Genomic DNA, 71,585 nt, shown 5'->3' with positions numbered 1-71,585 from the left:
ATCTGTTTGTCTTTTCCCACCTCCCTATTTCATTTTCTCTCTTGCAAGCCCTTCCCTACCAGGGCCACCTTCAGGATCTTCTTCCTTGTCTATTTCAGACTTACTTGAAGGATTTTTCAGGATCACCAGATTTAAAGGAATATGGCAGCAGCCTGGAGGTACAATATTGTTGTTTTTCAGTCCCCCAGTCATGTCTGACTCTTTGCGACCCCATAGACTGTAACACACCAGGCCTCCCTGTCCCTCACCATCTCCTGAACTTTGCCCAAATTCATGTTCTTTGGAGCCTGGCAGGCTACAGTCCATGGGGTCACTGAGTCGGATGCGAGGAGTGACTAAGTACACACAGCACGTGTCCATTGCATCGGAGGTGTAATAGGTTAAATGCAACTAAGGTTCAGCACCACGGACAGTGGCGCACCAGCTCCTAACTCCACCCACTTTCTCTCAACTCCACCCATCTAACCCTGGCTGGTCCCTTATTTGAATGACCCTTTAATGTGAATTCCTCGAGGGCAAGGCCTGTTCACAACTGCCAAACGCAGTGCCTGGGACACCAGGGTATTGGATTAATATTTGTCAAATGGATAAATCACAAGTGCATACAGGTTCTTTGAAACCTACTTTCATGTCTCCATTAGTGATGTCATAAAGAAATCCTTGTTGCAAGAGTGAAGGATGCAGTAAGAGACCATCTCTGAATGGAGCTGATAAAGATGAGCACATAGTACAGAGAAAAGAGCTCAAGACACCTGAGTTGAAACATGAAGTTCTCACACTTCTGAGTCCATATATAAAGGAAATCAGGACCTTGAAGGGAAATAACTCTCATGTACATTTGAGCATCATTCATCAGCTGAGACATAGAAACAATCTAAATGTCTGTTGACAGATGAATGGATAAAGAAAAGGTGATATTATATATATATATAAAATATAGTAATTATCAGTAGTAGCAATAGTGAAAGTCGCTTAGTCATGTCTGACTCTTTGTGACCCCTTCAGTCCATGGAATTCTCTAGGTCAGAATACTGGAGTGGGTAGCCTTTCCCTTCTCCAGAGGATCTTCCCGACCCAGGAATTGAACGGGGGTCTCCTGAATTGCAGGCAGATTCTTTACCAACTGAACTATCAGGGAAGCCAATTAGTAGTAGCAGTATTTTTATATTAATACAATTACTATACTAATAATGGTACTATATAGTGGGACTTGCCTGCTGGTCCAGGATTAAGAATTCATCTGCCAATGTATAGGACATGGGTTCCATTCCCGATCTGGGAAGATCCCACCTGAAGTGGGGCTGAGCCCTTGTGCTGCAGTTCCTGGACCTTTGGGCCACAATGGCTGAAGCCTGTGAACCTAGAGCCTGTGCTCTGCAGCAAGAGAAGCCACAGCAATGAGAAGCCCGTGCACCACAACTAGAGAGTAGCCCCACTCACTGCAGCTTGAGAAAGACTTTGTGCAGCAACAAGATTTAAAATAGTAAATTGTACCTCTCTAAATCTGGAGGGGAAAAGATACACCTGAACTGAAACCACAGCCTCACCACTGGCTTGCTCCATACCTTGGGTGAGGTCACAAATTTCTGAGTCTCGAATTTCCCATCTCTAATCAGAATCATCATTTCTGTTTCACAGGAGGGTTTTAAGGACTTAACAACAGGACAGGGCGTGGCACAGAGGGGCGTGCTTAGTCACTCAGTCACGTCTGACTCTTTGCAACTGCATGGACTATAGCCCACCAGGCTTCTCTGTCTGTGGGATTCTCCAGACAAGAATACTGGAGTGGGTTGCCATTCCCTTCTCCAGAGAATCTTCCCAACCCAGGGATGGAACCTGTTTCTCCTGCATCACAGGTGGATTCTTTACCATCTGAGCCACCAGGGCACAGAGGTGAAGGGTGTTCATTGTTATTTTGAGGCCCAATTTCATCTCTCAGAGCTTCAGTCTTTCCATTTCCTAAAGTGGAAATACATTGACTGTCAGGTCAGGGTGGGACGGGTGTGTGGCTTGAAGGATTTGCTGTTGCTACAATCCCCAAGGTTAAAGCTGTTTGCCCAGTAGGCAGCCAACGGTCCCCTCCAGTCCCCTTAACCTGGCCCCAGATGTCCCAAACCTTGAGCAGGGCCTCTGATTTTTCCATATCAATCTCCATCTTCCTTTTCATGCTCCTTAGCTCCTCTTTTTCCCAGGTAAGCATACTGTCAGCTTTGTCAGAGATCTGGAAAACAAGGAGAGAATTTTTCACACCCGTGGGAGAGGGCTGGCAGGGAAAGCTCTTTTTCTAGAATAGTACAGAGTTTGCCAACCTCCTAAACCCTGGGTTTGGGGAATGGGGTTGGGGGCATCTCATGCTTTGGGGATCTCACTCTCTGAGAAGCATTTACTCTTTTAGGAAGCTCTCACCAGGGCTTCTCTGTGGCTCAGATGGTAAAGAATCCACCTATGACGCAGGAGACCCAAGTTAGATCCCTGGGTCGGGAAGATCTCCTGGAGAAGGGAATGGCAACCCACTCCAGTATTCTTGCCTAGAGAATTCCATGCAGAGGAGCCTGGTGAGCTACAGTCCACAGAGTCCTAAAGAGTTGGACACGACTGGGTGACTAACTCTTTCACTTGGGGAGGTCTTACCCTCTAGAGAAAAGGGCCAGGGGCTTCTTCCTTTTACAGATGGGAGCCCAGTGAGCTGGGATGGAGATGACTTAACTTGGGGGGAGGTTGTCATTGCTCTTTGGGCCTGAGGGGGCTCCCCCTTCCTTGGTGATGGTCTTATTCTCTCTCCCAAGCTACAAGTGGAGGAGTCTCATAGTGATGATGGGGTTTGCCCTTTAGAGGGCTTATTGTCTGGATTTGGGGGCTGGGACTTGGAAACCCACCCTATGGGTTGGGGGGTGTCTCATCTCTCCCCAGGGAGGCTGGAATATTGTCCCCTTTGGGGATGGCTGTTGAGGATTTCACTTTAGCGGGAGGATTTTTACCAGGGCTGGGAGTAGGGGGTCTCACTCTTTCCCCTTGGCTAGGGGTTTAGCTCCCAGGTGCAGTCTAAGGAGTCTGAAGGTCTCAGTCTTTAGGAAGAACCTGTCCCTCTCCTAATTCTAACCCTAACCCCTGTGAGGCTGGGATGGGGTTCTCATTCCCTGAGACTGGGGGGTGTTTTTGGTGCATGCATGTTCAGTTATGTCAGACTCCTTGAGATGCTATGAACGGCAGCCCACCAGGCTCCTCTGTCCATGGGATTTTTCAGGCAAGAATATTGAAGTGGGTTGCCATTTCCTCCCCCAGGGATCTTCCTGACTGTGGGATGGAACCCGTGTCTCTCCTGCATTGGTAGGTGGATTCTTTACCACTGAGCCACCTGGGAAGCCTGGGGGAGGGGGGAGTTGGTTGGGGTTTAAAAAAATATTATGGGGAGAATTTTATCTCTTGGGACTAGAACATCACCCACCACTCAGCTGGGGGCTTCTTGTGTGTTTTCAGTGGGGTTGAGGGGTTGGGGAGGGTCTCATGCATGGGGGAGAGTTTCCCCCTCTTGTCTAGGCTGGGAGTGCTATATTTTACTCTTTGGTAAATCTAGCTTCTTGTCTGACTCAAGGGTCCCACCTTCTCTCCCTAGCAGGGAGACTGAGAGATAGGTATCTCCCTCTGGGAGCAAAGTTTCCCTGGTGATTCAGATGGTAAACAATCTGCCTGCCATGCAGGAGACCTCGGTTTGATCCTGGGGTGGGGAAGACCTCTGGAGGAGGGCATGGCTACCCATTCCAGAATTCTTGCCTGGAGAATCCCATGGACAGACGAGCCTGGCGGGCTACAGTCCATGGACTGGAGAAAGAGCTGGACACGACAGGATTAACACTTCTGGGGCAAGGGGGCGTTTGGGAGGATCTCTGTCTCTGGGGCTGGGAACCAAGGCACCTCATCTTGGGGGTGGAGTTGGGCCTGTGATGGGGGAGTGTTTCCTCTCTAGGGTGGATTTTGCCCAGTCTGCTCATCTGGGAGCAGAGGCCTGAGTCTTTGCGGCTGGGCTGGGGCGGGGGTGGTCCCACCGTCTCAGATTTGGGTCGGTAGCCCCGCAGCTTGATGCTCTGCTGGTTAATCAGCAGTGCTTTGCGCACTTCGCTGAGTCTGTGGTCCGTAGCCTCGCGCTGGCGCTGCAGCAGCCGCAGCTGCCCATTGATCTGGTGCTGCGCGCGGCCAAGGCGGGCGGCGGTGAGGCGCGCCCCGCGAGCGTGAGCTTGCACCACCTCGGCGGTCTGCAGGGCCCGCGCGTCACGGTGCATGGGCAGCGGCAGGCGGGCGTGCCAGGCAGGTGGCTTCATCTTGCTCTTCCACAGCGTAACGCCCTCGCCCGGCGGTGGCTTCTCCGTGGTGCTGCCCCCTTTGAGCATCTCCACGCGGAAGCGCCAGGGCAGAATGTAGGCGGCCCGGCAGAGGTGGTGCGCCACGTGTGGGTCCCGCACACTGTCGTTGGGTTGCCACATGGTCACCGCCTCTTGCCCGCAGCGGTCGGTCAGCTGGTGTGCCTCCTCTGCCAAGGCCCTGGTCGCCTCGCGCCATGCTGGATGCCCAACACGCGTGTCCTGGCTGTGCTCCACCGGGGGTATCAACACGGGCATGCTCCCTGTTTGGTGTCCTGGCCTGGCCTGAGATCCTTGCCTGGAGGGGCAGGGACCCCCCTCAACGACATGCAAACTCCTTCCTGGCCTGAGAAGTTTGTGAAACAGAACACTCTTGACTATGACGACCGTGCCAACGGCATAGGCGGAGTTCCAACAGTGGGGGAGGGGAAAGGCTACAGTGACGGAGGGGATGGAGTCTTTGGTTTGGAGCTGGGCAGAGGCAGCTTGGAATCCTGGCTCCTTGAGAAAGGTTCTACCTTATCGAGCCCACCTCTCCCTGTTGCCCTTTACCCTTTTACCTTCTTATCCAGGAACATGGATGAGGCTTCTTCCACCTCCGTTGTTCAGTCGCCAAGTTGTGTCCGACTCTTTGTGACCCCATGAACTGTGACCCCACAGGCTTCTCTGTGACCCCAGGCTTCTCTGTCTATCACTGTCTCTCTGAGTTTGCTCAAACTCATGTCCATTGAGTCAGTGATGCCATCCAAACATCTTCAGCTCTGAGGACGGTGCTAAGGTTTCTCCCACTTCAGACCTTTGGATTTGTTGTTCCTTCTGTGTGGCATACTCCTTTCCACCTTCTTCCCATGGTTGGCTCTTTTTCAGTCTTCAGAACCCAGTTTCAGCTCTCAATCAATCTATTTAGGTTGTGCTAGGTGTGTGTTGCTGCACGTGGCCTTTTCTCTAGTTGTAGAGAGAAGGGGGTTCCTCTTCCGGATGGCGCGTGGGCTTCTCATTGTGGTGGCTTCTCTCGTTGTGGAGCACAGGCGCTAGGCTCCAGTAGTTGCTGCACTTGGACTCAATAGTTGTGGCTCACAGGCCGTAGAGCAGGGGCTCAGTAGTTGTGGCTCAGGAGCTTAGCTGCTCCGAGGCATGTGGAATCTTCCCGGACCAGGGATTGAACCTGTGTCCCCCTGCAGTGGCAGGTGGATTCTTACCCACTGGACCACCAGGGAAGTCCAGAACCCAGCTTTAATGTCACTGTCTTAAAGGAGGCTTTCCTTAGTGCAGTGTCTAAGACCTACTCTCTCCTATCACTCAGGAGTTTTAGTAAGCCACAGAAAAGGAAAAGATGGTTTCACAGTCAGAATCATGGCAAAAGACATACAGAACAAAGGCATACAATGGCTCTGAGGGACACCGTGGCTACTATTGCAGAAATCTCAGCTGTTGGTTGACTGTCCCCAGAATGGCACCACTACTACAGCCAGTGACCAAGTCAGTTCTCTACAGCACCTGCTTTTTTGCCCCTTTAGTTCTTAGGGTCCAAGGTGGCTGTGTCTAATTGCCTAAGCCATGGCATGCCTGGACTGCAAAGGAAGCTAGGAAAATTGACTCATGGCTGAACTTCCTGTTTCTATGGCGGAAGGAGGACTTTGTTTCCCACTAGGACCATATGATGTGGAATTCCTCCAACATAGGAAGCCCGTTGGAGTCTGGGGAAGAAGAAGAGACAACTGCCTGCAACCCCTCCCCCATAATTCTCCATCACATCACCTTTTTTTTCCCCCCCTTCAGGCCGTGGCATCTTTACCTGGGCAACTGATAGGTACCTCAAACTCAACAGGTCCAAAACCACATTGTTTTTAATTAAAAAATTTTTTAATTGGAGGATAATTGCTTTACAATGTTGGGTTGGTTTCTGCCATACAACAATGTGAATTAGCCACAAGTATACATATGTCCCCTCTCACTGAACCTCCCTCCGACTCCTACCTTATCCCACCCCTGCAGATTGTCACAGAGCACCAGGCTGAGCTCCCTGTTGTTATACAGCAACCTCCCACTGGCTATTTATTTGCATTTGGTAAGGTACATGTTGCAAAGCTACCCTCTCAATTTGTCCCACCCTCTCTCCCCTCCCACACACAAGTCTGTTTCCTATGTCTGCATCTCTATTTCTGTTCCTGCCCTGCAAATAGGTTCATCAGTGCTATTTTGCTAGATTCCCTATAAATGTGTTACTATACAATATTTTTTTTTCTCTTTCTGACTTCCTTCACTCTAAGGTGGCTTTAGGTTCACCACCTCACTAGAACTGATTCAAATGAATTCCTTTTATAGCTGAGTAATATTCCACTGTGTATATATACCACATCTTCTTTATCCATTTATCTGTTGATGCACATCTAGGTTGCTTCCATGTCCTAGCTACTCTAAACAGTGCTGCTGAGACAGGGGCAAGATCAAAGCCCCCAATTAAAGTCACAAGCTTTTGCTTTCCCTCCTGTTATTTTGTTTTAACAGTTGTAGCTCATCAATCACCGCTTTTGCCTCTGTGATCTTGCTTGCTTGTTGCATCCATGGGAACTTGGGCTACTTGGGGGAGGGGAGGGACCTGAGCTGTTTGAGTGGGAACTTTACGGTGTATAGAAGATACCCAGAACAAAGCTGGGGCACTCAGCCTTTGGAGATGACTCTGCTGGCCAGCACAGGTACTGAATAAAACCCTGCTGTTTTGCATCTTTGAATGCCACTTATCTTCTTCCACTGCCACGGTTTCTATAACACTGCAATGAACATTGAGGTACATGTGTCTTTTTGAATGATCAAAACCACACGTTTGATGAACATTTCTGATCTTTTTCCTCTGCTAGTGTTCCTTGACTTGGTACTTGCCCACTATCCACCCCAGTTGCTCATGTTAAAAACTTAGTAAGCTTCCTTACTTTTTTTGTGTCCACATGCAATCCACCAACAGGTTTTGCCTGTCCTACCTTCAAAACTTATCTCCTATATGATTATTTTTTCTCCATTGCTACCAGCAGCATTCTTATTCTCACTCACCACCATTCTCACTCACTGGGTCTCCCTGCCTCCCCGCCTTGCCTTCCTAAATTCATTCTCCACACCGCAGTCAGCACTCTGTTTTAAACTAGAGCCCATCTGTTGTTGTTTAGTTGCTAAGTCATGTCTGACTCTTTGGGACCCCACACTGTGGTGACCCAAGGATGAAAGAGCAGATAAAACCAAGGAGGGTCTTGGAATGCAGGAACCGTAAAACCAGACCCTTATTGTCCTCCCCCCTCTCCATGTTGTAACTATTAACAGATTCAGGTCCTCCTGAGCAGTATAACCTCTCCTGTCACATAGGGAGAAGGTATTTGCCTTACTCTTTCCCTACCCAGTATATGTGTCTCATCCAATCAGCAAATGACTCATAAGAGCCCTATCCTGCTCCTTGTACCCTGGCTATAAAAATGCACTAAGGACCCCTGTTCAATGTTGGTTCTCCCTTGCGTTGGCCCACTATTTTAACAGTGTCTCCCGCTCTAATAAATTTTATTTCCCCTCATTCTGTCTCATGTCTGGAAATTCTTTTCCAACCCACGCCTGGACCACGACACACACACTGTAGCCCACCAAGGCTCCTCTGTCCATGGGATTCTCCAGGCAAGACCACTGGAGTGGGTTGCCATTTCCTTCTCTAGGGGATCTTCATGACCCAGGGATCAAGCCTGAGTCTCCCGCATTGCAGGTGATTTTTGTTTTTTATCTATTTATTTTAGGGTGTGCTGGGTCTTTGTTGTTGTGTGGGCTTTTCTCTAGTTGCAGTGAGTGGAGGCTACTCTTCATTGTGGTGCTCGGGTTTCTCATTGCACTGCTTCTCTTGTTGTGCAGCATGGGGTCTAGGGTGCATGGGCTTCAGTTGTGGCCGCTCCTGGGCTCTAAAGTACAGGTTCAATAGTTGCGGTGCACGGGCTTAGTTGCTCTGAGGCATGTGGGATCTTCCTGGACCAGGGATTGAACCCATGTCTCTTGCATTGGCAGGCGAATTTTTTAACCACTGAGCCACCTGTAAAGCCCAGAGCACATCACTTTCTTACTTAAAAACCCGTCAGTGAATCTCATTGTGCATGTGCGTGTGCTAAGTCGCTTCAGTTGTGTCCCACTCTTTAACACCCTGTGGACTATAGCCCACCGGGCTCCTTTGTCTATGGGATTCTCCAGGCTAGGATATGGGAATTGCCAATATGTGGGGTGTCATGGCCCTCCTCCACGGGATCTTCCTGACCCAGGAACCTCTTATGTCTCTTGCTGTTACAGGGAGGAAACCAACTCTGCCTCCATGTTAGAAACTGTTTCTTTGACTTGCTTTTCATTGCTTTTGTTATCATAATCATACTTACTGGCTTGCCTGGAGGACTCTGCCCCTCTACTTGACTGTAAACTAAAGTGCCTTTGTTCAGCTAGTGGAGAGATAGTTTGTCCCTGCCCACCTGTGAACAGAAGAAATTAAGACATCCCTTCCAAAGGCTGGCCGTTCCCTGGGAGATGTTTTGCAAGACTGGAGACCCTTTCACTTTACTTCCCCACTGCCTCTCCCTCTCTGTTCTGCCTTTTGACTTTAGTTTCTCATTGCTTCCTTCTCTCTGATCTATAAGAGAACCTGGCATCCAGACCCCCCAAAGATGGTTATTTTGAGACACTAGCCTGCCATCTTCTTGGTCAGCTGCTTTCTGAATAAAGTCATTTTCCTTGCCTCAGTACCTCCTCTCTCTGACTCACTGGCCTGTCCTGGAGTGAGCAGAGATCTTGGATTCCTAACACTGCCTTGGCAGGTGGGTTCTCTACCACTAGCCCTGTAACTGGGAAGGGTTAATTTGAATCCATGCTGGATCTGCTTCTGTGACTTCAACCCTCATCCTGTGGCTTTTTTTTTGTTATGTGGTAGGCATACATAACAGCCTCCCTCAGGGAGACAGCCTGAGCTGCCCACCTGTAAAGGACTGTAAGGAAGCGAAAACTAACACATTACCCTGCCTGAGGCTTGCCATTCTAGGGGACATTTGCAAGAACTGAATAGCCTTTTTACTTTGTTTCCTCAACCCGCTCCAATCTCTGATTCATAAGAGAACCTGGCATCCAGGCCCTGACAAGATGGTTATTTTGAGGCTCTAGCCTGCCATCTTCTGGGTCAGCTAGTTCCAGAATAAAGTCCCTTCCTGATCCCAACACCTAGTGTCAGATTCATTGACATATCTTGCAGCGAGCAGTGCTAGCTTGGACTAGACTACAGCACCACCTGGGAAGCCCAATCTCATTGTTAAGTTTAGTTCAGTCACTCAGTTGTGTCTGACTCTTTGCAATCCCATGGACTGCAGCACGCCAGGCTTCCCTGTCCATCACCACCTCCCGGAACTTGCTCAAACTCATGTCCATCAAGTCGGTGATGCCATCCAATCATCTCATCCTCTGTTGTCCCCTTCTCCTCCTGCCTTCTCTCTCTATATATAATAAATGTATAGAATAATATATATATAAATAAGTCACTCAGTCGTGTCAGACTCTGATCCCATGGACTATAGAGTCCATGGAATTCTTGAGGCCAGAATGCTGGAGTGTGTAGCCTTTCCCTTCTCCAGGGGATCTTCCAAATCCAGGGATCAAACCCAGGTCTCCTGCATTGCAGGTGGATTCTTTACCAGCTGAGCAACCAGGAAAACCGAAGAATACTGGAGTGGGCAGCCTATCCTTTCTGCTGTGGATCTTCCCAACCCAGGAGTGAACTGGGGTTTCCTGCATTGCACGTGGATTCTTTACCAACTGAGTTATCTATCTATCTGTCTATGGGCTTCCCTCATAGCTCAGTTGGATAAACATTCACTTAATGAATACATGAGTGAAGGAATGAATAAACATTTTCTTGTAGCATGATATGAGAAATACAAGGAAGAGGAAGGAATGAAATAACCTGGCTTTGCAAAACTGAGGGATCATTAGGTAATGAGGAGAAATAAGATGGAAAACTGAAACCTCCCAGGTCAGCCATCTGGAGACTCCACCAGCATCACGAGGAAAAAATGGAGGCAGGTAACCTTTGGGGATGGATGTTCGTTTCAAGTGTTCATGAGACTGTGGGTTCGTCATTAGCCACTGGGTCCATTGGTAACTGACTCAATAGATCTTCACTGGAATCAGGACAGTACCATGGTCAAGCTTCTGGAGCCAGATGACTAAGGTTCAGATTATGATTCTGACCATTGCCATCTGTGTGATCTTGGGAAAGTTGCTTGACTTCTCTGTGCCTCTGTTTACTCATCTGTCAACTAGGATAAAAGGATCGTGGCATGGATTAAAGAAGATAATATGAGTGAAGTGCTTAGCGTGGTGACTGACAGAGAGGAATCTTTGTGAAAGTACCTTTCATTTTTATTAATTAAATGAATAGATGGATGAGCTCTTCTAATACTAGGAGGTGCAGAGAAGGTTTCACAAAGGCCCTAGGAGAAAGCTCATTTGGAACAACATTCTGGACTCAACCATCTACCTTTGCTCTGTTCACTGAATGCTTCCATTTTCCTAACTGGAGAATCTCACTGGATGGGCTTGCTGCCAGGTGTATGGGGCACATCTATTGGGTGTGCTAAGCAACCCGAGGGACACCTGAGGAAGCTTTACTGTGTCAGACCTAAATATGGAGGATTTTGGCTCCAACTTGGGTCTTAGGTGAAATTTATTAGGGTGATGGATGGGGGTGTGGTCAGTCCCATTTTGGCTTTTAATTGGCTTACCTCTTTCTCGTCAATATACTCCTAGTGCGTATTACATTGTATGAGCATTGGAATTGGTGCATACTACTGCCTGTTTCTCAGCCTGCCAACTTCTCATTTTCATCGCTCATCTGGTGGCTCAACAGCAAAGAATCCACCTGCAATGCAGGAGCCACAGGAGATGCGGGTTCACATCCCTGGGTCAGGAAGATCCCCTGGAGGAGGAAATGGCAACCCACTCCATATTCTTGGCTGAAAAATCCCATGGACAGAGGAGCCTGAGTCCTAAGAGTCACAAAGAGTAGAACATGACTGAGTGACCAAACACGCTCACACACACACACACACACACACACACACACACACACACACACAGTGTAAAACACAGAAAAATATGATGAGGCGAATAAGAACCATCTGTAATTTTACTATCTAGAGATAACCACTCTGAACATGTCTTGATTTCACTCTAGCCATTCATTTCTCTTTCTCCCCCTCTCCACATAAAATTATAGGTATATGCATCACCCAACATGCTAAAGCTCCAGTATTTCTAACTCAGGCCAGTGGGGAATAATATTTGTGAAGTTAGCTTGCTGATTTTTATAATGAAGAACACTTTACAGAATTTCCTTTTTGTAGCCATCTTTGGTGGGACCAAAGATATTCTATATAATAAGTCCTACACAGCGGGGAACAGAATTCTGCCCTGTTATTAAACAGAATGAAATTGCAGAATATATGAAGAAGGAGGACTTTAAAAACTTCTGGCTTTTCTTTCCTTTGCTATTACATGGAGATGCCCTTCACTCTGAAATCTTGGCAGGTAATTATCAGAGACCCTTTTTTAGGTTCCCCGATGTCTTCCCTTCTGGGGCACCAGGTTCTACTTTTAGTAGGTGCCCCCTTTCTCTTTGAGATAATCACATCAATTGGTCTCTTGTTCCAGGGGGATATGACCTAGAATCAGTTTTGTCTTTTAGAAATGAGGTCGCTTTCCTGGGGGAGGTGTCAGAAGACTGTGGGAAGCCCTAGACTGGGAGAGGAGGTTCTTCCTGGTTTTTCTGGTCACCTCTTGCAGAGGTAGTGACTGTGCTGGTCAGTGAGGGATAAACACTGGTCTGTATGTCTCTAGCCCCTGTCAGTTCTCTGAAATGGTTTGGGCAAAGATTATCAATGTCCTCCCGCAATGGACCGATTCCTAGTTTCTTTTCCATCCCATGTAACTTGACCTCTAGGTAGTATTTGAAATTGTCAGCTGTCTGAAACTTGAATATCCTCCCCTACACTCTTTCTCACTCTTCCTTCTTGCCTGTGGTCTTGGTCCTTCACTGGCTGGTTGTCTGCCATCCACCCTCAAATAGTTAGGTTGTTTAGGTGCTTTAGGCAGTCTTGAAGATGGCTCCCTGTGGTCTTCACCTCTGATCTTCATGCCCTGTGTAATACCCTCTTTTGAATGTGGGCTGAACCTAGAGACTCACTTCTAACCAATAGAAGATTGATAGGATGTCCTTTCTGAGATTAGGTTATAAAGAAATCAGGGCTTCTGTCTTGCTCACTCTTTTAGAAAAGACGATGCCACATGGCAAGGAACTGAGAAGACCTCTGGTTATCAGCCACTAAGGACTTAAGACCCTCAGTCCAGTACTCATGAAGAACTGAATCTTTCCAGCAATTGCAGGAGTGAGCCTGGAAGCATATCCTACCCCAGTCTAGACTTGGGACTAGGTAACTGCCCTGGCTGACATCTTGTCTACAGTCTGGTCAAAGACCTTGAGCCAGAAGACCCAGCCAAGCTCTGCCCAGATTTCTGACTCTTAGAGACTCATGTAATAGATGTGTTGTTTTAAAGTTTTAAGCTGCTAAGTTTTGGGTTAATTTGTTATGCAGCAATCATGCGAAATGCCGGGCTGGATGAAGCTCAAGCTGGAATCAAGATGGCCGGGAGAAATATCAACAACCTCAGATAGGCAGATGAGATACACCTTCCCTGGTAGCTCAGCTGGTAAAGAATCCGCCTGCAATGCAGGAGATCCTGGTTCAGTTCCTAGGTTGGGAAGATCCCCTGGAGAAAGGATAGGCTACCCACTCAAGTGTTCATGGGATTCCCTGGTGCCTCAGAAGGTAAAGAATTCACCTGCAATTTGGGAGACCTGGGTTCAGTCCCTGGGTTGGGAAGATCCCCTGGAGGAGGGCATGGCAACCCATTCCAGTATTCTTGCTTAGAGAATCCCCATGGACAGAGAAGCCTGGCTATAGTCCATGGGATTGCAAAGAGTTGAACATGATGGAGCAACTAAGCACACAAGCACAGACATGGAGATGATACCATCGTAAAGGCAGAAAGTGAAGAGGAACTAAAAAGCCTCTTGATGAAAGTGAAAGAGGAGAGTGAAAAGCTGGCTTAAAACTCAACATTTAAAAACTAAAGATCATGGCATCTGGTCCCATCACTTCATGGCAAATAGATGGGGAAACAATGGAAACAGTGGCAGATTTTATTTCCTTAGACTCCAAAATCACTGTGGATGGTGACTGCAGCCATGAAATTAAAAGACACTTGCACCTTGGAAAGAAAACTATGACAACTCTAGACAGTGTATTAAAAAGCAGAGACATCACCTTGCTGATAAAAGTCCGTATAGTCAAAGCTATGGTTTTTCCAGTAGTCATGTATGGAAGTGAGAGCTAGACCATTAAGAAGGCTGAGTGCCAAAGAATTGATGCTTTTGCACTGTGGTGTTGGGGGAAACTCTTGAGAATCCCTTTGGACTGCAGGGAGACCAAATCAGTTAATCCTAAAGGAAATCAACCCTGAATATTCATTGGAAGGACTGATGCTGAAGGTGAAGCTCCAATACTTTGGCCACCTGATGTGAAGAGGTCTTTTTCACTGGAAAAGATCCTGATGCTAGGAAGGATTGAGGGCAGGAGGAGAACGGGATGACAGAGGATGAAATGGTTGGATGGCATCGCTGACTCAACGGACATGAGTTTTTTGAGCAAACTCTGGGAGATAGTGAAGGACAGGGAAGCCTGGCATGCTGCAGTCCGTGAGGGGTCACAAAGGTCGGACATGACTGAGCTACTGAACAATATTAGGTTTCCATCATCTATTCTCCGTCACCTTCTCCATGACCTTCTCCCTAGAAAATCTCATCCACATTAGTGGATCTGAGTATCACTTGTTCGGTTAGGATGCCTGTGACTTTAAGACCAATCGGTAGGTTTAGTGAGATGAGTCTCAATTATATGATAGCATCCACATTTCTTACCATGATCTACAGAACAGGAGTTGGTGATGGACAGGGAAGCCTGGCATGCTGCAGTCCATGGGGCTGCAAAAAGTCAGACATGACTGAGTGACTGAAATGAACTGAACTGAATAGAAAAGAATTCCAGTTACAACCTGGTGACCTCTGTCCACCTTTCCTTTCCCATATGCCATCACTTCGTCCTTGGCTCATGAAGGATCAGCTATGCCATGTTCAGATTCATCAAGCTTATTTAATCTCATGGTCTTTGCAGTCGCAGTCACCCTCTCTGGAATATTCTTCCCTCTCTGAAATGTTTCTCGCCTGCATTTTTATATGTTAATCCTTCTCATCCTTTAGATCTCTGCCCAAGGATTGTCTCCTAAAGGGCCTTCCTTAACCATCTGACGAATCACACTGCATGTTTTACTGCATCTCTCCTGCATCAGTTTGTGATTTTCTCAACTCCGTTCCTAAATTCCAGGTCCTTGGCTGGGACCTGTCCTGTCCTTTGTTGTTGTTGTGACTGACTTACTCAGTTGTGTCCGACTCTTTTGCAGCCGCATTGCCTACCAGGAGCTCACCTGTTCTAGTCATCACTGAATCCCTGGTACATAGCCCAGTTCCTAGTGCAAAGCAGGTTCTTAATATTTATTTGTTGAATGACTGAATGACTGTAGTCCTACCTTTCCTGGATATAGTCCATGTGTGGACCAACGAAAGACTTTCTGGTGCTTCTGCCATGGGTGTTCCTGTTTTGGCTGCTCAACATCGAAGCATCCTTCTTATTTTAAAAAAATATTTATTTATTTGGCTGTACTGGGTCTTAGTTGTAGCATGTGGACTCATGATTACAACAGGTGGGATCTAGTATCCTGACCAGGGATTGAACCTGGGCACCTGGATTGAAAGTTTGGAGTCTTAGCCACGGGACCACCAGGGAAGTCCTAAGCATCTTTCTTTTGAGGGAACCCAAATTAGGTGGTAATCACTGCAGATGGTGACTGCAGCCATGAAATTAAAAGACGCTTACTCCTTGGAAGAAAAGTTATGACCAACCTAGATAGCATATTGAAAAGCAGAGACATTACTTTGCTGACTAAGGTCCATCTAGTCAAGGCTATGGTTTTTCCTGTGGTCATGTATGGATGTGAGAGTTGGACTGTGAAGAAGGCTGAGTGCCAAAGAATTGATGCTTTTGAACTGTGGTGTTAGAGAAGACTCTCGAGAGTCCCTTGGACTGCAAGGAGATCCAACCAGTCCATTCTGAAGGAGATCAGCCCTGGGATTTCTTTGGAGAAAAAGATGGTAAAGCTAAAACTCCAGTACTTTGGCCACCTCATGCGAAGAGTTGACTCATTGGAAAAGACTCTGATGCTGGGAGGGATTGGGGGCAGGAGGAGAAGGGGACGACCAAGGATGAGATGGCTGGATGGCTGGATGGCATCACTGACTCAATGGACATGAGTCTGGGTGAACTCCGGGAGTTGGTGGTGGACAGGGAGGCCTGGCGTGCTGCGATTCATGGGGTTGCAAAGAGTCGGACACGACTGACCGACTGAACTGAACTGAACTGAGGACAGATGAAGGACCTTGCCCACTGTGGTGGGTTGAAGTGTGTCTCCCTCAAAAGTTATGATGAAACTCAGACTTTTAGTACCTATGAATATGATCTGATTTGGAAATAGGGTCTTTGAAGATGTAAACAGTTGACATGAGGTTACACTGGAGTAGGGTGGGGATGTCATACTGGAGTAGGGTGGGCCTTTAATCTAATGACTGATATCCTTAAGACTGTGTGAAGAGGCAGAGACAGAGAGAGGTAAGCTGACTATGTGTAGAAAGAGGCATGGACTGGAGTGATGCCTACAAGTTGAGTAAGGCCAAAGCTTGCTGGAGGGCTTCCCTGGTGGCTCAGTAGTAAATAATCCACCTGCCAATTCAGGACACACAAGTTCAATCCCCGGGCTGGGGAGATCTCCTGGAGAAGCAAATGGCAAACCACTCCAGTATTCTTGCTTGGGAATCCCATGAACAAGAGGAGCCTGGCAGGCGACAAACCATAGGGGTCGCAAAGAGTTGGACAGAACTTAGCAACTGAACGAGAACAATAACAAGGCTTGTTGACAGCCGTTAGAAGCTGGAAGAGGCAAGGAAGTTCCTCCCCTAGACTCTTTGTAGGGAGCATGACCCTGCCAACCTTTTGGTTCAGAATTCTGAGCTTCAGAACTGTGAGAGAGTAAATTCCTATTCTTTTAAGCCACGCAGTTTGTGGTAATTTGTTATGGTAGCCCTAGAAGACTAGTACAATGATATTTGTCCCTTTAAGTATGGGGTCCCCTGCCTACTGCTGGCCTGTCTCTATGTAACATTGCCCATCCTTGTGCTCACTGGAAGGGAATCTGCCTGCCAATGCAGGAGTCACAGGAAACAAAGGTTCGATCCTTAGGTTGGGAAGATCCCCTGGAGGCAGAAATGGCAACCCACTCTAGTATTCTTGCCTGGGTAACCCCATGGACAGAGGAGCCTGGCAGGCTACAGCTCATGAGGTTTCGGACACGATTTAGCGACCACACACAGGCACACACAAAATATACACAACATGCCATTTGCCATCCTCCCCATTCTTAAGTGTGCAGTTCAGTGGCGTAAGCACATCCACACTGTTGGCAACTGTCACCACCATCCATCTCCAGAACTGATTCATCTTCCCAAACTGAAACCGTCCCCATTAAACAGGAACTCCGCATCCCCCTCCCTCAAGCCCCTGGCCCCCACTATACTACTCTGTCTTTATGAATCTGACTGCTCTAGGGACTTCATATAAGTGGAATCATCAAATACTTGTTCCTTTGTCTCTGGCTTATTTCACTTAGCATAATGTCCTTAAGGTTCATCCACATTGTAACAAGTAGGCATGATTCTAATTGTGAACTAGGAAAAATATCCCCACTTCGAAAGTAATCCACCAACATTATAATGGTGAGTATGAAGAGGATTTGGTGATTTATTTTTTGTTTCCTTCTACCCTTTCTGCATTTCCCCAATTTTTCTACAATGAATATGCATTATCTTGACAATAAAAACATCTTTAAAAAATTTACCCTCTGTTTATCTCTCCCTTTCTTGGGCTCCAAAGTCACCGTGGATGGTGACTGCAGCCATGAAATCAAAAGACGCTTGCTCTGTGGAAGGAAAGCTATGACAAACCCAGTGAAAGCTCAATCATGTCTGACTCTTTGCGACCCCATGGACTATATAGTTCGTGGAATTCTCTAGGCCAGAATACTGGAGTGGGTAGCCTTTCCCTTCTCTAGCAGATCTTCCCGACCCAGGAATCAGGCTGGGGTCTCCTGCATTGCAGACGGATTCTTTACCAACTGAACTAATGACAGACCTAGACAGCACATTAAAAAACAGAGACATCACTTTGCTGACAAAGTTCTGTATAGTCAAAGCTGTGGTTTTTCCAATAGTCATGTATGGATGTGAGACCCAGACCATAAAGAAGGCTGAGTGCTGAAAAATTGATGCTTTCAAATTGTGGTGCTAGAGAAGACTCTTGAGAGTCCCTTGAACTGCAAGGAGATCAAACCAGTCAATCCTAAAGGAAATCAACCCTGAATATTCATTGGAAGGACTGATGCTGAAGCTCCAATACTTTGGCCACCTGATGCCAACAGCCGACCCATTGGAAAAAACCCTGATGCGGGGAAAGATTGAAGGCAATAAAAGAAGGGGGCAGCAAAGGATGAGATGGTTAGACGGCATCACTGACTCAATAGACATGAATCTGAGCAAACTCTGGGTGATAGCGGAGGACACAGGAGCCTGGCATACTGCAGTCCATGGGGTGGCAAAGAGTCAGACATGACTCAGTGACTGAACAATAGCAACAATTCTGCTAGGGCTCCCCAGTTCCTGGATATACTACTAAAGGTAGTACTAACTTCAGTCTACTCATTGCCCATTGATTTTTCTGTTGCCTCTTCTAAATACCTGTCTGAACAACAAGTCTCAGCAGAATGCAAATATACAAACTGGACGAGTTGAGGAGCGATTGATGAAGGTGTGGGAGGAGGCCTAGGAACCCATATGGGATGACACACTATCAAAGTTAGTTGCACCTGGGAGTAGTGATCCATACCTGGAAGAACATTCTGGAGAGAAGGGAGCAATTACTTCTAGAATTTGGAAAGAGCCACCTGCCTGGACCTGTGTTCTAGTCTGGGGGCACAGACATCTGCAGTAAGCATGTAGGGACGGACCTGAGGGAAAACTACTGAGATCACACTGTCCACCCCCTGTCCTCCTGCAAGGGGCTCCCTTTGCCTGAGCCCAACAGGAAGTCTCAGGTGGTGCTAGTGGTAAAGAATCTGCTTGCCAATGTAGGAGATGTAAGAGAAACGGGTTCGATCCCTGGGTTGGGAAGATGCCCTGGAGGTGGGCACAGCAACCCACTCTAGTATTCTTGCCTGGAGAATCTTATGGGCAGAGGCACCTGGTGGGCTACAGCCCATGGGATTGCAAAGAGTTGGACATGACTGAAGCTGCTGAGCATGCAACCTGAAGTCGGAGAGCAAAGGAACCTGTTGGTTTGATCCATGAGGGTCAGTGCCCTAAGACCGGAATTAGATGAGGATGGAGAGTGTCTCAGGAGGCTATATGGAAGTTGTATGGTGCCACTTCTCACTGAGATTGAGCTCTGAGCACAGGGCTGGGCTTCCTCACCCAGTACAATGCTGGGTACCAAACAGGTGTTCATTGGACTTCCCGGTGGTCCAGTGGCTAAGATGCCACACTTCCAAAGCAGGGGGCCTGGCTTTGATCCCTAGTCAGGGAACTAGATCTCATATGCCACAACCAAGAGTTTGCATTGCATTCTGTATGCTATAACAAATCGAAGATCCGGGTGCTGCAACTAAGACCCAGCATAGCCAAATAAATAAATGAGTAAAAATAAATATTAAAGCAAACAAAATAAAACCCCCAAAGGTGTTCATCAATGTTGAATAAGTAATCATGAACTACAAGGAGACTGACTTTTTAATTGTAAAACACACAAGTTTTACCATTGTAACCACTTTTTCCATTTTTATTGACATATAATTGACATATAAGATTGTAGAAGTTTTGGCTTTCCAGGTGGCACAAGTGATAAAGAATCTGCCTGCTAATGCAGGAGATGCAAAAGACGTGAGTTTGATCCCATGGACGGAGGAGCCTGGTGGGCTACAGTTAATGGGGTTGTAAAGAGTGGGACAGGACTGCACACACGTGCGTGCACACACACATACACACACACACACACATTGTAGAAGTTTAAGGTGTACAATGTGTTGATTTGATACATATATTTGTTGCAAAATGATTTCCACCACAGCCGTTGTAACCATTTTAAAGGCATAAGTTAGTGATAAGTACACTCACGTTTTTTGTAGCTATCACGACTATCTAGCTCCAAAATTTTTTCATCACCCCGAAAGGAAACCCCATACCCATAAGGCAATCACTCCCCATCCCCTTCTTGTTCCAGCTCCTGGTAACCACTAATCTGCTTTCTTTCTCTATAGATTCACCTATTCTGCATATCTTTTATTATTATTATGATTTGACTGCACTGGGTCTTAGTTGTGGCATGTGGGATCTAGCTCCCTGAGGAGGGATGGAACCTGGGCCTCCAGCATTGGGGACACAGAATCTTACCCACTGGACCACCAGGGAAGCCCCAGATTTACCTACTCTGAATATCTTGTGTGAAAGTGTTAGTTGCTTAGTCGTGTCCGACTCTTGGCGACTCCACGGACTGTAGCTCACCAGGCTCCTCTGTTTGTTGGATTCTCCAGGCTAGAATACTGGAGTGGGTTGCCATGTCCTTCTCCAGGGTATCATTCTGACCCAGGGATTGAACCCAGGTCTCCCGGGTTTCAGGCGGATTCTTTATCGTTTGAGCTACATGGGAAGCCAGATATCTTACATAAATATAAATGTTGACTGAATTTTGGAGGTAGGTAACTTATCCCTTCATCTCTGACTTTTGGCTTGCCGAGCAGGCCACTCTGGTAAGGAGGGTGGGGTTGAAAGAGTGGGGGGGGGGGCGTGCCTGGCCTTCCTCTTGCCCCTCCCAAGCTGCCAGCCGTAATGAGACACTCCCTCTCCCTTAATGACTCTGGGGGCTTCGGGGATGCCGCAGGCTAGCTCTGCCCTAATTAATTCATAGGGAGTGAGTGCTTCCTGCAGAGTAATTAGCCTCAATTCCTCCATCTCTTGCTCCTTGTGGCTCAGTCCTTGCTCAGGCCCCATCCCACCACTGGAGCAATCGTCTGGGACAACCTGAGGATGCTCTGTTTGGGTTGGCCTGGCTTCCTAATGCTGGGGCCAGAGCTGGAGACTCCGGTCAGACTCCGGTCCACCCTAGGGTGGACCTGGAGTGGGCTCAAACTCTGGCTGCACCATTTATTACCAGTGCAGCCTGTGACTTAACTTCTCTGAGCCCGCTTTCCCACTATAAATGGAAGCCAGTAGCCTTTCCCTTCTTGAAAGAATGAAAGAGGGACTTGCCTGGGGATCCAGGGCTAAGACTCTGTGCTCCCCATGCAGAGGGCCAGGGGTTTGATCCCTGGTCAGGGAAATAGATCCCGTATGCTGAAACTAAAGATCCTGAATGTTGCAACTAAGACCTGGAGCACACACACACACACACACACACACACACACACACACACAAATGAAAAAAGGATGGAAGAGATACTCACAGGGACAGGGCAAGAATGAGGAAAATAAGGCACTTGTCTGTAAAATGTTGCGTGTTTGCATGTTCAGTCGCTCAGTTGTGTCTGAATATTTTCGACCTCATGGATTGTAGCCCACCAGGGTCCTCTGTCCATGGAATTTTCCAGGCAAGAATACTGGAGTGGGGTGCCATTTCCTTCTTAGGGGATCCTCCCCACCCAGGGATCAAGCCTCGTCTCTTGCATCTCCTGTATTGGCAGGTGGATTCTTTACCACTGCAACACCTGGGAAGTCCAACTTGTTAGGGGGATCCAAGAAAACCTCTGTAATTAAGAAAGATCATATCAGAATATTATTACTGGAATATTAACTTTGAGAAGTGATGGTGGTGATAGTTTCATGGGTCTCTGTTGATGTTGTTTTCTTCAGATTTTTTACCTGTTGTTATACCTCAATAAAATAGTTAAGAGAAATGAACAGGGCAATGAGACACAAAAGGAGTCTGTGTGTATCTGTAACTTTGAAATAGTGAAATAAGTCAGATTTTTTCTTTACAAATTATTCTTTGAAAATCTAAAAAGAGTAGATGTATGTATATGTATAATTATTTTTGCTATATGCCTGAAGCTAATACAACATTGTAAATCAACTACTTTCCAATAAAATAATTAAAAAAAATTTAAATTAATTTAAAAATTATTCTTTGAAGATATGGTTATGTTATCTTTTTCCCATTCAGAGATAATAGGGATGTTCTCTGATAGAAAAGATAAATAAGATTCCAATTTTAATAATTAAAAAGTCACACAGGGACTTACCTGGTGGTCCAGTGGTTAAGACTCTGCACTCCCAATGAAGGGGGCCCAGTTTCAATCTCTGGTCAGGGAGCTAGATCCTGCATGCCATAAGTAAGAGCCTGCATGCCTTAACTAAAGATCTTGTGTGCTGTGACTAAAACTGGGTGCAGTAAAAAAAAAAGTCACACAAAATTAATGCAAAAATCCATGGTAAGCAAAATATCAAAATGTTTATTTTAAAGACAGAATCAGTAAGAGTTTTGAGCTATATGGAAGTCTGAAGCACAAGGAAAAATCAGGAATTCTGATCTTGTCTTTATGTGAAATGCTGATAACTTGTTCATTGTGGAGTTTTTGCATTAATTTGATTTTTAAAAACACTGCATTGAAATACTCTTGAGGTTTTCTGGGCATTTCTTTACTTTTCCTTAAATTAAGGTGAAGTTCAAACAACATGAAGTTAACCATTTGAAAGAGTACAATTTGACTGCTCAGCCATAAAAAGGGATGAAATAATGCCATTTGCAATATTATTTGGCTACAACTAAAGATTATCATACTAAGTAAAATAAGTTAGGAAGAGAAAGGCTACATTTTCACAAAAGTGAAAGAAAGAGTCTGTAGCATCAAGGAGAACAGTGTTTGTTGTCCATGATAAAATCTGGACTTTTAAGGGAAAATTAGAATTTTGAAAAACTTGTATTTACTACTGTAATCTTGACAGCTTGCCAACATTTAAAGACTCTTCTGATGAGATTGGTAGTCATATTAACAAATGTTACTTTTTGATACTGAATAATGAAATGTGTTAATACTTGGATGATCTGTGTAATTCAGGTGACTCGTGAATGATGTTTCAAAATCATCCATAGGTAAAAAGATGCACTCCATGGATTGTAATGTTAATAGAGTAGTAAAGGTTCAGTGATACTTTCAGATTCTGCTTTGCAACTATCCTTTAAAACATGTCAAGCCTCGGTACAGTCTCAAAGAATAGGCATAATAACCTAAAAAGCTGATTAAGATACTCCTATCTTTTCCAACCATCTGGGTGTTTCTGCTTAGAGACACATTATTTGACACATATTGTTGATTCATTAACATTGTATTCACAGCCAACAGCACTGTAACTCACGCTTGAATGAAGTTTATCTAACACAAAGATTTTCTCCATGAAGCACAACACAGTCTTCTTGTGCTAAAGAACATTAGACAGCACTTTTGCACTAGGCCTGGGGCCATTCCAAACAGCAAAATCAACAAAAAGCACAAAAATTTGAAAAATGCGGCACTAAACAGATTGTGGAAAGGACATTTTTCATGGTATGACACTTGAAACAAGAAGGTAGAGGGTTGCCTTGTTTGACTGTAGCTGTATATTTGACCTCAGCATGTCAACCAGTTCAAATTTTTCATCACTCTGTGCATGACCATGAAAATGCCATGGATATTGAATTTAGGGTACATAAAATTTTTAGCAGGTTGGTTAATTTACAAATATGGAATTCTCACACAAGGAGGGTCAACTGTATCAACTGTATGAGAATCTTGCTTTCTTTTTTTTTTTTTTTAAGGTTTTTAAAATAGCATTTATTTCTTAAAAGTTAACATGTGCATAATAGGAAATCAAAAAAACACAAGAAGCAAAAAACAGTCATTTACAATCACAGGCTCGTTTGATCACAGGTCTCATTTGTGTATTTTCACAACTAACCATCCATTATTATGAAATTAAGATCATGCAGTTATGTATCATGCTGTTTCACACATCATGAATATTTATCATTTCAAAGTCTCAAAACCATGGGCATTTGATAACCAAGAATACACTACACCAACTCAATCTGGAAGGAAAAAAATGTCATCCTGCCTTTCTTGGTGACAAAAATTTCAGAAAAGACAAAAATGGCAACAAGCCTCTAGATAAAGATATTGGCAGAGTTATGATTAAAATATTGGTGGTGGTGGTTTAGTCACTAAGTTGTGTCTGACTCTTGTGACCCCAAAGACTGTAGCCTGGCAGGCTCCTCTGCCCATAATATTCTCCAGGTAAGAATACTGGAGTGGGTTGCTACTTCCTTCTCCAGGGTATCTTCCCAACCCAGGAATCAAACCTGGGTCTCCTGCTTTGCAGGAAGATTCTTTACCCACGGAGCTACAAGGGAAGCCCTTGTAAAATACTACATTCCCTTAATGTTCAATTAAAAATGGGACATAAAGTGGCTGAGTACACAAAGTATAATGCTTGCTTTGTTTTTATTAAGCTAGACATTAAAGCAATTTGTGAAAGTATAAAATATTGCTCTTCTCATAGCTTTTTCCTTGTTTTGGAAAATATAGTTATTTTTCATAAAAATCTGCTATTTAGGTTAACATGTAATGAGCTTACTTTTATCCTAAAATGAATATTTAAGTACGTTCAGTTTTAATTTCCAACACAGTGAAGATTAGTAAGTATAACATATAGATGAAAACTCTTTTGAATCCTCCATAATTTTTTGTAGATCTTTTTTTAATAAAGATTTTTCTTTCTAATGTGGGCCATTTTTAACGTCTTTGGATGTGTTGCTATACTGTTTCTGTTTTATGTTTTGGTGTTTTGGCCAATCGGCATGTGGGATCTTAACTCCCCAGCCAGGGATTGAACCTGTACCCCCTTCACTGGAATGCAAAGTCTTAACCATTGGGCCACCAGGGAAGTACTCCTCTCCACGATCTTTTTAATCAGTTGACAAAATTTCTTAGGCTAGTTTTAGATTTACAGAAAAATTGAAAAAAGTGCAGCAGCTGCTGCTGCTGCTAAGTCGCTTCAGTTGTGTCTGACTCTGTGCGACCTTATGGACAGCAGCCCACCAGGCTCCTCTGTCCATAGGATTCTCTAGGCAAGAACATTGGAGTGGGTTGCCACTTCCTTCTCCTAAAAGAGTGCAGAGAATTTCCATATCCTCTCACCCCGCCCCCCGAATTTCCCCTATTATTATTCCCCTACTATTAGTATCTCTCAGGTGGCTCAGTGGTGAAGACTCCACCTGCTAATGCAGGAGACCTGTGTTCAATCCCTAAGTCCGGAAGATCCCCTAGAGAAGGAAATGGCAGTGCACCCCAGTGTTCTTGCCTGAAAAATCCCACAGAGGAGCGTGGCGGGCTCCATGGGGTCACAAAAGAACTGGACACGATTGAGTGACTAAACAACAACTGGTGGGTGAGTCTAAGGTACAGCTAAGTTTGAGAACTGCTTATCTATTAATAGAAGCTGCTGTGTCAAGAAGGAAAGTGGGGGCTATATGCACAGAGTTGGAACTGGGGTGACTGCTTTCTGGCTGTGTGATCTTGGTCAAGTTACTGAACCTCTCTGAGAGCCTGTACCCCCATCTGCAAATTGAGGGTAGTGACAGCTACTACATAGGAGTGTGAAGATTAAATAGGTGTAAAAGAGCCTGGCTAGACTAGGAGGTTGCCATAAACAATTGCTCGGTAATAATAATAGCAAACACATATTGAGGTTTTAATCACACGCCAAGCTCTGTGCTCAGCTCTTAAAAATGGCAATTAGTAGGAGATATTGGAAGGGACCAAATCAGTGCCTTTTGGGAAGAAAAGCAAAATCAACACTGCCCGGGGTATCCTAAAGAGAGCAAAGAATAATATTAATTACAAGGCTACCAGCAGTGATTTGCCTCCCACTTGCACAAGGCTTCATGCTGCACGGAGGATTTCCAGGCTCACGCGCACTTTAATTTTCTCAGCTTTAATCTTCTGTGGGGTTGGCAGAGTCACCTCCATTGTTTAAATGAGGAGACCAGGCTCAGAGAGGGAGAGGGGCTGACCCAAGCTCACACAGCGGCCATGTGGCCAAAGACGGAACGTGCACCTGGTGGGAGAAGCCAGGCAGCCGAGTCCACGCCGCGCCTTCCCTAGACCTCCGCTGAGGATGTGGGCGCGGGCCCAGTGATGCCGAGGCCTGGTCCCCGCGCTCTCCAGGGATGGTCGGGAGTCTGGAGGGCCCGGGAGGCGGCGGGAGGCAGGGGTTCGGAGGCGCGGCTCCGAGCTGGGGGCGGGGGCTAGACGCGAGAGAGGCCACTCACCCCTCCCCAAACACGCAGTGCCCTTTCTCCCGCTCGGCTGCTGAGCCTGGGCTGGGCGCGGGGGAGGCGGGGGTTATCCCGGAGGGGATCCCGCCCCCCCACCTCCAACGGCCCGGCGCCCCCGCACCCACGTGAACGCGGGCCCGGCGCGGATCCCACCAGCTGCACAGCGCGTCGCGGCTCCGCGCCGGTACCTCGGCCTTTTTGGTTTTGGAGCAGGCGCTGCGCGGTCTCTGGCGGGTCCCCGCTGCCCCGGCCGGGCGCTTCGCTGGGCTCCGGCACCTGCATCCCCGCGCAGCGCGCAGGCGGACGCGCGGGCAGGCCGCCCCCGCTGCTCCTGGCGCTGGTGAGTGCGAGTCCCGCGGCTCTGCGAGGGCGGGGGCTCTGAGATTTTGGCAGGCGGGATCCGGGGCCGGCTGGGCCTATCATGGGGTCAGGCGGGTGGGGCCCCCCTTTCGCCCATGTTCTCATCTCTCGGCTGCTCTTTGTCTCAGCTGCTCCCTGCCCCGTAGAGTCGTAGCCTCCGCTCATCTCCTGTAGCCCTGGTGAGTTTCCTGTCTCCTTGGTTACCCATCTCCGCTCTTGTCCATCCTGTCCCTCTTATCCATGGCCTCTACCCGTGGGCAGGTTTCCATCTTTGCCTGATGCCTGGTCCCTTTCCAAGGCTTGGTTCCCTTCCCTATCAGGGGGTTTATTCCTCCAATCCGGAGGGCCCTGATTGTGACTGAGACGTTGGCCACCGATGCGGGGGGACTGGGTCAGAAGTTCTATGAGGGGTGGTGGTGGTGATGGTGTGTGTGTGTGAGACTGAATTTTGAGTAGGAGTGCCAACCCACAGAGATGAGTGAGGCTGAATGTTTAAATGTGGGAAGGCATTTCGATGTCTGAACTTTTGTGTCTTGTGTCCCAAGTTGTGTGTGTGTGTGTGTGTATTATGTACCTGCCTGTATAGAGCTTCATTTACAAGGGGAGTTGTGCAAGATCCTGAAGGGGTGTGTGTGTGTATGGAGCTGTGTGTCTGAGGAGGACTGTGGGGTTTTGTGTCTGATGGCGTGCATGAATGTCAAGTGCGTGTATGTTTGTGTGTGTAGGAATTGTATGACATACTGCATGAATAAAGCTCCTTTTCTCTTTTTTAGATTGAAGTAAAGCTGATGTACAATATTACATAAATTACAGGTATACAATACAATAGGGGCTTCCCAGGTGGCGCAGTGGTAAAGAATCTGTCTGCCAAACTGGAGATGTGGGTTTGATCCCTGGGTCAGGAAGATCCCCAGGAGAAGTTAATGAATCCACTCCAGTATTTTTGCCTGGAAAATTCCATGGACAGAGGAGCCTGGTGGGTTACAATATAATGATACAATACAATATAATGATTCACAATTTTTAAAGATTTACTTCATTTATAGTTATTATGAAATGTTGGCTATATTTGCTATGTTGCACAATATATCCTTATATCTTATTTTATACCCAATAGTTTGTACATGTAACTTCCTACCCCTGAGTTGCTGCTCCCCCCTTCTCTCTCCCCACAGGTAACCACTAATTTGTCCTCTATATCTGTGAGTCTGTTTCTCTTTTGTTATGTTCTCTAGTTTGTTGTGTTTTCTAGATTCCACATATAAGTAATATGCAGTGTTTGTCTTTCTCTGTCTGACTTATTTCACTTAGTATAATGCCTGGAGTTGCATTTCTGAAGTTGTGTGTGTTGTATGTCGAACAGTTCTGTGTGTGTGAGACTGTGTGTCTTTGTGCAGTTGTGTATATGTCAGTTGTACACACGAGGTATGTGAGGTTGTGTGTTCAAGTGTGTGTGTGTAATGTATGTGATTTCCTCCTCCTCCTCCTCTCCCTTCACTCACTCCTCAGGCTAGCAGAGTATTGAGATAAAATGTATGGAAAGCATCCTCGTTTGCCCACTGTAGTTTGCTTCAGCTTTAGAATGTGGAAGTTCCTTCTTCTTCTCCTTGGTCCTGAGAGAAGGGTAGCTTTCACATCTCATCACATCTGAAAGTCTGGAGGTTGGGGGAAGCAGGTGGGGCACTTGTCTTTGAACTCCTGCAGATACTGGGGACCCTGGGAGGGTCATTTCCCTATCAGGAACCGAAGAAGCAGGGCCAAGAGAAGGCCCAGGACCAGGAAAGACTAGACAAGAGAGAACTGACTGTGAGGGCAGAAGCCCCCAGGGGTCCAAGAGAAACTGAGAAGGGGCCAAGTGGAGGCCAAATTCCTGGGAAAAACATTTCAAGTCAAACATTGCTTGGCAAGTAATGCAGTTAGCACTGAGCAAGACTGATGAGAAAACTCTTTCTCAGTGTTTCTCTCTGTCTTCAGTCATATGTCTGTTGGACTGATGCTTTTTATTAACCATAGTTGTCATCTGTTTCATGCTCACTAGGTGCTATTCTAAGTGTCACATGAATCGAGTCATCAAATCACATAGAAAGTGACCAGGTCCTGCAAGGTGGAGTTGGATGTGAAACAAAGAGCTCATGCATGCTCTTCCTCTAAGGCAGGCTTCTGCAACAATTTTCAGTAAAGGACCAGCGATAGTGTATGGACATCCATAAAACCTCTTTTGTTCCAACAACCCAACTCCACCATTGTAGCACAAAAGTAGCTGTAGAGAATAAAGAAAGGAGCATGGCTATGTGCCAATAAAGTTTATTTACTAAAGCAAGCAGCAGGCCAGAGTTGACCCTTGGACAATGGCTTGTCCATCCCTGCTGTTTCTCTTAAGGAAGACAGGAAATAGACAAACTAACTGGATTTTTTGTAATGAGTTAACATCTCAGCTGAATAAGTCCTTTCAACCCATGGGCAAGCTTCACAATACTTCTTGGTGACTGGGAACATGTATCTTAGAGGTGAGGGAGTAATCACACATTTGGTTTCCTATCTGGGATTTTTCACAGCCAGCTGAAAAATACCATCGTGATTTCAGGATCCTTTGGAGCAAGATCCTAACTGGGATTTGACGTTGGAACTAGGACTTAGAGCTGAAGGAGGGAGAGCCTGGAAAACTGAGGCAGATACCCTATCCCTGGGATATGTGGGGTGCATAGGAGGACAAGAAAGGCAGTGATCTCAGAAAAGTAGCTGCTCAGCCAGTGGTAGCACCACTCCCCCTACCCTGAAAAAAGTTCAGGGAACTACTTATTGGCCTATCTCTGATAGTTTCCCACTTGATCTGGATGGATTCAGGCACTGGGGTTGGGATTAGGGCTTGGGGAAAGGGTGGCAAGGAGAAGAATCTGAAACCATGATCAGAGAGTAGCTGAGGAAGGCCAAGTTCTACAGCCATCCAGGCAACCTGAATATGCACAGCTCAGCACAGGATACAATATTTACTGCCTTCCTTTGGTTTGGAGAGATTTTTTTTTCCCTCTAGGAGTCAGATGAAGGAAACTGTCAGGAAACTGACAGCACACTCGAAAAGGGGAGTTGAAAATTAAGGACTATTTACAAGGTTAAACCAGTAAAGACAACTCAGGGAACAGCAAGAATAGGGGAGTGGCAGGGAGGGAGCAAGAGGGAGACCTGGAGAGAGCTTTGGCTGTAACAAAGAATTGTCTTTATTATTATTTTTAATTGAAATACATATTGATACATAACATTGGATACATTTTAAGGTGTACACCATGTTGTTTTGATATATGTTGTATAATATTGGTTTGGCCTGAAAAGTTCCTTTGGGTTTTCCCATATGACGTTATGGAAAAATCTGAACAAACTTTTGGGCCAGCACAGAAACGTGATTGCCGCTGTAGCAATAGCTTTTTTATCATGCCAAGGGAGCCGCAAAGACTCAGTGGGAAAAGATACTCTCTTTAACAAATGATGTTGGGAAAGCTGGTTAAACACGTGCAGAATGATACAATCTGACCCCCATTTTATACTGGGCTTCCCTGGTGGCTCAGGGGTAAATAATCCGCCTGCCCATGTGAGAGATGTAGGTTTGATGCCTGGGTTGGGAAGATCACTTGGAGAAGGAAATGGCAACCCACTCCAATATTCTTGACTGGGAAATCCTATGGACAGAGGAACCTGGCAGACTGCAGTCCATGGAGCCACAAAATAGTTGGATGCGACTTAGCAACGAAACAACAATTTTACGCCACTTACAAAAATTAACTTGAAATGGGTTCAGTTCAGTTCAGTCACTCAGTTGTGCCCGACTCTTTGTGACCCCATGGACTGCAGCACTCCAGGCCTCCCTATCCATTACCAACTTCTGGAATTTACTCAAACTCATGTCCACTGAGTCAGTGATGCCATCCAACCATCATCTTATCCTCTGTTGTCCACTTCTGACCTCAATCTTTCCCAGCATCAGGGTCTTTTCAAATGAGTCAGTTCTTTGCATCAGGTGGCCAAAGTACTGGGGTTTCAGCTTCAACATCAGTCCTTCCAATGAACACCCAGGACTGATCTCCTTTAGGATGGACTGGTTGGATCTCCTTGCAGTCCAAGGGGCTCTCAAGAGTCTTCTCCAACACCACAGTTCAAAAGCATCAATTCTTCGCTGCTCAGCTTTCTTTTTACTCCAACTCTCGCATCCATACATGACTATTGGAAAAACCATAGCTTTGACTAGACGGACCTTTGTGGGAAAATTAATGTCTCAGATTTTTAGTATGCTGTCTAGGTTGGTCATTGCTTTTCTTCCAGAGCAAGCCTCTTTTAGTTTCATGGCTGCACTCACCATCTGCAGTGATTTTGGAGCCCCCCCAAATAAAGTCCCTCACTGTTTCCAGTGTTTCCCCATCTATTTGCCATGAAGTGATGGGACCAGATGGATTGATTGGGTATAAGACTTAAATATATGACCTGAAGCCATAAAATTGTTAGAAGAAAATGTTAGAAAGAAGTTCCTCTACACTGGTCCCATCAATGAGTGTTTTTTTTTTTTTTTGTTTTGATATGACAGCAAAAGCACAAACAAAAAAAGCAAAAATCAACAAGTGGTACTACCTCAAACTTAAAAGCTTCTGTATGGCCAAAAAAACCCCCAAACCAAAACAACAGCAAAATGAAAAGGCAATCTGCAGAAGGGGAGAAAAACTTTGCAGATCATGCATGGGATAGGGGTTAATATCCAAAATATGTAAAGATCTCATACAACTCAATAACAAAAATCAATCTGAAAAATGGGTAGAGGGACTAAATAGTCATTTTCCAAAGAAGGTGTCCAAATGTCCAACAGCTGCAGAGGATTGTCTGATGGGAGCTGTGGCCTTATGTAGAGGAATACGTGCCTATGTGTGTGCTGTCGTGTCCAACTCTTTGCTAGCCCCTGGACTGTAGCCCGCCAGGCTCCTCTGTCTTGGGGATTTTCCAGGCAAGAATACTGGAGTGGGTTGCCATTTCCTCTTCCTGGGGATCTTCCTGACCCAAGGATGGAACCCTCTTGCGTCTCCTGCATTGGCAGGTGGGTTCTTCACTACTACATCACCTGGGAAGCCAGTCACTGCCAAATGTGAGCCTGGCAGGGGGAGCTGGAAGAATGTGCCATCTCCATCTTTTCCCACTTGCCATTCTGCTGTTTCCCACTGGCCTGACTGCAATGGCAGGGGAGCCTGGGCCATGCTATCTCTAGTGGTTAGCCTTTTGCCTGGGAATGAGGGATAACAGAATTTCCAGTATGCCTATAATAGGGACACTGCCACTTGCTGTGAGGTCATATAGGCAAGTCTACTTATCTTTCCAGATTAGGAGCTGCCCAGGGCCCACAATACTTTTAGGGACCCATGCAAACGTTTATGCTTTTTTTTTTTTTTTCGCTGAGCCTCATGGCATGTGGGATCTTAATTCCTTGACCAGGGATCAAACCCATGCTCCCCAAAAACTGGAAGGGCAGAATCTTAACCACTGAAATTCCTGTTTGTGATTCTTTTAAAATTACAATAAAGAATTTAACTTTCAGATTGAATAAAATATTTTAATATATAATATTAATATATTCATTTAAAAAACTGGAGTGAAATGTACACAGAACAACCACCCATTTTAAAATGGCATTCAGTGGCATTTAGTTCATTTGCAACATTGTACAGCAATCACCTTTATCAAGCTCCAAAATAATATATTCACTTTTATACAAACGCAGTTGTAAAATATTTTTTAGAAATTTATTTATTTTTAATTGAAGGATAATTGCAATATTGTGTTGATTTCTGCCATACATCAACATGAATCAGCCATGGGTATACATAGGGGCCCTCCCTCTTGAACCTCCTTTCAGCCTCCCACCCACCCCATCACACCCCTGTAGGTTAATTTTGATGTATGTTTTAATGGAGGAAGGGACCACAAAGGCAAATGTTCCGCAGACTCATGAAAATCACAATTTCCAGACTGCCTTGTGCATATATGGTATTGGTAAAAGGATAGGCGAGTTTTAATTTCTATATGCATTTTACTTAATGTGTATTAAAATACAGGGTCAGGAAAATCCCTGGAGCAGGAAATGGCAACCCACTCCGTTATTCTTGCCTGGAGGATCCCATGGACAGAGGAGCCTGGCGGGCCACAGTGCATGGGGTGGCAAAGAGTCGGACATGACTGAGCACAGCACAGCAACTAGGCCACACATGAAATCGTATTAATTTGGGGTGCTAGCCCCAAAGTACCTTGTTTAAGGCTCTGCATGAAACTGGTGCTTGACAGAGGCTTGTTAGTCTGGTTTGTGAGCCAGGGAAGCTCCCAATTACTTGTAACGATCTCATAAGAGGGTAAAGAATCTGCCTGCAATTTGGGAGACCCAGGTTTGATGGGTTGGGAAGATCTTCCCTGGCTCAGGAAGATTGCCTGAAGGAGGAAATGACAACCCACTCCAGGTTTCTTGCCTGGAGAACTCCATGGACAGAGGAGCCTGGTGGGCTGCAGTCCATCTGGTCTGAAAGAGTTGGACAGGACTGAGCGACAAACACTTTCAGTTTTCATGAACTAAGGAGGGGGCCAGAGATACAGAATGGCAAAATCGTCCCTGAAATTGTGATCTGCTTCTTTGTCTCTCCCACCCATGCCTGGGAATGGTTCTGGAGACCTTGATCCTTTTTCTGCCAGGACATGACCCTTGAACTTCAGGCGGTATTCTCAGGCAGCCCAGCGTGGGCACATCCCCACTGGACCAGCGCTTTCCCCGAGTTTCTCACCAGCTTCTGCCCTTTCTTTCTACCCACATTCGCCTTCTGTCTCATCCTTCACCAGGCCTGCTCCCTCTGTTCCCCACAGATAGACGATGAGCAGCCATGGCAACAGCCTCTTTCTGCGGGAGAGTGGCCAGCGGCTGGGCCGGGTGGGCTGGCTGCAGCGGCTGCAGGAGAGCCTGCAGCAGAGAGCGCTGCGCACGCGCCTGCGCCTGCAGACCATGACACGCGAGCACGTGCTGCGGTTCCTGCGCAGGAACGCCTTCATCCTGCTGACTGTCAGTGCCGTGGTCATTGGTGAGTCATCTGGGAGGGGCGGGCTCTGCCCTCGGAGGGTGAGGACTCGAGGGACACCCCCTGCACTCAGGGTTCTTCCCTCCACTTACTTATTCTCACCTGCACGCGTGCCCAAGTCCACCATTCCGCCTCCCCATGATATAGACAAATGGTACACACTCCTGCAAACATAGCTGTATGTGCAGTGTCCCATGGATATGCAAGTGTACGCACATGCATAAGTATAGACTGTTCAAATGCCCGCTGTCTGCATATGAACACACAGTATACACTTTCTGCATGTGAACACAGACACGAACACATTTTTATGCGTGCACAAAATTTACAGGTGCAAACACGTAAACTCACACATTTGTACACCTATAGTAGAACTTACAAACATGTTCACACACACATATGCATTATTCTGCCCACACATTGGCTCACTGAAAAGCTTAAATACATGTATACCCCCATGCTTGAATATAGTAACACACACATATAAATCACACCTAGGTGCACATGTAGGAGAAACATGCACATCTCATGTATGTGGGCCCTCACATACAGGCACAGATACATGTGCACAAGTGAACATGTTGTTCAGTAGCTAAGTCATGTCCAACTCTTGTACTGTAGCCTGCCAGGCTCCTCTGTCCATGGGATTTCCTAGGCAAGAACACTGGAGTGGGTTGCCATTTCCTTCTCCAGGGGATCTTCCCAACCCAGGGATCGAACCTGCATGTCCTGCATTGGCAGGTGGATTCTTTACCACTGAGCCACCGAGGAAGCCAACACATACAAGTAACACCTATATGCACACATAGGAAAGACATGTACATGTGATATACATGGGCCCTCACATACAGGCACAGATACATGTGCACAAGTGAGCATACACTGTTACATATGTGTACATAGGTACACAGGAGTGGGTGTAGACATACACACACATGCCACGGCAGTAGCACGTAAATTCATGCATTCCACAATGTACAGACTGACACACGCTCATCAAATGTTTCTCTTTTCTTTTACCTCCATCCACACACTCACAGACCCTGCTTGGGATGGATGGCCCCTCCTTGGGGCTCAGTGACCAAATTCAACTCTATGCACCCCTCATTCTGGCCCTAGGGGTCAGCCTGGCCTTTGCCCTGCGCCCATACCAGCTCAGCTACCGCCAGATCAAGTACTTCTCTTTCCCTGGAGAGCTCCTCATGAGGATGCTGCAGATGCTGGTGCTGCCCCTCATTGTCTCCAGCCTGGTCACAGGTGAGAGAACCCAGGCTGGGGCTGGCCTCCAAGACCCATCCCAGAGTCCAGGCTCACACCTTGAGCCAAGGCTGTTCCAAGCATGGGACCACCTCCCCAACTCAGGACCTCAAACATGGAGTGTGCAACTCACTCTGAGTCCTTGACCAAAGCCCCAGTCCCAATCAGACCTGTGTTTTAGAACCCATATGACCTAGGTGACTTATCTCAGTAATGTTCCTGTACTTTTCCTTGGAGGTAAAATACCAGCCTGTTGGGGGCTTAGAGATGAAAGGAAGGCTGTTGTGGGGTCACCAGGAAAGGTACTTGGGATATGGTGTGGATGGTCATGGAGTGGGCTGTGGATGAAGGTGTTTGAGACAGGTTACAAAATAGTGGGTGGAGAAAGTGAAAGTGAAAGTCGCTCAGTTGTGTCTGACGATTTGCGACCCCACGGACTATACAGTCCTTGGGATTCTCTAGGCCACAAAACTGGAGTGGGTAGTCTTTCTCTTCTCCAGGGGATCTTCCCAGCCCAGGGATCGAACCCAAGTCTCCTGCATTGCAGGTGGATTTGTTACCAACTGAGCCACAGGGGAAGCCCTGGTGGGTGGAGGGTAGGATGGAAGTATAGACAGCCTATGCAGGGCTTGGCAAACTGTTTCTCTGAAGGGCCAGGTAGAACACATTGTCAGTTTCAAGGGCCATGTGGTCTCTGTTGCAATGCTTCACTTCTCTTGTCATGCATGCAAAATCAGCAGCAGATTAGTAAGTAAACAAATGGGCATTGTTGTGTTCCAATAAAACTTTATTTACAGAAAGAGTGGTCAGTTCTCAAGCACCAGCTTTGGCGGGGCGGTGGTGATGATAAAGGCATAGAAGAATGATTTCTTGGGTTGGGTTTCCCTAGCTGCAGAGCCTGAGATGGGGATATTTGCACAAGTGATTTATTGAGGGATAAAATAGTTCTCAGGAGAAACCTATGAGGAAGTGAGATGAGCAGGATGGGGTGGATAAAGAAGCTAAGCAGAAATGGCTTCAGAAGAAGGCTGGCCTCTCAGCCTGATCCCATAGGGAGCTCTGGAGAATGTATAAAACTACAGAGTTGTCCTCCACAACTCTGCCTCCCTCTAAATCAAAGGAGCTGAGCTTTTGAATCCCTGTACCAGTCAGTGATTTCTCCCACCCTCCATTGGGGCCTTTGTGGGCGAGTAAGCTCCTGCTGTGCTGAGAGCAACGTTCAAGAGAAGGGGCCAGCATGAGTCGTTAGCAGTCAGCATGCTCAGCTGTGGAAAGATGGGTGTATCAGCCTTGTAAAGGGTGTCTGGATAGGGTACCAAGCATATATACTATGTACAGATAGTGTATACTGAGGTGGGTTGAAGGGAGGTGTGATTCTTGGGGTGGATAGTAGGGTAAAGAGAGGAATGCAAATGAAGTTATGGTGCAAGATAGGGGTAATTAGAGGGTGGAGTAGGGGTTGAAAATGTTGGCTTGGAGTAGGAGGAAGGTTAGTGAAGTGGTGCTTGGGATAAAGGATGGAGTGGAAGGTGTATTTGGAACAGAGAATGGGAGCTGGAGGGTAGCCATGTGGGTGGAAGGACGGGGGTGGGTCACGGGAGGAGGGTTGGTTGTGGCAGTATGGGGACTGAGGAGCAAGTGGATGGGAGAGCGGATGGTGGGCTGTGGATGGGGCTCCTCCGGGCTGCATCCCCTGTCCTCCAGGTATGGCGTCCCTGGATAACAAGGCGACAGGGCGGATGGGGATGCGGGCAGCTGTGTACTACATGGTGACCACGGTCATCGCGGTCTTCATCGGCATCCTCATGGTCACCATCATCCACCCCGGGAAAGGCTCCAAGGAGGGGCTGCACCGAGAGGGTCGGATCGAGACCATCCCCACGGCAGATGCCTTCATGGACCTGGTCAGGTGACGTCCTTTCTAATGTTGATGGGAATTCCAGCCCTATGTGTAACAACCTTTACTCATGGGGAGGCCTATGGGGAGACAGGTGGACCCAGTCAGGAAATATGGCACCCAAGTTGAGCCTAGTTTTAGAATAATAGTGCATGCTCAGTCATGTCCGACTGTTTTTGTGAGTTCCTGGACTGTATGTAGCCTACCAAGCTTCTCTGGCCGTGGAATTTTTCAGGCAAGAATACTGGAGTGAGTTGCTGTTTCCTTCTCCTGGGGATCTTGCTGACCCAGGGAGTGAACCCACGTCTCTTACATCTCCTGAGTTGGCAGGCAGATTCTTCACCACTAGTGCCCACCTGGGTTTTCTTGGCACTCAGTTTCTGTCCTGGGTGGTGGTGGTGGTTTAGTCACTAAGTTGTGTCTGACTCTTTTGTGACCCCGTGGGCTATAGCTCACCAGGCTCCTCTGTCCATGGAATTTCCCAGGCAAGAGTACTGGAGTGGGTTGCCATTTCCTTCTCCAGGGGATCTTCTCCACTCAGGAATGGAACCTGGGTCTCCTGCATTGCAGGCGAATTCTTTGCTGACCGAGCCACCACGGAAGCCCACAGATCCCCTGGGATTGATTTTGCTTACTTCCAAAATGTGATCTTTTGATCCTTAGGCTCGGAAGGCTATAGTTGCACCTTCTTGGTATGGGCTCAGGACAAATGGTGTTTGTTTGGTATTCCAGAGATGAATTGGAAGGTGAATAATTCTCTTGGAGTAGCAAGATTTTGCCTGCCAGCATCAAGACTGGCCACAAGTCTCCCCTAGTGACTTAATTTGGGGAAAGCTAGTGTTGGAAGAGTTCAGGAGCTTTCTCTGTGTGTGTGGTCTTTTTTTTTTTTTTTTTTTTTTTTGAGACATCACAGTATATGAAGTCCCTGAGATGGCATAGTGTCCTAACCTAGGGCTCAGACAGACCTGAATTTGAGGTCTACCCCTCCGCCTGAGTTAGCAGCTGTGTGGCTTTGGGTAACTTACGTAGTTCTTTTTGCTTTGGTTTCTTTGTATGTAAAATGGGGAGAATCAGTAATACTTTTAGGGTTGCATGCATGCTTAGTTGCTCGGTCGTGTCTGACTCTTTTTGACCCAATGGAGTGTAGCCTGACAAACTCCTCTGTCCATGGGATTCTCCAGGGTTAGTGTGATGTTTAAATCAGATCCTAGAGGTAAGGCACTTAGCTCAGTGTTCAAATGCTGTCTGCTATTATTATTGTTGCTGTTATTATTATTGCTATGATCACTCTAGATTCTCTTCCAAGGTCTAACCACGTCCATTTATCTGATGTTTTTCTGCAGAAATATGTTTCCGCCCAACCTTGTGGAGGCCTGCTTCAAACAGGTCAGGGGGAAAGACATTGTCTGATCAAGGAGGTTTGGGTGGTTGGGGGAGCTTGCTGCTGAGTGAATGGTCCAGGAGGGAGGGATGGGAAGAAGGATGGGACAGAGCACTCCCTGTTCAGGTCTTTTGGAAGAGTCTGAAAGGAAGACTGTGCTTCCTATGGTGTGGTGATCAGGGAAGGTTAGAGACAAGGACTTAGGCCAACCCAAGGCTGCCTGGGGATGGTAATGGAGGAGGAACCAGGGCTTCTGATCATAAATAGGTGAGGAGACAGGCCTCTCAAATCTGTCTGAACATTGCTCATGCAAAATGTATACTCATTCTCCCATGCACAAATGAGGTTGTTCACTTCCTCATTTATGTATTCACTCAATCTACTATGCATTCATCTGTGGCCTGATATCTCCATATTTCAGTTTAAGACACAGTACAGCACGAGGTTGGTAACCAGGACTGTCGTGAGGACAGATAATGGATCTGAGCTGGGCACCCCTATGCCGCCTTCATCCTCACTGGAGAATGGAACCGGCCTCCTGGAAAATGTCACGCGAGCCTTGGGCACCCTGCAGGAGGTGCTGAGCTTTGAAGAGACTGTACCTGTGCCTGGCTCAGCCAATGGCATCAATGCCCTGGGCCTTGTGGTCTTCTCAGTGGCCTTCGGGCTGGTCATTGGTGGCATGAAACACAAGGGCCGAGTCCTGCGGGACTTCTTCGACAGCCTCAATGAGGCTATTATGAGGCTGGTGGGCATCATTATCTGGTGAGTGGCGCTGTGATGGGGGCAGGGAGTGATGGTGATGGTACATGGGACGGAGGTCAGGATTGGGAAGTCAGGTTGTGGGTTAGCTACTGAAATGGTTGTGGGGCGCCTTTGGCCAAAGTCATCTATCTGTCTATTGGTTAATTCACTCACCCACTCATTCAGTCATTCGTTCAGCCCTTTGTGCTTGGTGAACGGTTTATTCTCTCATTCACGCCCCTGTTCACCTATGTATCCACTCATCTACTCATTTGTACTCGTGCTTCTGTGCATTGTTCATTCACTCCATCATTCAGCTGCTCAGCTGCTCATTCTTCTATGGATTAGCCACATTATCCACTCACTCATTTATTTATTTATCATCATTCTTCTATGCACTGGTTTATTCACTTTCTCATTTGTTCATTTGTCTGTGCATAAGTTAATTCACTCATTGATATGTTCATTCACTCGTAAATTCATTCACAAACTCATCCATGCGTTAGTTAACCCACTGATTAATTGATGGATCGATTTTCTCACTAAGTCATTTATTCATTCAGGCTCATTCGTTGACTGACTTGTTCATCTCTACATTTGTTATTCTGTCATTTAATCAAATATCCCCAGCATTCATTCATCTGTTTGCTTAAGCCACTCATCCAGTCACACACCCATCATTCATGTTTCATTTGCTCATTTTCTCATTCCTTTATCCACTTGCTAATTATTCCTTAATTGACACATTCATTCATTCACTCTTTAAATCCCATCAGACATTTTCCCAGGCAGACTTTGTTTCGAGCTCTGGAATACAGAGATAACTTGAATTCAGTCCTTGTCTTTAAAGAGCTCGCGAAGTCTTAGAGGAGACAGATGCGTATTAGATAAATATGATACAAGGTGGAAGGTTCTAGAGTCAAGAGAGATTTAAAAAGTATAGGGAATATGATTGACAGAGCAATGGATAAAGAAGATGTGGTACTTAAACACAATGGAATATTACCCAGCCATTAAAAAGAATGAAATAATGCCATTTGCAGCAACATTGGTGGCCCTAGAGAATGTCATACTGAGTGAAGTAAGTCAGAGAAAGAGAAAAACACGACATCCCTTATATGTGGAATCGAAAAAGAAATGATACAAATGATCTTACTTACGAAACAGAAAAAAACTCACAGACTTAGAAAACGAAATTATGATTGTCAGGGGGACAGGATAGTCAGGGAGTTTGGGATGGACATGTACACTCTGCTCTATTTAAAGTGGATAACCAACAAGGGCCTACTGTAGAGCACATGGAACTCTGCCCAATGTTACATGGCAGTCTGGATGGGAGGGGAGTTTGGGGGAGAATGGATACATGTATACATTGTGGCTGAGTCCCTTCGCTGTTCACCTGAAACTACCACGAAATGGTTAATCAACTAGACCCAAGTACAAAATAAAAGGTTCAAAAGAAAAAAATAGTATAGGGAATACAGAAAAGTGAGCCACCAGTGGGGTATATGCAGTGAACTCTGCCTGGGCAGGTGAGGAGAAAGTCACGGAGAAGTCCACCTCTTAGCTGGGTCTTGAAAGGTGAGTAGAGTCCAACAGGACCTGAAGAAGGAAGAGGTACTTCAGGCAGAGGGAACAGAACATGCAAAGCTGGAAAGAATCTGAGTTGTCTGGGGAATTGTGAGGAGTTCCAGAAGGTGGGTGCATACGCTGGGAATCGTGGTGGAAGATGGGAACAAGACTGTCTTCCCAAATTGGGGAAGACTTTGTACATCATCCCAAATCAGGCGAAAGTGGCCGGGAGGGGCTAGAGGCTAAGTTGAGAGCCTGGGAAAGCAGCAGGGCGCAGAGTGCCTGTTTGTGTCTTGAGCAAAGAGGCAAGGCCTGGGGATTGGGGTGGGGAGAGAGAGTGGGAGACAGTACTGAGTGCTTGCAGCATCTACTATATCTTCACTATTCAGAACTTATAGCTAAAATATTTAAATAAATTGATTTTAAATGAAAATTAAAGGGCAAATGTTAAAAATTTTTGTTTGATTAAAAACAAAAGTTATGGATACAGAGTGGTCTCCCGTGAGGCTCAAGGTGGTCTCCACCTTGTAATTCAGTTGTCATTCTTTGAAAAAAAATTTCTATTTACTTTTGGCTGAGCTGGGTCTTTGTTGCTGTACACGGGCTTTCTCTAGTTGCGGCAAGTGGGGGCCACTCTGCAGTTGTGCACAGGATTCTCACTGTGGTGGCTTCACTTGTTGCAGAACACGGGCTCTAGGGCACGTTGCACACCCTTCGGGAGTTGTGGCCTGTTTGGCTCAGTAGTTGCAGCCTGCAGTCTCTAGAGTGCAGGCTCATTACTTGTGGCCCATGGGCTCAGTTGCCCCACAATATGTGCGATCTTCCTGAATCAGGGGTTGAACTGATGTCTCTTGAATTGCAAGGCAGATTTTTAACCACTGGACCACCAGGGAAGCCCCAGTTGTCACCTTTTTTAAAGTGCTGTTACTTCAAGAGGTTATAACAAAAAGTAGACAAAACAAAACCCAAGAAGGAAAGCAAAACAAGACTGGAAGTACAAGAGAAGGAAGCAAAATAACTTGCAACAAAAAATATATTAAAGGGAATCCAGTACTGAACCAGAAGGCCTATAGTATGTATGCATTGCGCATAACCACTTTGTCATTAGGAATGAAAGTTTCAGAAGTGGAGGGGACGGGGACTGTGGGGCCAGAAAGGTCACTTCACTGTATTCACAACTGGGGTTCTGAGGCTGTGCAGGAGGGAGAAGTCCCCTACTCCCCTTTCCTACCCTCTTGAGTCCAGTTAACCCCATGAGGTCTGATGTCCTGGACCCTTCCAGCTGCTTTTCCAAGATCTCAACTTAGCTTGGAGGGGAAGCTTATCAAGGATAAGCAAGAAGATTGAAAAGAAGTATTGACAACTCAACTGGCTTGGGAACCATGAGTTTTAGAGTGGTATTTGGCATGTTTGGGAAAATAGCCACGTGTCACAATGGTAAAGAATCCGCCTGCCAATGCAGGAGTTGCAGGAGTTGCAGGTTCCATCCCTGGGTCGGGAAGATCCCCTGGAGCAGGAAATGGCAACCCACTCCAGTATTCTTGCCTGGAAAATTTCATGGGTAGAGGAGCCTGGTGGGCTTCATTCCATGGGGTCACGAAGAGTCAGACACGACTGAGCAAGCACGCACGTATGCTATATGTGCCAGGTAGCTGAGTATGGAAGGAAAGAAATCATGTACAATTGATCCAGAGTTGAGGGATTTTGCAGAGGATGAGAAAGAAGGATGGAGGTGAGGAGTTTGGGAATATTCATAGACACAGAGTTGGGGACAATTCAGCAATCACCCACCAGGCCTAGCCTTGAGCCCAGAAATGTCTGGAGGTGTCTCCTGTATTCTTATTTCCACAGCCTTAGCTTGGGTCTCAGCATTTCTGTCCTAAGCTGTTGCACCAACTTCCCAAGTGGTCCTCACCTCCTGTAGTACATCCTCCATGACAATGAACAAGTGTAGACTTCAATTTCTAAACAGAGAGAAGTAACAGAGGATGCCAGGTGATGGGCTGTTGGCAGAAACTCATAAAACTAAGCAATGATTTGACAGGAAAACAGGTGAGCACCTGATGAAGTTGCTTCTTCTGTCTCTTCTACTATCTTTTTCATTCACTGTTCCAGTCTCACTGGTCTTCTCTCTGCTCCTCCTATACTCCTAGCTCACATTCACCTCTGGGTCTTGCACTGTTCCTGCAGCGCTTTCCCCTAAGATATGCATGATTGCTTTTCATCATTCAGGTCTCAGTGCAAATGTCACATCTTCCAAGAAGCCCTCCCTGACCACTCCTTCTTAAAGCCCCACTCAGAAGTGACTCTCTTTGGCGGTTATCACACATTGAGGTTTTTAATGACATATTTCTCTGTGTACTGCATATTTCACCCATTAGAATGTAAGCACCAAGAGGGCAGGGACCAGGTGAATGGAACATTGTAGGTGCTCAATGGATATTTGTTGAGTAAATGAATAAATAGGTAATTTAATAAGACAGGTTGTTTATAATTAATTTTTATTGGCATATAGTTGATTTACAATGTTGTGTTTCAGATGTACAGCAGAGTGAGTCAGTTATATATAATATACATACATATATCCACTCTTTTAGATTCCATTCCCATGTAGGTCATCACAGAGTGTTGAACAGAGTTCCCTGTGCTATACAGTAGGTTCTTATTAGTTATCCATTTTATATATAGTAATGTGCATATGTTAATCCCACTCTTCCAATTTATTTCCCCCTTTTCACTTTGGTAACCATAAGTTTGTTTTTTACATCTGTGACACAATTTCTGTTTTGTAAATAGGTTCATTTGTACCATTTTTAAAGATTCCACAACTAAGTGATATCATAGGATATTTGAGAGAGATGGTTTTGAGATGTCTGTGGGAAATCCAGGTGAAATTACTCACGGCTGGTGGATGAGTGAGGATATGCACTTTTAGGGAAGAGAATAGGGGCATATGAAGTACAAATATGGGAAATGAAGGAAGTTAGAGGGTCAGAGGTAGGGAGTATCTGGGCACCGCCTCAGGAGGAAGTCCTGAAGACAGCGATTATTGGGAGGTCTTTGAAGTGGGGAGTGGGTGAAGGAGAGCCCTTATAAGAGAGTATATCTTGGAGCTGTAGGACTGAGGGTGAGCTGTGGATAAGCAGGAAGAAAAGAGGGGATAGGTTCATGGAAACCCACCCCATAGGTTATTGTGTGGGGGAGGTTGGAGGGGAGTCAGATGCTGTATGGTGGGTATTGCCTGGCTCCAGGGTCTATATGGGCAAAGGCTTGGGGCTGCTAGTGCCAGGGGAGGTCATGAGGAAGGCCTGACAGGTGTCTGGCTTGGCCCAGGTATGCACCCGTGGGTATCCTGTTCCTGATTGCTGGCAAGATCTTAGAGATGGAGGACATGGCCGTCCTGGGGGGTCAGCTGGGCATGTACACCCTGACCGTCATCGTGGGTTTGTTCGTCCATGCCGGTGGCATCCTGCCTCTCATCTACTTCCTCATCACCCACCGGAATCCTTTCCCCTTCATTGGAGGAATACTGCAGGCTCTCATCACCGCCATGGGCACGTCTTCCAGGTATGACCTTGACCCCCACTGCTGGTACCTTTCCTAGATCCACTCTTTGTCTTTCCCAGGATCTCCTGGGAGTCCTGCCCTCTCTACCACTTCAGAACCTCATCTGGGCTACTGAGTAGTGTCAGTGGCTCTTTGGAGGTGGATCAAGATCTCCTGGAGGAGGAAATGGCAATCCACTCCAGTACTCTTGTCTGAACAATCCCTTGGACAGAGGAGCCTGGCAGGCTACAGTCCATAGGGCCACAAAGAGTCAGACATGACTGAAGTGACTTAGCACCCAGCACCTGGGCACTGATCTTTGTCGTGCGCTGGCTGTTGTGACTCTTTTCCCCTCTTCTTCTGTTTCTCTATTTAATATGGACAGAGAGCCAGCTACCAACTTTGAGGTTAGGACAAAGGTTCCACCATGCCTCCTGATCTCAGTCATTTTCTAGCTTGTAGGGTCTCATCTTGCCTTGAGACGGCTTCTGGGAGATCTCTTGGCTTCTTTTATTTTGTGGTTTCAGGGGGTTCATAAGAAGCACCCCTTTCTCCCATCAACCAAATTCAAAACAATCTGAGATGTATCACTAGAGCCAACCAGATGGAAGAAGAATATAATTTTTATTGCTTATACACTGAAGAATGTGCCTCTTGATCTGTGGTCAAGTAGGATTGGTCACTTGTACCTCCAGAATTAAACTCACCAGGCTGCCACAGGCATGGATACCTAAACATCCTCTCTGTGGGTCCAGGCTTCTCTTTGCATGATATAAAGTGGACCAGACAGAGCACATGTTTTATGGATCAGCTGACTCCAAGTGGGGAGAAAGGCTGAGAAGGCTAGTATAGCTGAGGTCAGTCCCCAAGTAAACACGGGAAGTGGGGAATAGGAGTCTTCTGTAATACCCTTCTCTTAGCCCTGAGAGGTGGGAACTTGGAAGATCTTTTCTCTTCTTTCTGGAAGTGGATAGTTAGAGTGAACTAGTGGCATGAACCAGTGACCTGAACTAGTGTGTAGTAAGTAGCCTTAAGCTACTGACTTTGGGTGGGTCAGGAGACCTGAGCCTGGGGGACGTCACTGCTGTGTGCCCCCTTTGTCATGAAGAGTCCCTCTCCCCCATGCACAGTTATCAGCCCCTGAAATGTTATACATCTGCCATCTTCCCCTTACCCTAGTTCCCAGCCTGCCTCCCAGTGTTCTCAAGGGGAGCCCTCCTTGGGCCCAGGGCTACCCCCTATCCTCAGCCCTTGGGGCTCTCTTCCCCAGCTCTGCGACACTGCCCATCACCTTCCGCTGTCTGGAGGAGGGCCTCGGTGTGGACCGCCGCATCACCAGGTTCGTACTGCCTGTGGGGGCCACTGTCAACATGGACGGCACCGCCCTCTATGAGGCCCTGGCTGCCATCTTCATCGCCCAAGTCAACAACTACGAGCTCAACCTGGGCCAGATCACAACTATCAGGTGAGTTGGCCTTGGTTGGAACCTGCCAACAGGTGAGACCTGAGAAGTCATTAGCTTGGCTGGGGGTAGGGATGGTGTTGGAGGGAAGGGAGCCTTTGGATATTGGTTGGGGGCGTGTATTGAGGGGTGCAGGAAAAAATAAGACATGGTTCCTGAACTTAGGGAGAATCTAGTCTAAGGAAGAGACACTGATGATAGTAATGCTGATGACAGTGATGATGTAGATTATGTTGATAATAGTGGAGATGAGGTGGATGGTGTTGATCGTGGTGATGGTGGTGATAATGGTTTCGGTGGCGGTGATGATGGCCAACGTTTATGAAACTCTTGCTATATATCATCTCAGTCACTCAATTGTGTGTGACTCTTTGTGACCCCATGGACTGTAGCCTGCCAGGCTCCTCTGTCCATGGGATTCTCCAGGCAAGAATACTGGAGTGGGTTGCCATGGCCTCCAGGTGATCTTCCCAGGGATTGAGTCTATATCTCTTATGTCTACTGCATTGGCAGGTGGGTTCTTACCACTAGCGCCACCTGGGAAACCCAGCAGCTTCCCACTAGCTGTCTTATTAACACCTGATGGTGTATATATATTGATGCTACCCTCTCAATTCGTTAGCCTACTCTTGGCTCAGTCTGACCCTCTACTTGGTGGTGGACCACCATCTTTTTCATTTTCTAGGTGTTGCACATTTTAGTTTTCCTAAGCCATATACGTGCAAGTGTATATGTTTTTTCTCTCACTCAGTGCCGTAGACAGTTTCTTCTTTTGATTCTAAACTTAGCCCACCTTCCAGAGTGTCCTTCCTGGCATCAGGACCTCTCTGTACTGACCCACCTACTTCTAGCACATGTGTGTATGGGGGACTCAAGCTTCTGCTTCATGGCTGCTGCCCAGGTTGATTCTTCTGCCCTCTTCCAGCCCCCAGAGGCAGCTGGTTAAACCCCTGCTTTTACACGTAGGAAGACTAAAGGAGCAAAGAAAGAAACATTGAGGAAACTGTAAGGAGCGTCAGGATCACCTCTCACATTGTTCTCTCTGGGTGAGGCACTGGGTGGCAGGGGTTTGTTGTTGTTTAGTCGCTCAGTTGTTTGACTCTTTGCAACACCTTCAGCCTGTAGCCCACCAGGCTGCTCTGTCCATAGGATTCTCCAGGCAAGAATACCGGAGTGGGTTGCCAATTCCTCCTCCAGGGTGTCTTCCCAACCCAGGGATCGAACCCACGAATCCTGCATTGCAGGTGAATTCTTTAGCACTGAACCATGAGGGAAGCTGGGTGGCATGGATATGACATCCCTAGACACTCATGCCATGCGGACTGCTTGCTTTCCTTTGCATCTGTGGACAAAAAAATGTCGCTGGTCTTTTCAGTAAACAAAGGTTGTCACCCTGCCATCAGCTATTGGCCCCTGCAGCTGCCCCCAGAGGTGCCCCTTGGGGGCGATTCAGGATGGAGCAAAGCAGGCTGCTGGCCCTGTATAGTTCAGATGCTCATCTAGGAGTGGTATCAACGGGCCAGACTCTTGTATTGTCCCATACATAGAAAAGCGCTCAAATCACTGACTTGAGATGTCTGGTGATTTTAATTTAAATCTTAATTGGAGGATGATTGAAAAAATTAATTTTTAATTTTTATTTGAAGGAGAATTGCTTTACAGTGTTGTGTTGGTTTCTGCTGTACAACAGTGTGAATCAACTATAAGTAAACACATATCCCCTCCATTGTGAGCCTCCCTCCCATTCTCCCTCCCCCATCCCACTCCTCTATGTCACCGCAGAGCACTGAGCTGAGCTCCTTGTGGTACACAGCAGCTTCCCACTAGCTATCTATTTTACAGAGGGGAGTGTATATATGATAGGGCTACTCTCTTGTTTTTTTAATTTTTATTTTTGTGTTTAGCAGTAATCTTTTAGATATTTCCTGACAAGTTTTTATTTTTTTCTCTTTTTTTTTTTTTTCCAACAAAAAGTCCTTCATCCTTAACCTCTTCAGAACCTTTCCTCAGAGCTATCAGAGTGGCTGTCTCTCTGGCTCAGAAAGGTCCTGGAATAAAACATAACTGAGCTTTAAGGGGCGTACCTCGTGGCTCCGTGGTAAAGAATCTGCCTGCCAATGCACGAGAAGGGGATTTGATTCCTGGGTCGGGAAGATCCCCTGGAGAAGGAAATGGCAACTCACTCCAGTATTCTTGCCTGGGAAATACCATGGAGAGAGGAGCCTGGTGGGCAGCAGTCCATGGGGTTGCAGAGTCAGACACGACTGAGTAACTAAACAACAACAACAACAACAACAACAACAACAACTCAGCTTAAAAAAAAAAAAAACAGCAAAACACCTGCTCTTGCATCTGCAATATGAACTGTTTAAAACGTCCATCATTGGATGAAACTCCAGCCAGATCCCAGTAAAAGACGAGGGGTATCTCTGCACTGGCTTTTGATAAAAGTCGCTTTGATTTTGCTCTTATTTTGGGGATCTGATCCCTTCCCTTCTTTTGTGTCTCCCTAATACCCCCTCATTTCTCCCTTCCCCCTGCCTGTGTCCCTGTGTCCTTTCTTCCTGTGCAGTATCACAGCTACAGCAGCCAGTGTCGGGGCTGCCGGCATCCCCCAGGCAGGTCTGGTCACCATGGTGATTGTGCTCACCTCGGTCGGCCTGCCCACTGAAGACATCACGCTCATCATCGCTGTGGACTGGTTCCTGTGAGTGTTCTTCAGACTCTTCTACTCTCTCTCCTTGAAGCCCCTGCTTTCTCTGTAGGACTCCCAATGAATGGGCTCTCATTGCAGCAAGGACAGAGCTCTAGAATTTTAGGATGAAAAGAGGGCCTTGGAGAACATCCCAAGCAGTATGGACCCCAAATTCCATAGAGTTAATCTTTGGAAGTAGAGAAGTAAGCCATGAGGGGCTTTACCCATCTTCCAGAAAAGCCCTATGGTACCTGCCTTATGTAGAAATCACACACAAAAAAAGGTGATCCATGGGGCAGAGCTGACTTGCAAATTTTTAAAAAAAATTCTCAACTTTTATTTTTGAATTTTATTTATTTATTTGACTGTGCCAAGTCTTAGCTGGGGCATGCAGGTCTTCTATTTTTGTTCGCAGTATTCAAATTCTAAGTTTTGGCATGTGGGATCTTGTTCCCTGACCAGGGATTGAATCTGCACCCCCTGCTTTGGGAGTGAAGAGTCTTAGCCACTGGACCACGAGAGAAGCCCCTCAACTTTTGTGTGTGTGTGTGTGTGTTTCTCTTCGGTAGTGTCCGACTCTTTGTGACCCCATGGTCAGTAGCCCGCCAGGCTCCTCTGTCCATGGGATTCTTCAGGCAAGAATACTGGAGTGGTCTGCCATGCCCTCTTCCAGGAATTCTTCCTGATCTAGGGATTGAACCCCCATCTCTTATGTCTCCTACATTGGCAGGCAGAGTCTTTACCACTAGTGCCACTGGGGGAGCCCCCCTCAACTTTTATTTTTTAATTAATTATTTTTGACTGTGCTGCAGAGCTTGTTGGATCTTAGTTCCTTGGCTAGGGATTGAACCCAAGCCCTGGCAGTGAAATCTGAGTTCTAACAACTGGAATGCCAAGGAATTTTCTCAACTTTTAATAATAGGAGGTTTACACATAAAAATCTGGACTTTCATCTCCACCTTGGAGCTCTTGCCTGGATCTCACTCCCTTTTAGATGGTTTCCAGCAGGGTCTTATTTACTCACAGTGGTTACCTTCCTTATTCTGTATGCTGTTCAGCTCATAACCCCTAATTTTCTTTTTTAAAATGAATTAATTTACTTAAAAAATTGGAGTATAATTGCTTTACAATGTTTCTGCAGTACAGCAACATGAATCAGCTACAGGTATACATGTATCCTTTCCCTCTTGAGCCTCCCTCCTTCCCACTCCCTCCTATCCCTCTAGGTTATCACAGAGCACCGAGCTGAGTTCCCTAGCAGGTTCCCAGTTCAGTTCAGTTCAGTTGCTTAGTCATGTCCAGCTCTTTGCAACCCCATGGACTGTAGCATGCCAGGCCTCCCTGTCCATCACCAACTCCTGGAGTTTACTCAAACTCATGTCCATTGAGTCGGTGATGCCGTCCAACCATCTCCTCTGTTGTCCCCTTCTCTTCCCACCTTCAATCTTTCCCAGCATCAGGGTCTTTTCAAATGAGTCAGCTCTTCACATGAGGTGGCCAAAGTATTGGAGTTTCAGCTTCAGCATCAGTCCTTCCAATGAATACCTAGGACCTGTCTCCTTTAGGATGGACTGGTTGGATCTCCTTGCAGTCCAAGGGACTCTCAAGAGTCTTCTCCAACATCACAGTTCAAAAGCATCATTTTTTTGGTGCTCAGCTTTCTTTATAGTCCAGCTGTCACATCCATACATGACTACTAGAAAGACCATAGCCTTGACTAGACAGACCTTTGTTGGCAAAGTACTGTCTCTGCTTCTGGTTCCCACTAGCTGTCTGTTTCACACAAGGTCTTGTGTATATATCAGTGCTACTCTCCCGACTCGTCCCACCCTCTCTTTGCCCCTCTGTGCCCACAAGTCCATTCTCTGCATCTGTGTCTCTATTCCTGCCCTGCAAATAAGTTCATCAGTGTCATGTTTCTAGGTTTCATATATTTGTCCATACCCCTAATTTGCTATATCAGACATTTACATTAAAAAAGGAATTGCACTGCTGAGAACAAATATGAGCACATCAGAGCTTGGTCCAATCTGTGTTGGACTGGAGTGTGAGCCCTGACTCCAGGGCGCAAGGAGCCCCCAGCTGCTACACCTTCTTTGTGGAGTATCTCAAGCCTTGATTAACAGCAGCTTCTCTCTCCCCTTTCCTCTGCAGTGACCGACTTCGCACAATGACCAATGTGCTGGGGGACTCTATCGGAGCGGCCGTCATTGAACATCTGTCTCAGCGGGAGCTGGAGCTGCAGGAAGCTGAACTCACCCTCCCCAGCCTGGGGAAGCCCTACAAGTCACTCATGGCACAGGAGAAAGGGGCGTCCAGGGGACGGGGAGGAAATGAGAGTGCCATGTGAGAGCCCCCTGCTCTGCCACCCAGAGAGGGGGGAAGGGGGTCGGGGAGGAGGTTCCTGGGGAAGAACCCCTGCCTGAGTGACTGTGCACTGAACACACATGTTCTTTCCAGCATGTTTGGGGGGAAACTGAGATAAAGGAGCAGGAATGAAAGATGTCTAAGGTGTCTGTTTCTCTCTGGGCATATACTGAAAATTTGTGGGGGAGGCCATGAGCCAGGCTGAGGAGGAGATATTTGCTCTGGGATTAGGGGTAAGAGAAGCTTCACGTTCAACAAGATGAGGGGTCAGCTTGTGTTCCTCATTTTCTCAGAGTGACAGAACTCAAGAAGGTAAACTACTATTCCTCAGTGTTGTTGTTCAGTTGCTAAATTGTGTCCAACTCTGTGACTCTGTAGACTGAAGCACAACCAGGCTCCTCTGTCTTCCACTGTTTCCTGAAGTTTGCTCAAATTCATGTCCATTGGACTGGTGATGCTATCTAACCATTTCATCCTCTGCTGCCCGCTTTTGCTTTTTCCTTCAATCTTTCCCAGCATCAGGGTCTTTTCCAGTGAGTCTGCTCTTTGCATCAGGTGGCCAAAATATTGGAGCTTCAGCATCAGTCCTTCAAGTATATATTCAGGGTTGATTTCTTTTAGGATTGACTGGTTTGATCTCCTTCCTGTCCAAGGGACTCTCAAGAGTCTTCTCCAGCACCACAGTTCCAAAACATGAACTTTGCAGTGCTCAGCCTTCTTCTTGGTTCAACTCTCACATCCGTACGTGACTACTGGAAAAATGATAGCTTTGACTGTATGGACCTTTGTTGACAAAGTGGTGTCTCTGCTTTTTAAATACACTGTCTAGCTTTAAAACAATATCCATGGCCTCTGTGTGGGGGGTCCCCATGACCACCTTCAGATTTGATGATATACCAGAAGGACTCATAGAACTTGAGAATGCTGGGATACTCCCATTTATGGTTTGCTGCACTGAAAAGACACATTGAAATCAGCAAAGGCAAAAGATGCAGGTGACAGGGTCCAGAAGAGACTAGGTGTGAGCTTCCAGCTGTCCTGTCCCAGGGGCATTGCATGAATAGCCCTTAATTCTTTCAGCAGTGAGGTGTGACAACACGTATGAAATACTGCCAACCGTGGAAGCCCACCTGAACCTTGGTGTCCAGAGTTTTTATCCAGGTGTTTCACGTAGGCAAGGAGTTCCTGCTGACCTTCACAGCTCATTGTTGAGTCTCTCCAGTGTTAGTCGCTCAGTCATGTTTGATTCTGTGCGACCCCGTGGACTCCAGCCCACCAGGCTCCTCTGTCCGTGGGGTTCTCCAGGTAAGAATACTAGAGTAGGTAGCCATTCCCTTCTCCCGGGGATCTTCCTGACCCAGAGATTGCAGGCCTCCTGTAGTAGCAGGTGAGTTCTTTACCATCTGAGGCACCAGGGAAGCCTGAGTTCCTCCAGAGGTCAAACTAATATAGCATTGCCCTGGGTCCCAGGTGAACAAAGCCTGGCTTCCCTGATGGCTCAGTGGGTAAAGAATCTGCCTGCAATGTAGGAGACACAGGAGGCGCAAGTGTGATCCCTGGGTCAGAAGGATCCCCTGGAGCAGAAAACGACAACCCACTCCAGTGTTCGTGCCTAAAAAATCCCATGGATTGGTAGGCTACAGCAGCCATGAGTGAGCCATTAAGCACACACAGTATAGCATTGCCCTGGGTCCCAGGTGAACAAAAATGGGCGTTCACCATCAACCAGACTACCTGGCATGGATTAAGGCCCCAGGTAAACAAAGATGCTTTTATCATGCAGGATATTCCAGGGGTTCAGAGGTCATGTTTCAGGAAGCAGTCTAGGGCCAATGCTTGCTTTGGGATGTACAGGCTTTGAGCACCCCTTATCCTCCGAGTTAAACCTTTTACTTCATACACCTCATTGTTGGGAACTGGGAAAGCAGGTGGAGATGGAGAAGCATGGAGATGAGTAGTGGGGACTTGTAACCCTGCTACTTGACCCCTGGGACTAATTGGCCTGGACAGGCCCAGGCTGGCCACAGGGGGCTCCTTATATGTAAGGGTGGATGTTGAAGTTTAACCATCATTTTCTTGCAGGCTAATGAACCAGGTGGGAAATTACATGAGACCTTACTAAAGGTGTGGGGAGAACAAGGAAAAACAGAAGGTAACATGATTATAGCTGCTATAAATATAACTCAACTCCATGATCCTTTTGTCTAAGAAATATAATATCATTTTTTTCTAAATCGAATTAAGCTTCACTTGAGCACTTACCTCTCCTAAAGGAGTGGGGAGGATAGGGTGGGAAATTCAAACATGAGTAGGTTTTGGGATGCTCCATCCTCCATTTCTTAAAGGTTTTAAGAGAACTCTTGAGCATAATAAACTGAGAGAACTTGGGAGAAACGCTTCAGAAATCTTTAATCTATTTAATCTATCTCACCATGGAACCAAAATCACTGTGAATGGTGACTGCAGCCATGAAATTAAAAGATGCTTGCTCCTTGGAAGAAAAGCTATGACAAACCTACACAGCATATTAATAAAGCAGAGACATCACTTTGCCAACGAAGTCTGTGTAGTCAAAGCTATGGTTTTTCCAGTAGTCATATACAGGTATGAGAGTTGGACCATAGGGAAGCTGAGGGCCAAAGAATTGATACCTTCAAATTGTGGTGTTGGAGAAGACTCTTTAGAGTCCCTTGGACAGTGAGGAAATAAAATCAGTCAATCCTAAAGGAAATCAACTCTGAATATTCATTGGAAGGATTGATTCTGAAGCTGAAGCTCCAGTACTTTGGCTACCCGACATGAAAAGCTGACTCATTGGAAAAGACTGCTGCTGGGAAAGATTGAGGGCAAGACGAGAAGGGAGGGACAGAGAATGAGATGGTTGGATGGCATCATTGACTCAATGGACATGAGTTTGAACAAACTCTGGGAGATAGTGCAGGACAGGGAAGCCTGGTGTGCTGTAGTTTGTGGGATGGCAAGGAGTCAGACATGACTTAGTGACTGGACAACAACAATTGGAGACAATTGTGGTAAGAGTTTAGAAATATTCCGTGAGAAGACAAGCAGCTCATCCACTTATAAAATATTCCACTCTGCAATGGACCTTGGGGAACTTTGCCTGAGATCCCAGTGTTAAACTAGAATTTCAGCTTTTATCTCTATCCACCCCATGGTCAATGTTCTGTGTCCCCAGAGGGCTCCTGTGGAAGCAGGGTACGCTAGTTCTTAGGGCTGCCGTGACAAAGTACCACAGATTGAGTGGCTTAAACAATAGAATTTTTTTTTCCTCATCATTTTGGAGAAGTCCTAGATCAAGGAGTTCCCTGGTGGTCCAGTGGCTAAGAGTCTGCGCTTGCAATGCAGGGTTCCTGGGTTCTATCCTTGGTCAGGGAACTAGATCCCACATTCCATAACTCAGAGTTCTCATGGTTCAGTGAAGATCAAAGATCCTGTGTGCCTCAGCTAAGACCCGGGACAGCCAAATAAATAAACATTGCAAAATAAAGTCACGTCTTTTCATGAAGATGGCACTGAAGGTGAAGAAGGAAGCCCCTGCCCCTCTGAAAGCCGAAGCCAAAGCAAAGGCTTTGAAGGCCAAGAAAGCAATGTTGAAAGGTGTCCACAGCCACAAAAAAGAGAAGATCTGGATGTTACCCATCTTCTGGCAGCCCAAAACACCACTGCTCAGGAGGCAGCCCAAATAGCCTCAGAAGAGCGCCTCTAGGAGAAACAAACTGGACCACTATGCCATCATCAAATTCCCCCTCACCACCGGGTCAGCCATGAAAAAAATAGCTGGTATTCACTGTGGATGTCAAGGCTAACAAGCTCCAAATTAAACAGGCTGTGAAGAAGCTCTGTGACATTGATGTGGCTGAGGTCAACACCCTGATCAGGCCTGACAGAGAGAAGAGGGCATATGTTCGACTGGCTCCTGACTATGATGCTTTGGATGTTGCCAATGAAATTGGGATCATCTAAACTGAGTCCAACTGGCTAATTCCGAATATAAAAGTTTTCACTGTGTTAAAACAACAACAACAAAAACAATGACGTCATGGATGAAGATGCCAGCCATGTCAGTTTCTTTTGAGGCCTCTCTCCGTGGCTTGTAGATGGTTGTCTTCTCCTTGTGTCTTCACATGGGCCTCCCCCTGTGTGTGTCTGGGTCTTAATCTCTTCTTCTTAAGGAAACCAGTCAAATTAGAGTAGGGCCCACCTGAATGAACTCATTTTAACTTGCATCCATGCTCAGTTGCTTCAGTCGTGTCTGAGTCTTTGTGACCCTATGGACCATGGCCCCAGAGGCTCCTCTGTCCATGGGATTCTCCAGGCAAGAATACTGGAGTGACTTGCCATGCCCTCCTCCTGGGGATCTTCCTGACCCAGGGATCTAACCCACATCTCTTATATCTTCTACATTGGTAGGCAGGTTCTTTACCACTAGTACCACCTGGGAAGCTTATTACTATGGCTTGAAGATCCTGTCTCAAAATTCAGCCACATTCCCAGGTATAGGGGGTTAGGACTTCAGCATATGAATTTTGTAGAGGACACAACTCAGGTCATCACACAAAGTGTGACCTACTGTCAAGGGATCCATGACTCCATCACCTCCAATCCTTGGACCCCCTTCCAGCTCTATTTTCTTTATAAGCCTGCATTTTAAAGAATAAAGAAGCTAGGGAAAGATAGATCATTTTTTTGTGTGTGTGTGTGGGAGGGGGATCTGTGGTTTGGATTTGATTTTATCCCATGGGTAAAAGGAAGTATAGACCTTAAAAAAAATTTTTTTTTTGTATTTGAGTATGATTAAGGGGCTTCCCAGTTTTCTCAGTGTGAAGAATTTGCCTGCCAATGCAGGAGATGCAGGAGATGTGGGTTTGATCCCTGGTTTGGGAAGATCCCCTAGAAATGGCAACCCACACCATTCTTGAGGATCCCATGGACAGAGGAGCCTGGTGGGCTATAGTCCATAGTGTTGCAAGCAGTTGGAGACGACTGAAGTGACTTAGCACATAGCTGATGAGGGTTTCCTTGGTGGCTCGGACTGTAAAGAATCTGCCTGCAATGCAGGAGATCTGGGTTCAATCCCTGGGTTGGGAAGATCCCCTGGAGAAAGAAATGGCAACCTGCTCCAGTATTTTTGCCTGGAAAATTCCATGGACAGAAGGGCCTAGTGGGCTACAGTCTATGGTATTGTGAAGAGTTAGACAAGAGTGAGCACACATAGTCACAGTCATCATAGCTGATTAACAATGTTGTGATAGATTCAGGTGGACAGCAAAGGGACTCAGCCATACATGTACATGTCTCCATTCTCCCCCAAACTCCCTTCCCATCCAGGCTGCCATAACGTTGAGCAGAGTTTCTGGTGCTACACAGTATGACCTTGTTGGCTATCCATTTTAGATATAGCAGTGTGTACATGTTCATCCCCAATTCCCTAACTATCCCTCCCGTACATTGGAAATACAGATAATTTTTTGGGGGAATTGTGCATTGGGTTAGATAACCTTTTCATTCTTTCAGTCCTTCATACCAGCAAGAATGAGACAAATTAATCTCTGACCACAGAAGTTTTCTGTTGTAAAATATGTGACCTGCTTTCTGGGTTTATCCTGAGAAGAGAAGATGGACTGTAATGTGGGGTGCGATCAAAGGCAGTCTGGAAGCTTCAAGCAAGAGATGGAAACTCATGGGGATGGAATAAAGCCTGTATTCACCTGTGTTGCTTCTGACCTCAGTGATGACGGATCCTGCAGAACCCAGAGCCCTTTGTCATGGAGATAAATGGACATACTTGGCCCAAGAGGCGGAGAGACTCAAAGAGGTTCTCTGGGGATGTAGAACAGTTGTAGGTCCATCTGCAGCTTCACGTGGGTGTGTGCTAAGTTGCTTCAGCCATGTACAACTCTTTGTGATCCCATGGACTGTAGCCTGCCAGGCTCCTCAGTCCATGAGATTCCCCAGGCAAGAATACTGGAGTGGGTTGCCATTTCCTTCTCCAGGGGATCTTCCTGATCCAGGAATCAAACCTGTGTCCTTTATTTCTTCTGCACTGACAGGTGGGTTCTTTACCACTAGTGCTACCTGGGAGGCTCCTTTTTGAAGCTCTGGATTTTATTAAGATCTTCTGTTTTGGCAAGCTCCTTTGACACCATGCTGGGGAGAAGTGTGGTGCAATCTTGTTCTTTACCACTAGTGCCCCTGAACGGCCTCTGCAGCTTCATGCCAATGGGCAAATCAGCAGGCTTTCAGCAGTGTGTGTGTGTTTGTGTGTGTGTATGTCCACAAATGGCAGCTGATTCCTGTAACCTTCCAAATATACTAAGAATCTTCCTTAGGGTCTGTATTAGTTCCCCATGGCTGCTGTTACACATTACCACAATGTGGGTGCCTTATAGGGCTTCCCCAGCCATTCAGCAGTGAACAATCTGCCTGCAATGCAGGAGACTTGGGTTTTATTTCTGGGTCAGGAAGATCCTGTGGAGGAGGGCATGACAATCTACTCCAGTATTCACTCCTGGAGAATTCCAATGGTTAGAGAAGATTGGTGGTCTATTGTCCTTCAGATTGCAAAGAGTCAAACATGACTGAAGCAATGAACAGAAATTGTTTTCTTACATTTCTGAAGCCTGAAAATCCAAAATCAAGATGTCAGTAGAGCTGTACTCCCCGTTAAAGCTTTAGGGCAGAGATCCCCAACCTTTTGGGCTTCTTGGGTGGTGCTAGTGTTAAAGAATCCACCTGCCAATGCAGGAGACGTAGGAGATGTGGATTCAATCCCTGGGTGAGGAAGATTCCTTGGAGGAGGGCATGGCAACCCACTCCAATATTCTTTCCTGGAGAATCTCATGGACAGAGGAACGTGGCAGGGTGTGGCCCATAGGGCATTAAAGAATCAGACATAAGTGAATTGACTTAGCACACATGCACCTCAACCTTTTTGGCACCAGGGACTGGTTTTGTGGAAGACAGTATTTCCATAGACCTGGGCTTGGGGGCATGGTTTCAGGATGATTCAAGCGCATTATGTTTATTGAGTTTGTTGAGCAGGAGGCGGAACTCATGTGGCAATGCAAGCAAAGGGGAGTACCTGTAAATACAGGCGAAGCTTCATTTGCTGGCCTGCTGCTCGCCTCCTGCTGTATGGCCCAGTTCCTAACAGGCCATAGACTGGTATGTGTTCATGACCTGGGGGTGGGAACCCCTGCTTTAGGAGAGAATCAATCCTGCTCCTTCCAGCTTCTTGTGGCTCCAAGAGTTCCTTGCCTTGTGGCCACGTCACTCCAATTTCTGCCTTTATGTTATTGGATTTTCTCTTCTTTATGTCTCCTGTATGTTTTAATTTTTTTGGATAAAATTTTTTCTTTATTTTTATTTATTATTTATGTGGCTGTATCAGGTCTTAGTTGTGACATCAGGATCTTTGTTGCAGCACAGGGTCTCGCTAGCTGTGGCAAGTGGGCTCAGTAGTTGTAGCATGGGCTTTTGTTGTCCCATGGCTTGTGGAATCTTAGTTCACCAACCAGGGATCAAACTCAAGTCCTCTGCATTTCAAGGTGGATTATTAAGCATTGGACTGTCAGGAAGGTCCCTTTCCTGCATCTTCTAAGGAACTGTCATTGGATTTAGGGCACACCCAAGTAACCCAATTGCACTCATCTCACAGGCTAGTAAAGTAATGCTCAAAATTCTCCAAGCCAGGCTTCAGCAATACGTGAACTGTGAACTTCCAGATGTTCAAGCTGGTTTTAGAAAAGACAGAGGAACCAGAGATCAAATTGTCAACATCGGCTGGATCATCAAAAAAGCAAGAGAGTTCCAGAAAAACATCTATTTCTGCTTTATTGACTATGTCAGTCTTTGACTGTGTGGATCACAATCAACTGTGGAAAATTCTTCAAGAGATGGGAATACCAGACCACCTAACCTGCCTCTTGAGAAATCTGTATGCAGGTCAGGAAGCAACAGTTAGAACTGGACTTGGAACAACAGACTGGTTCCAAATAGGAAAAGGAGTACATCAAGGCTGTATATTGTTACCCTGCTTATTTAATTTATATGCAGAGTACATAATGAGAAATGCTGGGCTGGAAGAAGCACAAGCTGGCATCAAGATTGCCAGGAGAAATATCAATAACCTCAGATATGCAGATGACACCACCCTTATGGCAGAAAGTGAAGAGGAACCAAAAAGCCTCTTGATGAAAGTGAAAGCGGAGAGTGAAAAAAGTTGGCTTAAAGCTCAACATTCAGAAAACGAAGATCATGGCATCTGGTCCCATCACTTCATGGGAAATAGATGGGGAAACAGTGGAAACAGTGTCAGACTTTATTTTTTTGGGTTCCAAAATCACTGGAGATGGTGACTGCAGCCATGAAATTAAAAGACGCTTACTCCTTGGAAGGAAAGTTATGACCAACCTAGATAGCATATTCAAAAGCAGAGATATTACTTTGCCAACAAAGGTCCGTCTAGTAAGGCTATGGTTTTTTCTGTGGTCATGTATGGATGTGAGAGTTGGACTGTGAAGAAGGCTGAGCACTGAAGAATTGATGCTTTTGAACTGTGGTGTTGGAGAAGACTCTTGGACTGCAAGGAGATCCAACCAGTCCATCCTAAAGGAGATAGATAGGTCCTGGGTGTTCATTGGAAGGACTGATGCTGAAGCTGAAACTCCAATACTTTGGCCACCTGATGTGAAGAGTTGACTCACTGGAAAAGACCCTGGTGTTGCCTATAAAGCCACTATGTGATACAGGAAATGTAGCTCAGTCTAGTTAAGACAAAGATTTTAGTGATCCCAGGGAACAGAGCCGTGTGTCAGGCAAGAGAAAACAGCCATAAAAAGTGTGTTTATCAAGCCAGTTACCACCACGATCGACTCATGGACTTCTGCTGCGGAAAGACAGGGAGCCAGTACAAATATATATCCTACAGACATATCTTACCCAATGTGCAAGTGATTTATACACCAACTCCTGTTGGTCTCTGGTTACGGACTGATTCCTGGGACATTAGTTCTCTGAACATGGGCAGGGCAGACTAGAGAAATCCCTTAGGCAAAGGATGCAGATATGAAAGTTGGAAGCCAGACAGAATGTGCTAAAGTGATGAAAGAATATCTTTTATATTATATTTATCCATTCCACCTCCCTGGGATGCAGTTGCCGTGGCTGCAAGGGCAGAAGCCATTTTGTGACCATGAGGGTGGAAGGCCCATGCTAGAGATAGAGCAGAAAAGCACGAGGATCTTGAGTACTTGAAGGCCAGCTTTGAACGGTTTAGCTCCAGATTTCAAGTTTCAGAAATTTTCAGAATTTCAAGTTTCATCACTAAGTTTTGATGTGACTGAAAGTTATTCATAAAAAAGGCACTTCTTCCAGTTGATTTGATTCACACAGCCTCAGAAAACATCTCTGTAAATGAGTTTGCAGGGCAACATTCCCTTAATAGGTATACATTCCATCACTGTGAAGATATATATTAAAAATATGAGATTTGGTTTATTTCTTAAGAAATTTAAATCATGACTAAATGTAACAGAAAATATCAGGTTCAGTGTATATGAAGTTAAATTCATATGGTTACAAATTGAAAAAGGGAACTAAAGATATAGTATGAAGGAAAATACAGAGGGCTGTGAAGACCCAAGGGAAGTTTTTCTTTAAAAAATGAGTATTAGGAAAGAGAAAAACATTCAATGAAGGAAGCCAGGATGTCTGGTCCTCAACATTATGTGCCCAGTTACTTATGAGAGCCCTCTAAAGGCCCTGTGAATGAGAGATGGTGCCCTGCTGATGAGTCTCCCTAGGGCCCCCTTCATGTCCCTGTTCCTCAGACTGTAGATGAAGGGGTCCAGCATGGGGGTGACCATGGTGTACATCACCGAGGCCACCAGACTTGTCCTAGAGGATGAAGTGACTGCAGAACTGAGGTAGACCCCTAGGCCTGTGCTATAGAACAAGGAAACCACTGAGAGGTGAGACCCACAGGTGGAAAAGGCTTTGTACTTCCCTCTGGCTGATGAAATTCTCAGGATGGAGGAGAAAATCTTAGAGTAAGAAAAGAGGATCCCAGAGAGAGGAAAAATACCTAGGATAATAGTCATAAAATACACCACTGTGTTATTGATGAGGGTGTCAGAACAGGCAAGCTTCAGGACTTCAGGAAGATCACAGAAAAAGTGTGGGATCTTCATGCTTCTGCAGAAGGACAGCCTCAAAAGGGTTAAGGTCATGAGCAGGGAGCCTGTGACACTGAGGATCCAGGACCCCAGAGCCAGCAGCCCACAGAGCCGGGGGTTCATGATGACCATGTAGTGCAGGGGGTGACAGATGGCCACAAAGCGGTCATAGGCCATCACACTCAGGATTAAATTGTCCAGGCATCCAAACACAACGGAAAAAAAAACCTGGCTGAGGCAGCCTGCATAGGTGATAACTTGACTCTGTTTCTGGATGTTCCACAGCATCTTTGGGATGGTGGTGGAGGTGAAACCGATGTCTGCAAAGGACAGGTTGGAGAGGAAGAAGTACATGGGGGTGTGGAGGTGGGAGTCTGAGATGACGGCCAGGATGATGGCCAGGTTCCCAGTGAATGTGACCAGGTACATGGACAGAAACAGCCCGAAGAGGAGAGGCTGCAGGTCTGGGTCCTCTGCGAATCCCAAGAGGAGAAAGTTTCTGATTCCTGTTTGGTTTTCTCTTTCCATGATTATGCCGGGCTAGCCAACAAGGAGGAAAAAAGCAATACAAAATTTACCCCAAATAAACATTCCCCAGAAAGACAGAAATATCCTTAACCCAAACCCAGGGAGATCATGAAGTCATTCATTTTGGCTAAGGATTGACTTTCTTTGATGACAAATTGTGGTTACTGTTGACATCTGGAAAAATCATCTCAAGTTTAGCACTTCTCCAACTGTGGTTCCTGAGCACCACCAGCAACCCCTAGAAATCTTAGAAATACACATTTTTTTAGGCTTGTCTGACCTGCGTTTGAGCTCAGTTGTGTGTCTGGCTCTTGGTGACCCCATAGACTGTAGCTTGCTAGACCCCTCTGTCCATGGGATTGCCCAGGCAAGAATACTGGAGTGGGTTGCAATTTCCTCCTCCAGGAGATCTTCCCAACGCAGGTGTAGAACCTGCGTCTCCTGTATCTCCTGCATTGGCAGGTGGATTCTTTTCCACTGAATCATCTCTGACCTACTGAGTCAGATATGCTGGGTGTGAAGCCAGCACTTGGCACTTCAACAAGCCCCCATGGAAACTTTGAAACATACAAGTTTGAGAAGCACTGCTCTAGTGCTTGCCTGCATCCCCAAACAATCATCATTTTCCTGGAGTCCCTGATGACTACTATTGAGTGTTCTGCCCAGTCCTTTGGGAATGGGGAATTCCCTAACTCTAGGCAGCTCTTCTCACTCATTGAGAGTTTCTTAGATCCTCTGGACCTTAGGTGCTCCTTTTGCTAAAAAAGAAAAAAACCCTAATATTATTGTTAATCACCATTTATATTTCATTTATATTATCAATGTCCCTATATAAATTCAATCAAAATTGAATTTCTAAATATAGACTCCTAGAGTTTCTAAATATCGAGTTTATCTTCACATAAATCATCTCTCTTAGTTTTAGCTTTGGGTGGGTGCATGCTTAGTCCTGTCCAACTCTTTGAGACCCCATGGGTCTGTAGCCCACCAGGCTCCTCTGTCCATGGAATTTTCCAGGCAGGAATACTGAAGTGGGTTGCCATTTTCTACTCCCAGGGGGATCTTCCCAACCCAGGGATGGAACCTGAGTCTCCTGCATTGGCTGGTGGATTTTTTACCACCAAGCAACCTTTGAAGCCCATAAAAACATACCTATCATCTCCAAAAAATGTCCTTGTATTCTTTTGTGTGGTATGAATACTTAAAATCTATTCCTCTAACATATTTTAAAGAGTACAATACTGTATTATTAACTCCGTTTACTATGTTATATCCCTGGAGAAGGAAATGGCAACCCACTCCAGTATTCCTGTCTGGAAAATTCCATGGACAGAGGAGCATGGTGGGTTACAATTGATGGAGCTGCAAGTCAGACACGACTTAGCGACTAGACCACCAGCCCCACGTTATATGCCAGATCTCTAGAATTTATTCATTTTGCAAAACAAATCTTGATACACTGAATAAGAATTCCTTATTTCCCTTCCCTCCCAGCCAATAATTCCAATCAACACTCTATTCCATGCTTCCATGAGTCTGATGATTTTAAATGCCTCATGTAAGTGGAATCATACACTATTTGTTCTTTTCTGTCTGGCTTATTTCACTTATTATAATGTCCTCTAGATTCATCTGAGGTGTTGCAAATAGCAGAATTTCTACATGGTGTTTTAATGTATTTTAAGTTTAATGCTATTAATAATGATATTCCCTCACATTATATCTTCGATATCACTATTACATTAGGAAAATCTTAGATTTTCCTGTATTTATAAGGTGTTATGGGCATTTTCTAGATTCCTTTATTAATTAACATTTTTTTCTAATATTTATATGCTTTCTTCAAATAGTATTAATTTACAACATTTATTTATCTTTAGGTCTTATTGCATTGCTAAAAAACTCCCCGACACTGTTCATATTTATGTTGAGTTGGAATTCTTATTATTCTTCCTTTATTCAAGGGAATAATTCTAGAGTTTTTATTTAATATGATGTTTATCATAATTTAGGATATATCTCTATGTATTTTATCATCTCAACTTGCATTTTTTAATTCCTATATATTTTAGAGGGCCTTTTAAAGATACAAATAAGTGTTTCACAATTGATCAGTAATTTAGAAAAAATAGTGTTAAATCTTATCTCCATATTCTCTAATAAATTTCAAGTGTTGAGTGTGGAGCTAAGGACCATATAAGCTATCAGAAGAAAATAAATAAAATACATAGATAATATAATTTATATATGAATATATGTAACCTTGGGCTTCCCAGGTGGTGCTAGTGGTAAAGAACCCACCTGCCAGAGCAGGAGATGTAAGAGGCACCGGTTCAATCAATGGATTGGAAAGATCCCCTAGAGAAGGACATGACAACCCACTCCAGTATTCTTACCTGGAGAATCCCATGGGCTGAGGAGCCTGGCAGGTTGTAGTCCATGGGACTGCATAGAGTCAGATATGACTGAAGCGACTTGGCACACACACATGCATATGTAATCTTTAAAAGTGGATGTTCTCTATGAATAAAAAGTCTTTGATGGAAATAAGGGAAGAAAAGATCAGTAATTGGACAACAAATTGAAAAATTATTAATGAGAAAATGTGCCCTGCAGAAAGTTGGAATGCAAAAGATAATTATTTGACTAATAAAAGTTAGTATCTTTAACCTATAAGGCCTTAATTATAAATCATAGAAACAGTAATATATTACCAGGTAAAAAGGCATAGGATATTAAAGATTTATTAAAAAGTATAAAAAGGATAATAAATGTTTGTGAATTTTTTCTAGTATTAACTTATGAGGATGAAAGTAAAATAAGATACCTTTTCACTGAGGTAACTAGGAAGCCACTGAGAAAAATAAAGCCTAGGAATGCAAAATTTCATCAGGTGGAAAGAGAAATAGCACCTCACATACTGCTGCTGCTAAGTCGCTTCAGTTGCGTCCGACTCTGTGCGACCCCATAGATGGCAGCCCACCAGGCTCCCCCATCCCTGGGATTCTCCAGGCAAGAATGCTGGAGTAGGTTGCCATTTCCTTCTCCATGAGATGATAATTGATCTGTATTTCTGGACTGGAGAAATTACATCACTGTACAGATCTTTTATAAGTTTCCTTGCACAAATCCAAGGAAAATGATCAACAAGATATACCAAAATGTGAACAAGAATCAGCTTGGAGTGATAAAATGAGTCTGGATTTTTCAACCCATTTTCTTCTATTACATCTTTCAAAAGGTACAAATGAACATACATGTAGTCTATCCTCAAGAAAAACATTTAAAGATTTAGAAGACATTTTTAATGCAAGTTGCACACAACAAAACTAGGTAAAGCAGAAAATTAAGGTAAAAGCAGAGTTAAGGATTTGAAGAGAAGAACAGGTCTAAAGTTGAGACAATCCAGAGCTAATTCTTTGGAAAAAGGAAACATACAGGCAAAATTAGCCTAATGAATGAAATAAGAAAGAGAACAGTAATGCCTAAAATTAGGAATGAGAAAAATAAACGTAGATGTCAGGAAATGCTCAACTTTGCAAGAAAATATTATTTAAAACTTGGCATAGGAGAGGGTGTGGAGAAAAGGGAACCCTCCTACACTGTTGGTGGGAATGCAAACTAGTACAGCCACTATGGAGAACAGTGTGGAGATTCCTTAAAAAATTGCAAATAGAACTACCTTATGACCCAGCAATCCCACTGCTGGGCATACACACCGAGGAAACCAGAATTGAAAGAGACACATGTACCCCAATGTTCATCGCAGCACTGTTTATAATAGCTAGGACATGGAAACAACCTAGATGTCCATCAGCAGATGAATGGATAAGAAAGCTGTGGTACATATACACAATGGAGTATTACTCAGCCGTAAAAAAGAATTCATTTGAATCCGTTCTGATGAGATGGATGAAACTGGAGCCGATTATACAGAGTGAAGTAAGCCAGAAAGAAAAACACCAATACAGTATACTAACACATATATATGGAATTTAGGAAGATGGCAATGACGACCCTGTATGCAAGACAGGGAAAGAGACACAGATGTGTATAATGGACTTTTGGACTCAGAGGGAGGGAGAGGGTGGGATGATTTGGGAGAATGACATTCTAACATGTATACTGTCATGTAAGAATTGAATTGCCAGTCTATGTCTGATGCAGGATACAGCATGCTTGGAGCTGGTGCATGGGGATGACCCGGAGAGATGTTATGGGGAGGGAGGTGGGAGGGGGGTTCATGTTTGGGAACGCATGTAAGAATTAAGATTTTAAAATTTAAAAAATAAAAAATAAATAAAATTAAAAAAAAAATAAATCAAACGGGCAACATTGCAACTTAAAAAAAATAAATAAAGTGAATAATGCAAAAAAAAAATAAAGTAGGTAAAGACCTAATAAAATTGTTAGGCATACTTTTATTTTAAACCACCTATTCTAAAAGCTTGTTATTAACAATAAATCTGTTTTATTAGAAATCTTTAAAAAAAAACTTGGCATAAAAAATAGAAAATCTCTAAGAAATTAATTTATTTCTGGGACAATGTAGGTGTCCAAAGTTGATTCAGAATGGAGGATAATAGATCAATAATGAAGGAGGAAATTAAGCAAACAACAAGATTTACCTCCAAAAATGCTGTTGTGGGAACCGAGGGCAGGAACAAAAGGTTTCTCCTTTAAATATTACAGAAGAAAAGAAAGTTTATCATCACTATTATTAATTCTGAGGGAGTTCTAGCTAATGCAGTACAAGGAGAAAAGATACAAGAGATGTAAGTATCAAAAAAGCAATTATTTGTTTGAAGATGATGGATTGGCTGAAGATAATAAATTGTCAACTGAAAACCTCTTTTTTAAAAAAAATTATTTTTAATTAGAGGAGGAAAACCTCTTTGGACTGAAAATGATTTTAGTAAGGCAGTCGATACAAAACAAATATATAAAACCAAATATATAAAAACCAATAGTCACCTTAAAGTAACATTCAGTGGCGTTCAGATGTTTTGCAATCATTGCTTCTACAAGTTTTGAAACATTTTCACCACTATGAGAACTCTCTGTATTATCTCTGTAACTTTCTTTAAAATTTCTCTAAAATTATTCAAAAATAAAAATTAACATGAAAAGTGGGTACAAGAGAAAAATAACCCCAGCAGTGTTCATATGTGCAGTTAAATCTCTCAGAAAATAGATCACAATCATTTCACATATTAACAAAAATGTAAGCCTCTTAAAACAGGGACTGGAAATTTGCAAATACCCAATAAATGAAAGTGATACATTTACTAAATAAGTCAAATGACTTGAGGACCTCCATATGTCAAGTATTTGTGCTAAGTTTTGTATGCCTTAACTCATTTTATCATGATCATTATTGTTTTGATTTAACAAATGAATATATGTAAACAGTATACAATAATCATTAACAAGTACAGATATTTACTGGGTGATGGAGATAAAAACATTCTTGTGCATTATCTCTTTTAATTTAATTTTCATATTAACATCACAAAGTGGATACTATTATTATCCTCATTTTATAAATGTGGAAACTGAGGCAGAGAAGCATTCAGTAACTTAATATCACAAAGCTGTTTGAATGGGCTGAATGTGTTTGTAAGGCGCAGTGGTAAAGAATCTTCCAGCCAATGCAAGAGACGCAAGAGACCTGGGTTCAGTATCTGGGGGTTGGGAAGATTCCCTGGAGTAAGAAATGGCAACCTGCTCCAGTATTCTTGCCTGAAAAATTCCATGGCCAGAGGAGCCTAGTGGGCTATACAGTCCATGGGGTTGCAAAGGGTTGTGCGTGACTGAGCGCACACACACATATATGAAGTGGTAAATAGGAAGAATCCCAGAGAATGCTTCTTGTTTGAGTGAGTGAACACATAAGTAAGATTTGGTAGATAAAAGAAACAGGAGAATCAGATGGAGAATAGAAGCACATAGCTCCTGAGAAATAGCTAGGATGGTTGGGTAAGAAATATGAAGAGATGCTGGGAGCTTAAACAAGGTCAGTTTCCATTAGGAAGGTGAGAGATTCTCAGAATTGGGTTCCAGAAGAGAGAGGAAGGAACCTGAGTGGAAGAGAGACTTTATTTTTTTAAATTTAAATTTATTTATTTTAATTGGAGGCTAATTACTTTACAATATTGTATTGGTTTTGCAATACATCAACATGAATCCGTCACGGGTGTACACGTGTCCCCCATCCTGAAACCCCCTCCCACTTCCCTCCCCATACCATCCTTCTGGGTCATCCCAGGGCACCAGCCCCAAGCATCCTGTATCCTGCATCGAACCTGGACTGGTGATTCATTTCTTATATGATATTATACATGTTTCAATGCCATTCTCCCAAATCATCCCACCCTCTTCCTCTCCCACAGAGTCCAAAGGACTGTTCCATACATCTGTGTCTCTTTTGCGGTCTCGCCCACAGGGTTATCGTTACCATCTTTCTAAATTCCATGTATATGTATTAGTATACTGTATTGGTGTTTTTCTTTCTGGCTTACTTTACTCTGTATAATAGGCTCCAGTTCCATCCACCTCATTAGAACTGGAAGAGAGATTTTGAGAGACTCAGGACTTGAACTGTACAGAGTGTTTTAAGTAAATGGACTCTTACCAACTGTGTTATGCTCATTTGTGCCATCCAAGTTAATACCCAGAGTTCTGCCTGCCTCCATACCTGTTTCCCACAGCACACACTTTAATGTCCTCAGTGAGCCTCTAGTTCCCTGGATCCTTTCATTCTTGGGTGATGGATCCTCACTTCAGCTCCAATAAGGTGCAAGGAGGTGGCATCAGGCATGCATTCTCTGCAAGGGCACTGATGAACTTCCTCCTTTCTGGGACAATGGAGCTGTAGTGAGAGGAGTAAGAGGCATATTTAGTGTTTCTGTGACTTCAGAGGTTGAATTCTCACAACTGCTCATTAAGTTAATTGTTCCATTGCTACTCTGCTCTCTGATCAATTTGGTTCCCATGAGTGTGGAAGTCAAACCAGAAAGAAGCTTCTTTACTGCTAACTTTGTTCCCATGGGAACACCTCTCCCCACGCACCTTAGTCACAATGCTCTTTCTCCGGGATCTGATCTCCACTATCTTTTCCCACAAGCACTTCCTCAACATCTGAGATGGGATTTCTTTGTCTATCAAGGGCACGATGGCACATTTTCCAAGATCATGTGAATGTCAAGCAGCTTAACTTGAAATTATGAACAAGGCTGGGGGTTGCACCCAACTACCTACAAAGCCAGATGAATGACTTTGCCACAGCTTCTGTTCCTACAGTTGAAAGGGCAATCTGAAGGAAGTTCCAGGAATACAATGAGAGAAGTAGTGTGAGAACTGGCTGTTCAGGCAGACTCTATGGGAATATATGGCTTCTCAGGGTCAAAACTTGACTTCAGGGTCAGGTTCATTGGATGGTCCTCAAAACTCTAGTCCAGAGAGAATGGGCTATCTTAAATAATTCACAAGCGAGTGACGTTGTTTTCTGTATATCTCTTATAAGTGAAATCTAAAAAAATAAATCTAGTGAATATAACAGAAAAGAAACAGACTCACAGGCATAGAAAATTTTTCTTTCTTTGGCTACACTGCTCAGCATGTAGAATTTCCCTGACCATGGATTGAACCCATGCCCTCTCCACTGGAAGTGTGGAGTCTTAACCACTGGACAGCCAAGGAAGTCTGGACTCGAAGTCGTAGGCAACAAACCAGTGGCCAACAGTGGGAAGAGGGAAGGGAGAGGGGCAAGACAGGGGCAAGGGATTAATAGGTACAAACTACCATGCATAAGATAAGTCACAAAGGATATACTGTACAGTAAGGAATATAGACAATATTCTATAGTATCAGTAAGTGGAGTATAACCTTTACAAATTGTGACTCACTAGGTTGTACGCCTGAAACATATATTTTTTGCAAACTTTAAACTTTTTATTCTGTATTGGGACATATTTAACTAACAATGTTGTGGTTTTTCTCAGATGAATGGAGAAGGAACTCTGCCTTATGCATCAGTTCAGTTCAGTCGCTCAGTTGTGTCTGACTCTTTGCGACCCCATGGACTGCAGCATGCCAGGCTTCCCTGTCCATCACCAACTCCTGGAGCCTGCTCAAACTCATGTTCATTGAGTCAGTGATGCCATCCAACCATCTCATCCACTGCCTTACGTATACATGTATCCTTTCTCCCCCAAACCCCCATCCCATCCAGGCTGGTACATAACTGAGCAGAGTTTCATGTGCTATGCAGTAAGTCCTTGTTGGTTCTCCATTTTGATTATGGCAGCGTGTACAAGACTTTCCCAAACTCCCTTACTATCCCTTCCCCCCAGCAACCATAAGTTCATTTTCTAAGTCCATGAGTCTCTCTCTGTTTTGTAAGCAAGTTCATTGGTATCATTTTAGATTCCACATATAAGAGATGCCATATGATATTTCTTCTTCTCTAACTTACTTCACTCAGTATGACACTTTCTAGGTTTATTCATGTTGCCACAAATGGCATTATTTCATTCTTTTCACAGCTGAGTAATATTCCACTGTATGTATGTACCATATCTTCTTTATCCATCCCTCTGTTGATGGACATTTAGGTTGCCTCCATGTCTTGGCTATTATAAACAGTGCTGCAATGAACACTGGGGTGCATGTATCCTTTCAGATCACATTTTTCTCTGGATATATGCCCAGGAGTGCGATTGCAGGGTCATGTGGTAGCTCTATTTTTAATTTTTTAAGGAATCTCCACACTCTTCTCCATAGTGACTGTACCAATTTGCATTCCCACTAACAGTGTAGGAGGGTTCCCTTCTCTTCATGCTTTCTCCAGCATTTGTTGTCTGCAGATTTTTTTGATGATGGCCATTCTGACAGGTATGAGGTGATATCTCATTGTAGTTTTGATTTGAATTTCTCTAATAACTAGTGATATTGAATATCTTTCCATGTGTCTGTTGGTAATCTGTATGTTCTCTTTGGAGAGATGTTTATTTAGGTCTTCTGCCCATTTTTTTGAGTGGGCTTGAAACTTATGTAATATTGTTGATAAACTATACCTCAATAAAAAAGTAAAAAAGAACACCAGTATATAAGGGAGTAACTTTTATAACCCAGATCAAATATTAAAATTTTTCAAACAAATAAAAACAGCAGGATATTTAGGGCATCTTCCTCTTGAATGACTGTAGCCACAGCTACTGAGCTTGCGTGCCTAGAGGCGGTGCTCCACAAGAGAAGCCTGAGCACTGCAATGAGGAGCAGTCCCTGCTTGCCACAACTAGAGAAACCCAAGTGCAACAGGGAAATTCAGTGCAACCAAAAATAATAAATAAATTAAAAAAAAGTCTTAAAAAATGATGTTGCCAAGTGTCTTCTTTTTTTTAAAAAATATAAATTAATTTATTTAAATTGGAGACTAATTACTTTACAATATTGTAGTGGTTTTATTGTGAAGAGTTGACTCATTGGAAAAGACTCTGATGCTGGAAGGGATTGGGGGCAGGAGGAGAAGGGGACGACCGAGGATGAGATGGTTGGATGGCATCACTGACTCGATGGACATGAGTTTGGGTGAACTCCGGGAGTTGGTGATGGACAGGGAGGCCTGGCGTGCTGCGATTCATGGGGTCGCAAAGAGTCAGACATGACTGAGCAACTGAACCGAACTGAACTGCCATACATTGACATGAATCTGCCACGGGTGTACATGTGTTCCCCATCCTGAGCCCCCCTCCCACCTCTCCCCATGCCATCCCTCTGGGTCATCCCAGTGAGACAGGGTGCCAAGGGTCTTCTTTGTGCACATATTATTTGAATAATAGATTTCAGGTTTTCAATGTCATCAGCCTTGTAGTCTATCCAGTCTCCTTTCCTCCTTCTGACTGTTATGCAAAATAGAGTCAAGTCTGGGACTCTGCTTTTCTATTTGTACAGGCATTTTTATGGTCCATTCTTATCATGTGTAAAAAATATTTTGCTGGAGAAAGAAAAGCAACACACTCCAGTAGTCTTGCCTGGAGAATTCCATGGACAGAGAAGCCTGGTGAGCTATCATTCATAGCGACGCAGAGTCAGGCACGAGTGAGCACGCATGGACACACGGGGTGGCTGGGGGGAGGGGAAATGGTTTCGGAATGATTCAAGCACACTGCATTTATTGTGCACTTTATTTCTATTAGTATTATATCAGCTCCACCTCAGATCATTAGGCATTAGATCCTGGAGCTTGGGGACTCCTGCTTTAGCTCACTCCCCTGGGGATTTTGCACATGGAAATTTTTCATATGTTCACCTTCCCGTGGTTCTCAAGTGGGGGTGATTTGGCCCCTTATGGAGTACATGAAGACATTTTTAGTCCTTGCAATTTGGCTGGTTATATATCTTATCCAGGGATATGACTAAACCTCCTACAATGTTCAGGAATAGCCCCTATAGCAAAGAATGACCTAAACCCAAATATCAATGATGCCAAGGTTGAGAAATTCTGCTCC

At 45.2% G+C, this 71,585-nt stretch overlaps 3 protein-coding genes and 1 pseudogene across 5 annotated transcripts in view; 2 read left to right on the top strand and 2 right to left on the bottom strand.

The window, feature by feature from the left end:
• The window catches only part of CCDC105 (coiled-coil domain containing 105), an 8,773-nt gene extending 3,991 nt beyond the window's left edge, over nucleotides 1-4,782 (bottom strand). Inside the window, exons 1-2 of the mRNA XM_018051748.1 lie at nucleotides 4,044-4,782; nucleotides 2,117-2,221 (exon numbers count right to left, since the gene is read on the bottom strand). Coding sequence (XP_017907237.1) covers nucleotides 2,117-2,221; nucleotides 4,044-4,613 — 675 coding nt within the window. The 5' untranslated portion in view covers nucleotides 4,614-4,782. The remainder of the gene's footprint in view (nucleotides 1-2,116; nucleotides 2,222-4,043) is intronic.
• Nucleotides 25,986-50,698, top strand: SLC1A6 (solute carrier family 1 member 6). Of its 3 annotated transcripts, none has more exons than XM_018051286.1 (10): nucleotides 25,986-26,324; nucleotides 33,221-33,432; nucleotides 34,549-34,686; nucleotides 36,391-36,595; nucleotides 37,927-37,969; nucleotides 38,386-38,729; nucleotides 43,614-43,847; nucleotides 45,097-45,291; nucleotides 47,861-47,995; nucleotides 50,138-50,486. In XM_018051286.1, the coding sequence occupies exons 2-10, from the start codon at nucleotides 33,228-33,230 to the stop codon at nucleotides 50,331-50,333; spliced, it is 1,695 nt and encodes a 564-aa protein (XP_017906775.1). In that variant the 5' UTR covers nucleotides 25,986-26,324; nucleotides 33,221-33,227; the 3' UTR covers nucleotides 50,334-50,486. The 3 variants fall into 3 exon arrangements, with proteins under 3 accessions (XP_017906775.1, XP_017906777.1, XP_017906776.1); XM_018051287.1 differs by lacking the exon at nucleotides 25,986-26,324 and adding an exon at nucleotides 26,382-26,523; XM_018051288.1 differs by lacking the exon at nucleotides 47,861-47,995 and having other exon boundaries at nucleotides 26,179-26,324; nucleotides 50,138-50,698.
• LOC106502279 lies at nucleotides 53,864-54,334 on the top strand (annotated as a pseudogene).
• LOC102191128 (olfactory receptor 7C2-like) lies at nucleotides 60,112-61,074 on the bottom strand. Its single transcript, XM_005682244.2, has one exon. The coding sequence runs from the start codon at nucleotides 61,072-61,074 to the stop codon at nucleotides 60,112-60,114; it is 963 nt and encodes a 320-aa protein (XP_005682301.2).

This window comes from Capra hircus, chromosome 7 (assembly GCF_001704415.2).
Source record: "Capra hircus breed San Clemente chromosome 7, ASM170441v1, whole genome shotgun sequence".
NCBI classification, from domain to species: Eukaryota; Metazoa; Chordata; class Mammalia; order Artiodactyla; family Bovidae; genus Capra; species Capra hircus.
This window is presented reverse-complemented; position numbering and strand designations above follow the sequence as displayed.

Coding starts and splice junctions, on each gene's coding strand:
- SLC1A6 (XM_018051286.1), top strand. CDS start 33,228: ATGAGCAGCCATGGCAACAGCCTCTTTCTGCGGGAGAGTGGCCAGCGG. Junction 37,970..38,385: donor TGGAGGCCTGCTTCAAACAG/GTCAGGGGGAAA, acceptor TCCATATTTCAG/TTTAAGACACAGTACAGCAC. Junction 45,292..47,860: donor GGCCAGATCACAACTATCAG/GTGAGTTGGCCT, acceptor CTTCCTGTGCAG/TATCACAGCTACAGCAGCCA.
- LOC102191128 (XM_005682244.2), bottom strand. CDS start 61,074: ATGGAAAGAGAAAACCAAACAGGAATCAGAAACTTTCTCCTCTTGGGA.